Source organism: Drosophila subpulchrella, unplaced genomic scaffold (genome assembly GCF_014743375.2).
Source record: "Drosophila subpulchrella strain 33 F10 #4 breed RU33 unplaced genomic scaffold, RU_Dsub_v1.1 Primary Assembly Seq16, whole genome shotgun sequence".
NCBI lineage: Eukaryota > Metazoa > Arthropoda > Insecta > Diptera > Drosophilidae > Drosophila > Drosophila subpulchrella.
In genome coordinates this window covers 1,008,603-1,080,691 of record NW_023665498.1, presented here as the reverse complement: position 1 = coordinate 1,080,691, position 72,089 = coordinate 1,008,603, and the positions used below count along the sequence as shown (strand labels likewise).

The following is a 72,089-nucleotide window of genomic DNA, read 5'->3' as shown; positions in this document are numbered from 1 at the left end:
GAAGGAAAACCATCCTGTCCGCACATGTGCACGGTTTCTCCAGATTATGGTAGACGAGCGGTCGGCATATATAAAGATAAAGCAGCTGTGTCTGAACTGCTTCGCACGAGGGCATCAGCTGCGTGATTGTGAAAGCACTCATAGCAGCTTTACGTGCCGCGGCCGCCATCACACCTTACTACACAGAGGCAACTCCTCCCAATCGCCTTCGAATCCCGCCCCAAGATCGAGATCAAGACCAAGTACACCAGTTGCCACCGCTTCCCGGTCCACGGACTCTACAGTCCAAAATTACTTCGCGACGGGGTATAGATCCGTCTTGCTGGGCACCGCCATAATTGACACATGTCACCTGGGGTCAAATTTTAAAGCTCGTGCCTTGATAGATTCAGGATCAGAGGCAACCTTTATTTCTGAGCGGCTGTTCAAATTAATAAAGTTGCCTCACCAGGTAATCCGAGTCCAAGTATCAGGCTTAAACCAGACAATATCCGCTGAATCCAAAAAGCTCTGTCAGTTTACCATCCGTTCTCCGACCAGGCCTGGCTTTCAAATAAACACGACGGCCAATGTTCTTCCTCAATTAGCTGGAAACCTCCCATCTTGTCCGATTCCGCAATAGTTTGTACGGGATCTTCCCGAACTGCCACTAGCGGATCCAAAGTTCTACGAGAGCGCACAGATAGATATTCTGGTCGGGGCCGACGTACTGCCATCCATTCTTCTAAGCGGCACCCGGCCGAATATTTGTGGCTCTCTCCTCGGGCAAGAAACCAGTTTCGGGTGGATCCTAACAGGACCCGTTCCTGCTCCAAGGGAAAATCCGATTTCCGTTTTTTCCACACGAATCTCCCATACAGTTGACACGTCCCTGGATAGGCTTCTCACCAAATTTTGGGAGGTGGAGGATCTGCCAGTAAAAGTGACAAAATCTTCCGATTTGGCTTGTGAGGAAAATTTTCTCCGAACGACTACGAGAGACGATAACGGCAGGTATGTCGTAAGTCTTCCCTTTAGTGATCCCCAAAACCTAAAATCCGCCCTCGGTCACTCCAGATCCTCCGCGTTGTCGCAGTTCCTAAGAACCGAGCAACGCCTAAAGAGGGACAGTCAGCTGAAAGCCAAATACGACTCCGTGATTCAAGAGTATATCGACCTCCATCACATGAAAGAAGTCCGTCCTACCCATAATTCTGCCAGTTATTACCTTCCGCATCATGCCGTGCTCATGCCGGAAAGTACAACCACTAAGTTACGTGTGGTTTTCAATGCCTCCAGCCCTTCAGAGAATGGGGTCAGTTTAAATGATATCCTTCATGCTGGCCCAGTCTTACAGTCCGATCTAACTATCCAGATCCTGAAGTGGCGATATTTCCGATACGTCTACAGTGCCGATATCGAGAAAATGTATCGGCAAATATGGGTAGATCCGAAGCATTCCCCGTTCCAGCGCATCTTATTCCGCAACAGCGAGGGGCACATTCGAGATTTTGAATTACAGACGGTGTCTTTTGGAGTCAATTGCGCGCCATTCCTGGCCATTCGAGTCCTGCAACAGTTGGCAACTGACGTGCAGCTCAGCCATCCAAGAGCGAGCAACGTCATTCGAAATCATATGTATGTAGACGATGTCCTTTCGGGAGCTGACTCCGCCGAGGACGCTAAGTTCATTGTTCGCGAGCTACAAAAGGCTCTAGATTCCGCGGGGTTTCCATTGAGAAAATGGACCTCCAACCACAAAGAAATATTAGCTCATATCCAAAGCGATCATCTTCTGACAACCGACTTCCTCGAGATCGACACTGAGAGCACAGCCAAAACTCTCAGCGTACGATGGAAGGCGACGTCCGATGAGTTCTTTTTCGTCCCCCCAGATTTAGCAACGGAAATCTCCCACACGAAACGCCAAGTCCTTTCCCAAATTGCCAAGCTGTTGATCCAGCAGGCTGGCTCGCTCCATTTGTTGTGTGTGCCAAAATCTTTATGCAAGAGATTTGGCTTCAGGATCTAGGCTGGGACGATAAACTTCCAATTGAGCTGTGCCAAAGGTGGAACAGCTTTCTCTAAAGTTATTCGGTCCTAGACCAGGTCAGAATACCCAGATGGGTTTCCTTCCGTCCAGAGTTCCGCGTAGAGCATCACGGATTTTGTGACGCCTCGCAAAAAGCACACGGTGCTGCGATCTATGTGCGCGTAGAAGTGGCGCCAGTCAAAACGGTGTCCCTTCCCAGGCTGGAGTTATGTGGGGCTCTCCTTTTGTCAGAGATGGCCGAAGCCATTCTTCCTAATATGCCGAGGCTGACCTCAAAATTCCATTGTTGGACCGATTCCACGATTGTGCTAGCATGGTTAGCCAAACCAGCGTGCCATTGGACAACCTTCGTTGCCAACAGGGTGACGAAGATCACCGAGTCCACTGAGACGGCCAATTAGTCGCACGTTCAATCCGAACATAATCCTGCTGATTTGGCTAGTCGAGGAGTTCCCCTTCAAGAGCTGGTGGATAACCCGCTTTGGAGGCATGGACCCACTTGGCTGCAACGTCCACGCGATCATTGGCCCAGCCAGGGAACCGACCTGCCGGTGACTGAGATCGAAAAGCGTGCCGTTAAAGTCCATGTGGCGTCTATGGCGACAGAAGATTTCCTAGATCGCTTTTCCAATTTAGATAGAGCTTTGCGGGTCCTCGCGTATGTCCATCGATTTGTCCAACGATGTCGAAGACGATCACCGCTTTCCGGGGTCCGTCTAGAGGCCCAGGACGTTGCCGCCGCGGAAGAACTCATGACAATTTGCACTCAGCGCAGGTATTTTTCTGAAGAATACCGCTGCTTGAGTCAGAAGCGTCCTGTGCCCGCGGCAAGTTCGATTCTCTCCCTGAACCCCTTTCTAGATAAGAAAGGGGTAATCAGGGCATGCGGCCGCGTAACGGCCTCCGACAGTTTGCGGTATGATGAACGACATCCGATAATCCTGCCGTACGAATGTGCACTCTCGCGGCTTCTGGTAAAACTCACGCATCTCATTACGTTACATGGTGGTAGCCAGTGAGTGGTGCGTCTCACTCGGTCCAGATACTGGGTTCCGAGAATAAAGAACTTGGTGAAGGCAGTGGTTAACTCCTGCAAGGTCTGCGTTATCCACAAAAAGAGATTGCAAGTCCAGATGATGGGAAGTTTTCCGAAAGAGCGAGTGTCTTTTCCCGTCCGTTCACGTACACAGGGATGGACTACGACGGCCCGTTTGATATAAAAAACAAGGAAGAACGCTATAGTCGAGTACCTCGACTATCAGATACCCGTTACTCAGCTAATGGGACCAAAGGAAAATGGAGATATGCAAGCAGCAAATGCGCCACCTACCGGCGGTAGACAGATTTAAACGTTGAGGGCGTTAGAGTAGGTGTGGCAAAGTTTTTTTTAAATCAATCGATAGGTATTGACGAGACCAATACATTTCAGTTAAAATTTTTTATCTAGCACGAAAATTGTGGGCGTCACAGGCTTGGGCGGTTTGTGGGCGTTAGAGTGGGCGTGGCGTATTTGCGTGACAAACATGCGCTGCGCACAAGGCTACGGAATCTAAATCTGAGATCCCAATTCTCTATCTTGGATAGTTTCCGAGATATCCACGTTCATATTAACGATTTTTTGAAGTTTGTGGGCGGTTTGTGGGCGTAAAAGTGGGCGTGGCAAACTTTTTTTGGGTCAATCGATAGGTATTGATGAGAACAATACATTTCAGCTTAAATTTTTATTCTAGCATCAAAGCTGTAGGAGCCACAGTTTTGGGCGGTTTGTGGGCGTTAGAGTGGGCGTGGCACTCTACTGAAACAAACTTGCGCTGCGTAAGAAGCTCAGGAATCGGCACGCCAAGTCTCAGTAGCCTAGCTTTCATAGTTTCCAAGATCTCAGCGTTCATCCGGACAGACAGACAGACGGACAGACGGACAGACGGACAGACGGACAGACGGACATGGCTAGATCGACTCGGCTAGTGATCCTGATCAAGAATATATATACTTTATGGGGTCGGAAACGCTTCCTTCTGCCTGTTACATACTTTCCGACGAATCTAGTATACCCTTTTACTCTACGAGTAACGGGTATAATTATACCGGAAGAGCTTGTCTCATTACGAAAGGGTATGTGTTGGTTTTCGTTTGTTTTTCTACAACGGCCAGCCATCTAGAGCCTACATCCGACTTAACGACTGAAAAGTTTCTTGCCGCTTTCGCTCGTTTCGTCTCTAGAAGAGGGTGTCCTCGTCAAGTCCAGTCCGACAATGGAAAGACCTTCGTCGGCGCCTCCACCGTGCTTTCCCGAGACTTCCTGCAAGCCGTTAAGGAGTCGGTGACCGATGCGTATAGTCATCAGCAGCTCACCTGGCAATTCATTCCTCCTGGGGCACTCCATATGGGAGGCCTATGGGAAGCTGGTGTCAAGAGTTTCAAGACCTTGTTATACAAGTCCACCGCTACACGGAAGTACACCTTTGAAGAGCTGTCCACCCTCCTAGCGAGAATCGAAGCTTGTCTGAATTCCAGACCGCTATCTCCCATGTCCGAGGATCCAACTGATCTCTTAGCGTTGACACCAGGGCACTTTCTTGTTGGTGGACCTCTTCTATCCATAGTGGAACCTGAAGTAAAGGGCGAATCCAAGTCCATTCTGAACCGGTGGCAGCACTTAAAGTCTCTCCATCAACAATTCCGCACTCGATGGAAGGATGAGTACCTTAAGGAGCTCCACAAGCGCAACAAGTGGTAAGTCCCCACAAAAAATCTGCGTGTTTGCGATCTGGTCGTCATTAAGGATGACATTTTGCCCTCAAATGAGTGGCGACTCGGAAGAATAGACTCCGTTTTTCCGCGAGCCGATGGCAATGTCCGCGTAGTCGACATTCGTACGACACGCGGCATTGTCAAACGTCCATTGACCATGGTGGTTCTTCTTCCAAGAGAGCCGCCCAAAACTACCTCGTAACGAGCCGCGTTTCTGACACACCTTAGTCCGTAGCCATTATCCACGTCATTGTTAATCAGCCCTGTTTGGTTTTTCCTTATCCACACTCTAAACAGAAAAATGGCTCCCCGTCCACGTAGCGCTCAGGCTTTGGATAGCAGACGTACGAGAGGTACTCAGTCCTACCGATGCCGAGTCTGCCGCGGAATCCATCCTCTTCGGAAGTGTCAGAGGTTCCTAAAGCTGAGCGCAGAGAAGCGGCTGCGGGCAGTTCTCATAAACAAGTACTGCGCGAACTGTCTCGCACACGAGCACTCCACTGGGAGCTGTCGTAGCGGTGACCGGTGCAGAGCGTGCGACCGGAACCATCACACGATGCTGCACATGCACGACCTTGTTTCCCGGAAAAAGTCCGGCTCCAAGCAACAGCCCGCTTCTCCGCAGCGTTCGCGCCGGCAAGATCCGCCAACTCGCCAAACGCTTGCCCCTCCACCGCGCTCAGCATCCTCGACACCAGCTCCGTCGCTCGCCGCACTTCTCCAGCGTCATAGCGTCAATGTCCTCCCGACTGCTTTGGTGATCGTCGAGACCGGAGAGAAGACGTTCGACACCGCCGCACTCATCGATCCGTGCACCCCGGCAAGCTCCATCGATGCATCCCTGGCCGCCGCGTTTCGTTTGCCAACAACAAACGTGGGCGATGAGAGCATATGCACGGCGACGATTCGTTCCAAGGTCGACGAGGCCATCAAGCTGGAGGTGGTCCTCAAGATCGAGCCGAACGTGCGCATCCGCACCCCCATCCGTGCGCTCAGTGAGAGCGTCGTGCAGAAATTTAAGGAGCTACCGCTCGCGGATGAGCGTTTCCACCGGCCAGCCACTATTTCATTGATCCTGGGCGCGGACGTCTACCCGAAGGTGATACAGCCGGGCTTCCACATGGTCAACGAGGGACTGCCAGTAGCCCAGAAGACGGTGTTCGGGTGGATCCTCTCCGGCGCCTGTACGCAGGCTTGAGGCGTAGGCGACTGGCCGAAGTTCCGTCTCCCTTTTTTTTTGCAACGCTAGCGATTGCAAGAGGGGCGGAATGTTCAGGCCCACTGTACGGCGAATCTGGACCGGCCCCGCTATCCAGCTGCACCGCTCTACCGCTCTACCGCTCTCCCGCTCTCTCGCGCTCCCGCTCTCCTGCGCTGTTCCCAGCTCCCTCCATGAAGTCTCCGCTGCGCTTTGGAGCGCAGAGCGGAGCTTAGATTTAGTTAGTTCGATTTTGGAGTTCAAAGAGAACTAAACCGCGGTCGAACCCCCGCCTACTTTTACAAGTTAACTTTTGTGCGTACATTCATTTCGGTTAAGGGGCAATTCGCGCAGCGTGTGTTTTCTTCCCTACAGCGAACAAGCAGATCGCCGCATCCAACGCCCGTCAGCCGCACCAGCAGCCCTACGCCGAAGCCCACCGCAGCAGCCCGCCGACGCCGCCAGTTTTCCGCCGTCGCCTCCCACGTCATTCCACCAGCGCCGTACCCCGCTACCCCCCGGCGTACAATGTTAATGTTATCGAAAGAAAGTTCCGAATCATTTGACATAAGATTTTCGGATACTAGCAAATCATTATACTGTTTAGCAGTGATATATTCTATTATCTTATGGTCAAGATTAGAGTAGGGTATATTATTTATTGTAGTAGTACTATTAAAAGTAATTAAAAACAAGAAAGGAAGTTAGCTTCGGCAAGCCGAAGCTTATATACCCTTGCAGCTATAATTATTAAATTTAAAAACACAAAAAATGATATTCCCAATAGTATAAGATAATATGTCAAAAAAACACCGAAGCTATAATTTGTTTCATATTATTTTCCTACCAATTTTTCGATCGTTCCTATGGCAGCTATATGATATAGTCGTCCGATTTCAATAAAAATTTAATTCGAAATTCAGAACTAATTTTAAAATTTTATTTCCAAGCGTAGGAGGTTATATGTTAAGGAACACCGAAGCTATAATTTGTTTCATATTATTTTTCCACCAATTTTCCGATGGTTCCTATGGCAGCTATATGATATAGTCGTCCGATTTCGATAAAATTTAATTCAAAATTCAAAACTAATTAAAAAATGTTATTTCCATGCTAAAAAACACCAAAGATATAATTTTTTTAATTTTTTTTCCGAATATTCCTATGGAAGCTATAAGATATAGTTGTCCGACCCGGCTGGTTCCGACTTATATACTACCTGCAAAAGATATAAGACTTTTGGGAAAGTTTCAGCCCGATAGCTTTAAAACTGAGAGACTAGTTTGCGTAGAAACGGACGGACAGACGGACATGGCTAGATCGACTCGTCTATTCATGCTGATCAAGAATATATACTTTATGGGGTCGGAAACGGCTCCTTCACTGCGTTGCAAACTTCTGACTGAAATCAATATACCCTCTGCAAGGGTATAATGACCCATTTAAATGAGTATCATTAACAGTATTATAACCGTTTATAAAAATGGATCCTTCTTGGATTACGTCAATTTTTTTATTATATTCCCTGATTTTGTTACAAAGGGATTTTTATCCAGTTAGTAGCCTAGTAAAACAAGTACTTTCTGGGCTTAAAGTGCCATAATTATTAAATATTTCTGTCTTAAAATTAGAAATTACATTATATCTATTGTTACATTTAGCGACATGATTATCAATTAACAGTTTTCCATCATTGTGAGAGATGGATCTTGCGTTATACACTTCGCAACGGTTTGTTATGATGGGGTATTATATATATATATTACAATTAATTCTTGGTGTATGGCGATTTTAATTTTGATATATCTAATATGTCAGTAATTACTGCAGGATTCTGATCGTGTTTATATATTTCTTGGATTTCTTCAGCGTTTAGAATTTTAGTGTTGAAAACATCTATTTTTGCTAATGTAATTGTATCCATTAAATTCATCAGATCGTAAGTGAGTAAGCAAAGACGGTGTTTTTATTTCTTTAAATAATTTAGAATTAATAACAAATTGATTGTTATTATTTTGGATTAAATCATCAATTTTATTTTGGACCGTTATCAAATCATCATGATCGAGAGTGCCTTCTACCCACTTCCAAAGGGTGCCTAATTCATTGATTCCTCTTTTTGCCCTACTTGGTAAAATTTGTGAGAGAAGCATTTTAATAATATCTTAATCATAGGAAATTTCACACTGTAAATTCTGATTACTTTTGTTTATGTGTGTTGATTCGAGTTTGATTATGTCTTTATAAAAACTTAAATTAGTTATATGAAATACGTCAGCGTATGAATCATAAATGAGAATGTCTTTTGTATCCTTGTGGAGGAAAAAATCATGGTTCGTGTATCCATTATTTCGGAATATAAATATTATCGAACTCATTTTCTGTAATTTAGGACAAACTGTGTTTAAGATTTGATGTTATCTTTATGAATCGTACTATTTCTATTATTTATGATAACCTTATTGTGTAAATTCTCCTAAACTACTTGTTTTTTATATCTAGAGTTAAGCTTATTCCATTCCCCGTGTTTTTTCTCATAAATGACTTCCCCTACGAGATATTCCTTTTTCTTTCTACCTTTGTTGTGAGAACTTAACATTTTCTCTTGTGCCTGTTTTAATAACTGTGGGATTGTATCATGTACGATATTATTGTATAATATATCGTACGGGCGTTGGTTGGTAATGGAATGTATAGTCATGGTATATTTCTGAGCTGCTCTAATTATAACTTCAGAATAATCAACTAAGTTAAGTTCATCTTTAATGCAACGAGCAATTTCTGTAAGGGTTGAATGAGCCCTTTCTATCTGTCCATTGGACGTACTATGGCGAGGATCCGCGAAATATAAATTAATACCGCATCTTTGTGCGAAGGATTTAAATTGTGTTGATGAAAAACTAGGCTCGTTATCCATCATTAAAGTTTTGGCAAGTGGAAATTGTTGCAATATTTCTGCAATTTTGGTTTTTATGTTGAGTTTTTTTTGGATCTCCTTTACAACTATGTATTTTGAATAAGAATCAATACAAGTAATGAACATTAAATTCTGAGCGTAAAAAATCTCAATATGCTGATTTTCTCCTTCTTTATTTGGGATGGGTGCTTGACCAATAGGAATTAGTACTGGGTGTCTATTATATTTGTTACTATTACAAATTGTACAGTTTTTTATGTACTCCTGTAGTTTTTTGTTCAAATTTGGCCAATAGTATAGTCTGTTAATTTGTTTGTAATTTTCGTCCAGTCCCCTGTGTGCTCTACAATGAGTTTCTTCGATTATTAATGCTCTGTCTTCAGGGTTTTCTACATCTTGGGCAAATATTTTTGTATTTAGGAATTTATTTGTGAAATTTTCTTTAAGTGGATTTTGAATTTTGTATAAGTCTTCTAAAGTACAGTGAACACCTATAGTTACATTAGGAGGAATATATTCCCTTAAAATTGATACCAAATTTTCCGGGGTATCAAATTCTATTATATGTCTTGTATTTCCCAATATATTGACCATCTCATGTATTGTATACCTACCCGTTGCTATTAGCAATTGTTGCTTAAACTGGTTTAAGGGTTTGCGGGTTTCTTGTATAACATTCTCAAAACTACTCTCTGCTGAATGCTGAGTGTTTTGATCTGAGACCGTCTCGTTACTGTCAGTTAGGTTGCTAATTTGAATTCGTGATAAGGCGTCAGCAACTACATTGGTAGATCCTGGTTTATAAATTATTTTGGAAGAGTAACTTTCGATGAATGAGTACCATCTTTTCATCTCGATGTTTGGATTTTTTTGAGAGATCGAGAAAGACAGTTGTTGATGATCTGTATAGATCTCTATGTTGTTAACGCCGTATAAATAGTTTCGCAAATTTTTAAATGCCCAAACTATTGCTAAAAGTTCTTTCTTATTGGTTGCATATATTTGTTCGGCTTTAGTTAGAGTTTTTGAAATAAAGGTTATTGGTTTTCCTTCCTGAGAAAGAACAGCACCAATAGCTAGATCGGACGCATCGGTCGATAAAGTGAATTTTTATACCCGTTACTCGTAGAGTAGAAGGGTATACTAGATTCGTCGGAAAGTATGTAACAGGCAGAAGGAAGCGTTTCCGACCCCATAAAGTATACATATTCTTGATCAGGATCACTAGCCGAGTCGATCTAGCCATGTCCGTCTGTCCGTCTGTCAGGATGAACGCTGAGATCTTGGAAACTATGAGAGCTAGGCTATTGAGATTTGGCGAGCAGATTCCTGAGCTTCTTACGCAGCGCAAGTTTGTTTCAGTAGAGTGCCACGCCCACTCTAACGCCCACAAACCGCCCAAAACTGTGGCTTCTACAGTTTTGATGCTGGAGTAAAAATTTAAACTGAAATGAATTGTTCTCATCAATACCTATCGATTGACCCAAAAAAAGTTTGCCACGCCCACTTTAACGCCCACAAACCGCCTACAAACTTCAAAAAATCGTAAATATGAACGCGGATATCTCGGAAACTATCAAAGATAGAGTATTGGGATTTCAGATTTAGATTTCGTAGCCTTGTACGCAGCGCAAGTTTGTTATGCGAATATGCCACGCCCACTCTAACGCCCACAAACCGCCCAAGCCTGTGGCGCCCACAATTTTTATGCTAGATTAAAAATTTTAACTGAAATGTATTGGTCTCGTCAATGCCTATCGATTGATTTGCCACGCCTACCCTAACGCCCACAATGCTTAAATCTGTCTTCCGCCGGTAGGTGGCGCATTTAAATCTCGCTTTGCTGCTTGCATATCTCCATTTCCCTTTGGTCCCTTTAGCTGAGTAACGGGTATCTGATAGTCGAGGTACTCGACTATAGCGTTCTTCCTTGTTTATTATAATCAGGTTGTACCAATTCGATTTGTGCAATTAAATTATCTTTGAGCTCGTTAAAAGCTCTTACCGCTGAATCATCTAACTGTATGGAAGTTTTACGGGACATTTTTTTGGATACTTTACCATTTTGACCTTCCAAATACTTTGTCAGAGGTTTTGCAATTTTTGCGTAGTCTTGCACAAATTTTCTGTAATAGCCGGTAAGGCCAAGAAAGCTTCTAAGCTCTCGAATGCTTTTTTAAATTGGATATTTGTAATGAAGAACGTTCACAATGGCAGCTGGGAAAACTTTCGATGCAATGCACGCTCTTATGTTTCGGCTGCGCTCGTCGGCTTGAGGGGATGGTATAGGGGTGTTGCACCGAAAAATGCCTTAATGTTGTCAACCTATCTTAAAATTAGCGTGCTGCGACAAAATATGCCCCACAGATACACATAGACATGCACTGTAAGACACAACTACAACCGGAGATAACGAAACTACGTACTGACACCTCATATGCACACACACATTCGAATATGACCACTGATGTTGTTGTGATCAACGCCCACCCTACCTATGGCCGTTACATCCTGGGGAGACCACATTCCTACCGGTGCTGCCCCAGCCCGAGTTCAACTACAAAATCTCTTAGAAAATCATTATAATTTATTGCCTAACTGTAAAATGAAACATTAAACATATAAACATTAGTATAGATGAACAAATAAATCTTAAAACATAAACGGGACGTTAAATAAAAAAAAAATACCAAAAATAACATTTAATTAAACAATATCTTAAAACTTTAATTAAGCCCTGGATTGCATTCGCAAATCGTAATCTCGAAAATTTGTCGCGTAGCGACTGCAGTCAGCGCTGCCAAAAGAAACTACACGCAGAATATATAAAAGCAAATTAAATCAAAACAACAAAAGCATTTGTGGATCTGATAGAACCAAAACTACAAACATAAAAATCCCTCGGCAACGGCCGGGATGCGATACCAGGCGCGCATGCGCGACTGCTAGCGAGCTCTGACGCCGCTGCTTGTGCGCCCAAGTGGCGGTAAGGGGGAAAGGGAGGGATGCTAGCGGGCGACTACGTTCTTATCTTCTTTTTTATTTACTTCTCGCGTTTCTTTTCGACGGTGCGCTCTAGTTTGCCCTGCGGGGGAGTTTTTTTTGCGAATATTTCGCCCTTCGCGTTTAGCTGTTTAAATTAAATGAAAGTTTAACTTACGTAAAGTTGTGCCGCATCCTCCGATGAAAGCGCTTCCAAAGAGGTTGCCGCATCTGTGAATGTATTAGAAAATATCGCCCTCCTTACAAGCCTGGCGCATAATCTTTGTTGTTACTTAATCTTTATGTTTGTTTTGTTCGTCTACATGACCGACTGTTCTTTTGTGTTTCTTGAAGTTATTGGCCTTAGGTTTAAATAAAAATAATGATAATAAAAATAAAGTGAATTTAACTAATCATGTTGACCTTCTTTAGGTGGTCAGGAATATTAATTGGTGGATTTCAGTGTTTTCATCACATTAAGGAAAAGCACAGTGTGCTGCTCTGTGGAACGCCGCGTTTGAGGGAAAACCTCGATACGGCCTTGCCGCTGGCGGCTGATCCAAAAAAAAACGCTTGCGCTAAACAAACAAATGCGCCTGTGCAATTCTCTTTGGTGGATTGGCGCTTAGAAGCGCCGTGGTTTGCTTGCGCCAACTCTTGAGTGTGGTTGCCACAATCCAGGCCCGCCGCCGTGGTAGAGCTACCCTCTTTGGAAATACTCGTCGTGGTGCTCCGAGATCGGTCTTCCGCGTCGCTGTCGCTTGCCGCTGCGCCGCAAAGTCAAAGTTAAACCCAAACTGGGAGGAAATGCCTAACTCACCCTTTGAGCCACTGCTGTTGCAAGGGGCTTGAATCACTCCTCACGGGATTAAGTTCGAAATATCTAAGCTGCAAAAGGTGCAAATTAGCATTAAAAAACCACAACTTTTCCACTTTCACCCACTTGAAATTACACTTAGAGTCTCACTTGCTATGAGCGGCTGACGCCAGCGGACCTCCTTTTATACCCCCCGCAAGACGCCACCAAACCGCGATTCCCCCACTCCACCGTTTAGCCACAGAGAGGCGCGAAAATCTTTTCTCTCCTTGTTCTCGATCAGTCTCTCCTAGCAACCCACACAGCCACAGTTTTTTTTGGACCTACTAGGAGCGCAGCATGTTGCCTTGTTTCTCCCAGATGTTCTTAAGAGACATGTTGCTAAGCATCCGCAAAACATTGTTGCTAAGCAACCATAGGTGCTGGTCTAGGCTATCCGAAACCCAGATACATTACTGGTACATGCGCCCTTACAAATACCCCCTGCCAAAATCTGACTGGGGATCACAGAGTAACCAGGACTGATCCCGCGTGTAGCCAGTTATTGCCGTATGTCTTTGGCGTGATATTTACCCACAAATTTTCCCTGCATGTCTTCCGGAGCATAGTAAGTGTCACCCAACTTTTTCCTTACTCGGGCTTTTAGAAATCTTGGGGCAAGCTTGGCATTGCACAGTGGTCGCTGCCATAGGCCATAAATCAAAAAATTGATTTTGAGCTATTCCAACGAAACCAACTTTTTCGAACAGCTGATTGTCCAAACTAAACGACACAATACCGTTTGTTTGGCAATTCTAACGGGACTCTCTAAAAATAGAACGAAAAGAGCGAGCACGTGTTTACGTATTTGCAATTTGCCAGCAGTCAAGTGCAACAGCCCAAATTTAAAAAAGGCAAATTAATTATAAAACACCCGTAAAATCAATAGAACTCAAATGAATATTGTTCATAGTGGTATATACTTTATTTATACAGATAAATATATACATATTTTGTGCTGTGTCTTGTCTATATCTATTTTTAAAGAAGTGCGTCTTTTTTAATTTGTATTTGTTGTCCATTACAAAGTTTAGGTAAAGTTTTAAGTGTTTTCCCCCCGTTGCCCCCCAATAAAGTACACATTATATTATTTATTAATATTTTTAGATTATAAAAATGTTGACTTCAGCTGCGACAACCTGCGTCTGCACATTTGCCATTGCAAAATTCAACATAACCTGTTTTATTTTTTAGCAGCTCTATCTAGGAGGGACGCACTTTTTTGTTCTGTGTCTGTTATGTTGTTGTTGCCGTTGTAGTTTGTTGTTGTTTTTGCGTTATTTGTTATGTGCTTTATGTTTTTAGATTTTTTTTTTGTTTGATTATTTAATTATTTTCTCAGGTACCCAAATTCAAAGCGAGTATACTCGAAATTATGTTTTTAACATTTGGATTGAGGAATCTGGCACACTTGCGGAAAGATTTTAAAATGTACTGGATGCCCTAATTAAGGACATAAGAAATAAGGGATATGAGCCGAATTTGGACGAATTCCAATCACAAATAAGCTAAATTGGTAAAAAGCTGCCATCGTTTTGGCAGATTGCTAATCGGAATAAAGTTAGATTTGTTAACAAAAATTCTGATTGGCTGGAGTGCAAGGAAACTAAAATTATAAAACACTCCTTGCCACCAAAAGTAACTAATATTAGTCGTGGAATACAGATTTGTTAAACAGATTGCTTTTAAGCTCTGATCCATATATAATTGGACAAAGAAAAATTACTTATAACCAAAGATCAACGCTACTAAAGTCAACTATTTCATTACTTAATGAAACAATTTAAAAAGAATATGATTTTGTTTTGTTGTTTGTTTTCCACATTAAAAATATTTGTATATATCTTAAGCTTTTTGTCTGTTATCTGAGAGGGTGTGCGTGGGGGTGGAAATAAGTAATCACACCCATACATGTAGATATTATAGATCTAGGTTGTTAAATAACTTACAGTAAAAATATCAGCCTGAATTTATGAAGTAAGCGCAGTAAGCGCAATTACTGAGGAAATGGTTCCCAAGGAAGCTACAGGATACAGTTGTACGATCTGGTCAATTTTTTTACTATATATTTATAACATTTTTATAGATTTTTGGTGAAAGTTTCATAGCGATAGCACATCTAGAAGTATTTATGGCCGCGGCTCCATACAAGCCCGACCACTGTGCATTGTAGCCCTCGGCAAAATTACTTTGCTTAAAATTCCTGCGGAAAACTTCTTGGCCTTCGACAAAGTTCACTACTCTAGCCCTTAGATTATATTGCCGCTCATTATTCTCGTACTGTTGTTGCATAATTTCCCCGGCTCGACTGCGAACTACTTCTAGAGAGTCCTTTTGAATCAGGTTCAAAGAGCGATCTTCTAATAAATTCAACTTCCGTAGAAGCGTGTAAGTGGTTCCCGAGGTAATCATTTGCTGCCCAAACGCCATATAGTACGGACTGGTCCCTACACTGGAATGTACTGCTGATCTCAAAGCGCAGCATATATTTGACAAATACTTGTCCCAATCCTTCTGGTCTCCCTTGACATACGAGCGAATAGCCGCAACCACCGAACGATTTACTCGTTCTGCAGCATTCCCTTGCGGAGCATGAACTGCCGTAAAAGAGTGCGTGACATTATATTCATCTAAAAGTTTCTTGAATGTCTGTGACCGAAACTGAGAGCCATTGTCCGAGATTATAACCTCCGGAACGCCAAAAACGTGAAACAACTCTGTCTCCAGATATTTCACAACCACGTCCGCAGTAATCTTCTTCACAGGTTGCAAAAACACAAATTTGGACAAATGATCAAGGTCTATAAATATGCCAATGTTTCCATTTCGAGATCTAGGTCCCAGAAAATCTATATAGAGCTTCTGGAAAAATCGTTCTGATTCTGACGGTTTGGCTAGTGGGGGACGTAGCGGATAATTGGGTGCTTTAGAAGCCTTACATGTCTCACACGAGTTCACATATTTCTTAACATCCGGAACTAGACCTGGCCAGAAATAGAACTGCCGAATTCGCTCAATAGTTTTGTGAATTCCCCCATGAGCTGCTAAAGGGTCATCATGCTCTTTTTTAAGGATCTCAGCCACTAACTCTTTTGGAATCCACAGCTTCCAATTATACTTGTCGTGGACCGGCTCGCCCACTGCGTGCTCGGCTCGTCTAACGACCCTACCAACCTGGACTTTTACATCCGGAAGCCGATCCTTGCAGTCTTCAATTCGTGCAATCAAGTCCAAATATTCGGGAGAGTTAAAATGCCTAGACTCCACATCAACTAGACTTTCGTCCAAGCAGTTTAGCTCGTCTACTTCTTCCTCGTGTACCCTAGAAAGGACATCCGGGACGACATTCACCTTTCCACGCCTGTGTTCAATCTTGAAAGAGTAACTCTGCAACTTCAACGCCCATCTTGCCAACCTTGAGCTTAAATCTGTCTGAGACATTAACCATTTCAACGAAGCATGGTCCGTGATTATGGTAAAATCGTGTCCTTCGACATATGCCCGAAAATTTTTTAAACAAACAATAGCTGCTAAACACTCCTGTTCCGTTACCGAGTAATTTTGTTGGGCCTTGTTTAATTTCTTGGAAACAAAAGCGATGGGACATTCATCTCCCTCATCAGAAAGCTGAACCAAGACCCCTCCAACTCCTGTTTTGCTGGCATCGCAATGTGTAAAAAAATGTTTTGAAAAACCAGCACTTTTAAGAATAGGGGCTTCGGTTAACCTTGTCTTCAAGTCCTCAAACGCTTTTAAAGCTTGTTCCGTAAATGCGAATTTTCGCTTTGGAGTAAGCAGATCCGTCAGCGGAGCCGTCAATGCCGCAGAGTTGCCTATAAACTTCCGATACCATCCGCATAGTCCTAAGAAGCTCCTCAAAGACCTGAGAGTCTTGGGCACGGGAAACTCAGTAATGGCGGCTATCTTCTCGGGATCCATTCGGATTCCGCCATCACCCACTATATGCCCCAGGTATTTCACCCTTTTGGAGAAAAACTTGCTTTTTCCGATGCTAATCGTAAGTCCAGCTCGCTTTATGTGAAACGCTACCTCACGTAAAACCTCGAGATGCCTTTCCAAAGAGTCTGAGACAATTAGCAAATCATCTAAGTAGACAAATACTTCGTTACGCAGCTGAGGAGGTATAACTTTGTCCATTAGTCTGGACATGGTTTGCGTGGCGTTACAAAGCCCAAATGGCATAACTTTAAAATGGTAAAGCGGTCGTCCTGGCACCGTAAAAGCTGTCTTGTCCCTCGAATCTACCTCCAAGGGAACCTGCCAATAAGCGTCTTTTAAATCGAGGCTGGTTATAAATTCGGCTTTCGGCAATCGACTAAGTATCCCGCTAATCTGTGGAAGTGGATAGGCATCCTTTTCAGTAAGCGCATTTACCTTTCTGCTATCCAGACAGAGACGAAATTTTCCTGGCTTCTGCACTATGACTAAGGGTGAAGACCACGAACTATCAGATTCTTCTATCACTCCCAACTCAATCATTCGGTCTATTTCCGCATAAATTAACTTTTCCATCGCGGGAGACACAGGATAATGCCTCTGCTTTACAGGTTTAGCCGGACCTACATCAATCGAATGGGAAATTAAGTTGGTCTTACCCAGCCCTTCGTGAGCAAACGACGGAAACAAATTTACCACGTTTGATAGCTGCTTTTTCTCTGCCTCCGATAAGTCATGCTCTATCGCTTTCACATTTAATTCGGACACATTTGGTAAATTCGGCAGCAAGTCAAATTTGCGCCAAAAATCGATCCCTTAATATAAATCTTGTTTTAGCGTGGGGACAATGTATATATCTATATCTTCAGTCCTTCGGTCGTAGACCACTGGAAGATAAACTTTTCCCACAATTTCTTGCCCATTGCCGTCAGCGGTGCTCACTTTGGAATGTATTTTTTTGAATGGTATGCCCTCTTCTAAAAACTGCTGAGCTAAGCTGCCTCCTAAGCAGCTAACAGCCGCTCCCGAATCCAAAAGCCCTTTTACGAGACGCTGAAGTATCCTGGGAACAATCTTGTATAGAGTTTATTTCCCGAGTATGCCCTCTCAATTGCATTATCTCATTCCAAAAGCCTTGCATTCGTTGAGCGCTACGGGACTTAGTTTTTGTAGCCTCGTCGAAATCTGCTTCATCATTTTCAAATCCATCTTCTTCGAATTCATTGCCTTCGGACTGAGATGAGTCAAATTCCTCATCTGATTGTCCTGAGCTAGAATCGTATTGCGCCTCTGTAGGACTCCCAACGTTTTCGCTTTCGCCGGAATCTAAGCTGGAGATTGGGGACGGTTTGGGGATGGTGGCTGCTGCTGAGCACGCAAAGTCTTCTGTTTGTGTGGCTGCATCTGCGTGCTCCCTGAGCGGTTTTTTGACAAGCACCTTGCACATTTAGGCCTAAGAGTGTTCGCCAAACCGCATCCAAAGCAAAACAGTCGTTGTTTATCGACTAAGCAATTTTTATAAATATGCCCTTCTTTATGGCAATTCCAGCAGATCACGTTCAGCGCCTCTATTTCCCCATTAATTTCTACTTCACTGACTTCTTCTGTGCCAAAATCCTCATCTAATTCTGCCACATCTTTCTTGAACGGGACCCTCTTAGCGTATCCATGAGATCGCTTGACATCTTCTAAAAATGATTCCCTTTTGCGACATACTTCACGCAGGTGTGATACACAGGATATGTCAACATTTAGGATTTCATGGCGAATTTCTGGTCTCAAATTATTCCTCAAAATCCTCACCAACTTGCTATTTGACAAGGGCCTTTCCATTTCATCGAGAAAGACATTGATGGCATTGAAGAAACTATCAAAAGATTCATTGTTTTCCTGCTTCCTTTGCCTTATTAACTCTTCAATGTCTCCGTCATCCCTGTCATCCTTATACTGCTTGCGCAAAGCTGAACATAAAGATTCCCAATTGATTTGCCTAACCGTTTTGTGGTGTCTCCAAAAGAAATCCTTCGCCTTCCCTTCAAAAAGTGAAGAGACATTCTTGCACATTAGCTCAAAATTTCCGTCTAGGGTTTCATTTGTCATGGCATCCACCTGATAAATAAAATTATCTACTGACAAACCCGTACCCGAAAATTTTAATTTCCAACCGTTCATAATCGGACCAACCTTATCCGGCCGCCTTGAGAGTTCCGAAGATAGACTTCCTGAATTTCTCTCAAAGGAAGAATTATTGGAATGATTACCCTGCCATGTCTCGGTATCGGGTTGTCTCACTCTATTGTCGGGATCGGTATTGTGGCTGGCGGGTGCCGAGTTAAAGCGTCGCAAGCAATTTTCTACATTGGCCTCAATTAACTGATTAAGTTTTTCAGTCAGCGCTGAGAGAATGTTGTTTTGCATGACTTGCAGCTGACCTTAAATTGTGGGCTGGTTTGTACTGGCTTGAGATGCGTTTGAGCATCCTGGAGTTTCCCTATCTGCTGTCGACAAACCGTTTCCGTCCATCTGACCTGGAGTCTTTGAAAGCACTTTGGTGGCGCAGACAAAGTTGCAAATGGGGCATCTGGGATTGGCCGCAAAATAAGTTCTAATGCAATTTTTGTGAAAATTGTGTTTGCATGGGGTTTTATAGGATTCCTCTTCTGATTTTATAGAACTATTACACAAGGGGCAGTTGCCTTTTCCTGGCCCCGTTCTAATCCCATTTTGAAAGGGACATATAAGGGTTAAAAAAAATTAATGAAGACAATTTCTAAATATATTTGTTTTTAAAAGATAATAATGTGAGGAGTTGAATAACTCCCCACAAATAGAAACAGCAGCAGATGGCCGGCCGCTTGCCAGATACGCGGCGAATTCGCGTAGTAACGGCGCGGCGAGGAGAGCGAGAGAGTTTGGAGACCAACGAAGGAGAGCGAGAGAGTTTGGAGACCAATGAAGGAGAGCGAGAGAGTTTGGAGACCGAGGATGGAGATCGAGAGAGAGTGGAGACTTCGCGGGCAAGGCAAGAGTGCCGTGTGCAAAAGCGGGTAACGGGACTCCATCGGACTTTGGACTCTCCCGTGAACTTTGGACCGGGAGAGGAAGTGCCACATCTCGGCGGTGGAGCGGCACACAGGCGTGCCACAAGCATCACGGGAATCAGCGGGATGGCAGCAGTGGGCGGAGCATCGATTGGAAGCGGTACGGGAACGACAAGTGGGTCATCCAGGAGGCACGGACTTTGGACCCAGAGTGGAGAGATCCAGCGGGCCGTGCGCAATAGGGAAATAACGGTTCCCGGAGGCCCTATATAAGGCCGCAGAGCGCTGGCAGCTGGATCAGTCGATCACAAGGAGTCAAACCGTCAAGATCACTCAGATATCAAAGTGAACAATCAAACAACCAGATAATCTACAAGGGAGCAGCAGCAAGTCGAGTCGCCAGAGAAGCAGCGCCGTGGGAGCCTACAAGGAGCGAGATTGCTACGTCGAGACGTTCGGGATTGGGATACCAGGAATCTCCGAATTGAGACGCAGGTAGCTGAGATCCAGAGGGCATCACACGGCTAGGTCAAGGCGGTCGATTAACCCTGTCCACAAAGTCCTGGCGTTACGCCTGGAAAGAGTATAACAAGCCAGAAGGGAGAGCGGTCGATCAGTAAGGTCTCGAGTGGAATTGTCCAGGAGAGCCCTACGGGTTCGACTTGCGAGGTCCCGGAGCGGCGTGCCCGAACCACGAATATAACAAGCCAGAAGGGAGAGCGGTCGATCGGTACGGTCTCGAGCGGAATTATCCAGGAGAGCCCTACGGATTCGACTTGCGAGGTCCCGGAGCGGCGTGCCCGAACCCCGAGTACCAAAAGCCACACGGAAACGGCCCGGACAAAAAGCAAAGGGGGTGAGGCTAGGGTGGAACGTTCGTTTACACTAGGCGTGGAAGCGAAGTAAGGCGCGAGGCAGCTTCCTGGCGTTACCGCCTTGACTGTCCGCGCGGGCTGAGCAGAAACCCCAGTGGGACCATCCGGGACAGAGCAAGGGACAGGCGGCGGTGTGTCGAAAGGAGCGATCCTGGAGAGCGCAGCTTCTGTTCACCCTAGTCTGAGAACGGTGACGCTTCCCTAAGCCCGTACGGCCGATACCCCTCGCGAGTCCGAGTCGTTACCAGCAGTCACCGAGTCACGCGTGAGAAGTGAACCGCGAGCGAGCATCTTCAGGGAGCTGCGAGGATCTTCAGGGAGCGGCGAGGATCTTCAGGGAGCTGCGAGTATCTTCAGGGAGCTACAGGACTGGAGCACCGAGTCATCAAGGCGAGAGGTCGTAGAGTCATCCAGGACCGTCGGAAGCACCGAAGGTCACAAGCAACGAGTCAAAGCCAACCAAGCGACTAAGACACTTGTAATAATATACCCGCAATAAACCCAATACGAACCCGTGAATTCTGTGCTTTCTCACTGAGCTACTGGGCGGTCACGTTAATATAAATTTGGTGGGACGAACACACAATATACTGAGCTAGCCGCACGAATCTCGTAGCGAGCAGACAATAAAAATCAGTTCGTTACATCTGGCGCCCAACGTGATTGTCCCAGCAGTGAAAGCAATTTAAACAGAATGGGGAAGAAGTGGATCTACCGACTTAAAAAGGAGGATTTCGCCAATGTCGCACAGAGGCTTAATGTCACCCTGGACGGCAGATTAGAGGACATGAGAAAAGCATTATCCGAGTATTACTCAGAAACGGATAATGACCCACAACTCGTTGACATCTGGGCCGATTTGGAAGCCACATACCACGACAAAGCCGGCCCCAGCATCACGTTAACAACCGTCGAAGGGGACAACTTAGTGGCAAGCCTGAGCGTTGACAACCTACAAAAGGAGGCAAACAGGAGAGAATCAAGCCAAGACAGGAAAACAACAGCGCTGATCTCGAGACCCAATCAATCAGACTATGCAAGGATCGCTAAACAGGTCCGCGAATGGTCGTTCAGGTTCGACGGGGCGGAAAAACCGTTCGAGTTCCTGGAGCAGGTGGAATGGTCCGCCAACACATACGGCTTGGAGTTAGACATGATTCCCCGAGCGATGCCTGAATTACTGAAGGGAAGGGCTTTGAAGTGGTTCATCGCCAACAACAAACAATGGAAAACCTGGGCGGAGTTCATAGATAGTTTCCACACATACTTTCTACCGAGAGACATCTTCACCAGGCTGGCGGATCAGGTCAGGCAACAGAAGCAGGGCTTCAGCGAGTCGTTCAAAGACTACATGATCGACATGCAGACGATGGTGAGGCCACTTAACTACTCCGCTATAGAGACCCTAAGAATCATCAAGGAGAACTGCACCCCCAGTCTAAGGATCTTCCTAAGGGCATACAAAGTGTCGGACCTGGACACGCTGATGATATTAGCAGACGAGTATGAAGAACTCGAAAAGGAGCGGGAAGCGTTCGCGCAAGAAAACAAATTCTCGAAGAACAAGTCGTCATCGCCAGCGCAGGTAACATGCAGAAGATGCGAAGACACAGGAATCCAGGAGACGCGGGGAAACGACCAATGGTCGCCACCTAACCGAGTACCACGGCAGCAGGCAACAGGAGCACCACGCGGAGGCCAATGGACACCACCACAACAACAACAGATGCAACCAGCAAACAATGTTTGGAGGCCACCAAGTACAACAAAAAGGCCTCGTGAAACGACACACATCACAGACCCCCAGGAGGCCTGCCGAAAGTGCGGCGGTCATGGACACTGGGCGCGGGGATGTCGGCACCAACGCCTGTTGTTCTGCTGGGTGTGCGGGAGAGTAGGCGTCAGAAGCGTTGAATGCTGCCAGCAGGCGGGAAATGCCCAGCGATCTCAGCCGCAGAGAGGCGAGCGGGGGTCGCAAGATGCTACCTCTCCAAACTAACGGGAAAGCTGATCGAGGAGGAGCAGCAGTTGTCCGCAGCGGTGATGGGGGCACATACAAGGCCACAATCGACACCGGGGCAACAGCAAGCTTTATAAGCAAAGAGCTGGCGGACGACCTGGCTGCCCTCGGAAAGATTACGAGGATACGACGGCAAGTTAGGTTGGCAGACGGAAGATGTGGCGGAATCGATGAGCAGCTGGAGGTGGAAATCGCGTTCGGGAACAAGCGACTGAGCATGAGCCTGCTGATACTACCAGGGGTAGTGGATTCATTGGTGTTGGGATGGAACTTTCTAACACAAGTCGGTACCGAAATTAAGTGCGCTGGACACGAAGTGATAATACCGGCCAGGAATCGTCACAAGGGATGGCTTGAGGAAAAGTTGTCGGTGGCAGTCGTACAACGGGCAAGCGAAGATGACGACACGACGAAATTGCTGGAGGCAGAGCTATCGACTTTCAGCAGCATGAAGGGAGCATCAAACATGGCAGAGCATCAGATCACGATGAAAGACGACAAACCAATAAAGCAGCGATACTATCCCAAGAATCCGAAAGTTCAAGGGGAGATCAATGCGAAGGTGGACGAGCTTCTCCAAATGGGATACATAGAACACTCAACAAGCCCATACAGTTCTCCCATCGTGATGGTTAAAAAAAAGACGGGCAAATGGAGACTGTGCGTCGACTTTAGGCAAATAAACGCCAAATCTGTAAAGGATGCCTACCCGATGCCCCGAATAAATTATATTCTCGACCAACTAAGGGAAGCACGGTACATCAGCAGCTTGGACCTAAAGGATGGGTACTGGCAAATCCCACTGAAAGCGGACAGCAGGCAGTATACGGCATTCACAGTGCCGGGGAAAGGTTTATTCCAATGGAAAGTAATGCCATTCGGACTTCATTCGTCGTCTGCGACTTTTCAACGGGTGCTGGACCGGGTGATCGGCCCAGAAATGTCGCCGCACGCATTTGCTTACCAGGACGACATCATAGTGATCGGGCGCTCGCTGGAAGAACATAAGGCCAACCTAAAGGAAGTTTTCCGACGACTAAAGGAGGCAAATCTGAGATTAAACCCGGAGAAGTGTCAATTTTTCAAGAAAGAGCTGTTATATCTCGGTCATCGAGTGACTAGCGAAGGAATAGGCACGGATCCGGAAAAGGTAGCAGCCATCGCCGAACTAGAACCACCATCGACAGTAAGAGAGCTCCGACAGTACCTGGGCGTAGCATCATGGTACCGCCGGTTTGTACCTGACTTCGCAAAAATAGTCAAACCTCTCAACGATCTGCTACGCAAGGGCAATAAATGGGTGTGGACACAGGAACATCAGACGGCGTTCGAAGAGGTGAAGGCAAGACTCGTCGCAGACCCCGTACTGGCATGCCCGGACTTCGACAAACCATTCATCTTGCAAACTGACGCAAGCGACTACGGCATCGGGGCAATCTTGACCCAGGAAACTGAACGAGGCGAAAAGGTAATCTCTTACTCAAGCCGAACGCTCAACGGCGCTGAGAAGAATTACTTTACAACCGAGAAGGAGTGCTTGGCAATCGTCTGGGCAATCCGAAAGCTCAAGCCGTATCTGGAAGGTTACCACTTTAAAGTAGTAACCGACCACATGGCACTGAAGTGGCTCAACAGCATAGAGAGCCCTTCAGGGAGGATCGCCAGATGGGCCCTGGAGTTGCAGCAGTACGACTTCGAAATAGCGTACAGGAAAGGGCAACTCAACGTGGTGGCAGACGCTTTGTCAAGGCAGCCACTGCCGGAAACGCTTCGAGGGATCAAGGAGACGTCGGCGGCGGAAGCTTCTGCAGCATGCAGCTAGATTCTAGAAATGCGCGAAAAGATAAGGACCCAGCCGCAAAAGTATCCAGACTACGTGATGGAGGGTAACACCCTGTACAGGAATATACCTCATAGAGCGGGCAGCGAAGATGTTGCAACATGGAAGATGTGCGTCCCGAAAGCTCTACGGGAAACGGTGCTGAAGGAGAACCACGACTCACCGGCGGCTGGCCATGTAGGAAGCCGAAAGACAATAGCACGTCTGGCAGCAGGAATGCACAGAGACGCCCGAGCCCACGTGCGAGTATGCGAGACATGCATGAGGTTCAAGCCGAATCAGATGCAAATGGCTGGGAAAATGCTTACGCAGGTGCCAGAGGAACCATGGGCTACGGTATGTGCGGACTTCGTCGGACCCCTGCCGCGTTCGAAACACGGCAACCAAATGCTGCTGGTATTGATAGACAGGTTCTCCAAGTGGACTGAGTTGGTGCCGCTGCGAAGCGCGACGGCCGAATCCCTAAAGAAAGCTTTTAAAGAACGCATAATCGCGAGGTATGGGGTCCCCAAAATAGTCATAACGGACAACGGAGTCCAGTTTACCAGCAAAACCTTCAAGAGTTTCCTGGCCGAAATGGGAGCCAGGCAACAGTTCACAGCTCCATACACCCCACAGGAGAACCCGACTGAGAGAGCCAATAGGACGGTGAAAACAATGATTGCGCAGTTCGCAGGGCAGAACCAAAGAGACTGGGACAAAAAATGGCCAGAAATCATGCTGGCAGTAAACACGAGCGTTTCAGAATCCACAGGTTACACACCGTCGTTCATTACCCAAGGCAGAGAACCAAGACTACCGAGCGCCCTATACGACAGAGAAACCGTAGGGACCGGACGACCGACAGAGACCCCGGAAGAGAATGCTAACAAACTCAGGGAAATCTTCGAGATTGTAAGGCGGAACCTGGAGAAAGCATCCCAGGACCAGGCTAGGCATTATAACCTAAGGAGGAGGCAATGGACGCCAAAGGTGGGTGACGTCGTGTGGGCCAAGGAACACCATTTATCAAAAGCGGCCGAGGGGTTCGCAGCAAAATTGGCCCCAAGATACGACGGACCTTACCAAGTCATAGGTTTTGCGTCACCAGTAATCTGCAAAATACGACACATAAACACAAAGAAAGAGCGGACCATCCACGTAAGCGAGCTGAAACAGCAACAAACGGAAAACACAGGCGAGCGGCTACAGCAAGCAGACACAACAGATGCAAAACAACATTAAAAGTCCAAGGATACCTACAAGGATGACCAAAGGATACTACGAAAGGATCCCAAGGATACCTCCAAGGATGGCCAAAGGATACTACGAAGGGTGTCCAAGGATACCTCCAAGGATGACCAAAGGACACTACGAAAGGATCCCAAGGATACCTCCAAGGATGCCCAAAGGATACTACGAAAGGAGTCCAAGGATACCTCCAAGGATGCCCAAAGGATACTACGAACAAATTCCAAGGATACCTCCAAGGATTCGAAAGGGATACTACAAACCGTCTCCAAGGATACTACAGGGCATCTACAAAGGCGCAATGAAACACATAAAGGACATCAGGAGAACGTCAAGAACACAAAGGGAGCAAACCAGAGCGTCCAAGGACTCGATTGGGACTGATTGGAGGGAAGAAAAACACGCATCAACAGTCTGCCAGGGAAGGGGGAAGACGGCACAGATCAGAGAGCTGTATCGTAGATCCGTAGATCCGTAGGAAGAAGGGGAGGCCGAAGGAAATAAAAACTTGATTATCGCCCACTGCCGGTCGATGTGCCCCGCGGAAATTGCGATCCACACGGTAAGCGACGTCTCTGCCACAAGCCTCTGCCACAAGCCTCTGCCAGCGCCAGCAGCGCCTCGACCACGCCCCGCCCACCCACGATGACGCCGAGGAGGTGGAACGGCTGGAGCATTGGGCAACACGATGTTCAGCAATCGGTTCATCCTGCAGACGGTGTCAAAATTGGTAGAACCGCAGCCGGAATCGCCACTGGAACAGCAGCTGGAGGACAATCGGAGCAAGGTGTGGGGTATGTCGGTGTCCCCTGAGATGTTCACTCTGCGATTGTACATGTACTCCCTAATGGCCGGCTGTGAGGATGTGCGCCAGCTGTGCTGGCCAGTTGTGCCTTGTGGAGGAGGAGAACGCCAAGACAGCGTGGAGTCTGAAGCCTGGGGCGCAGTCGGCGATGGCGTCAATAGCGCCTTCTAGCGACTCATGCGCGATGATCAGGCTGACGAGTGAAGGCCGGAAGGAAAGAAAAAGATGAGAGGAAACAAATTTTAAAGAAATGCGAAAACTTACCTAGAAAGTTGCAAAATCACCATGGGCCAGGGAAGGGGGCGCCTCGATAGGCGATCGATTGGCACTAGATGAAAGTGCGATCGATGGGTACACGTCAAATGGTAATATCGGCCAAAGGTGGAAGTATCGCAACGAGCAGGTGGCAACGCCGCACCGTCGATATCGATATCGCACATCGATCACACACGAATGGCGGAGGAAGCAAATAAAAGGAGTAGAACGCAGCGATGAGCAGCGAGCTGGGGATCGATAGCACACGAGTATCGATGTCCCAGTGGAGTCAGGAAAGATATCGGCGCGGGAGATTCAAGTTGCTACGAGGAGGATGACCAGCGCTGTAGAAACTCAACGGAGTTAAGAGCGTCGTGGGAGCATCGAGGGAGCAACGAGGGAGCGCCGCGGGAATCACAAGGACTCGAAGGCTAGGATAAACAAGAAAACGCCGGAGAGTAGGAACAAGTTTAAAATGTTTCCCGAAGTAAGGGGGGAATGTGAGGAGTTGAATAACTCCCCACAAATAGAAACAGCAGCAGATGGCCGGCCGCTTGCCAGATACGCGGCGAATTCGCGTAGTAACGGCGCGGCGAGGAGAGCGAGAGAGTTTGGAGACCAACGAAGGAGAGCGAGAGAGTTTGGAGACCAATGAAGGAGAGCGAGAGAGTTTGGAGACCGAGGATGGAGATCGAGAGAGAGTGGAGACTTCGCGGGCAAGGCAAGAGTGCCGTGTGCAAAAGCGGGTAACGGGACTCCATCGGACTTTGGACTCTCCCGTGAACTTTGGACCGGGAGAGGAAGTGCCACATCTCGGCGGTGGAGCGGCACACAGGCGTTCCACAAGCATCATGGGAATCAGCGGGATGGCAGCAGTGGGCGGAGCATCGATTGGAAGCGGTACGGGAACGACAAGTGGGTCATCCAGGAGGCACGGACTTTGGACCCAGAGTGGAGAGATCCAGCGGGCCGTGCGCAAAAGGGAAATAACGGTTCCCGGAGGCCCTATATAAGGCCGCAGAGCGCTGGCAGCAGGATCAGTCGATCACAAGGAGTCAAACCGTCAAGATCAGTCAGATACCAAAGTGAACAATCAAACAACCAGATAATCTACAAGGGAACAGCAGCAAGTCGAGTCGCCAGAGAAGCAGCGCCGTGGGAGCCTACAAGGAGCGAGATTGCTACGTCGAGACGTTCGGGATTGGGATACCAGGAATCTCCGAATTGAGACGCAGGTAGCTGAGATCCAGAGGGCATCACACGGCTAGGTCAAGGCGGTCGATTAACCCTGTCCACAAAGTCCTGGCGTTACGCCTGGAAAGAGTATAACAAGCCAGAAGGGAGAGCGGTCGATCAGTAAGGTCTCGAGTGGAATTGTCCAGGAGAGCCCTACGGATTCGACTTGCGAGGTCCCGGAGCGGCGTGCCCGAACCACGAATATAACAAGCCAGAAGGGAGAGCGGTCGATCGGTACGGTCTCGAGCGGAATTATCCAGGAGAGCCCTACGGATTCGACTTGCGAGGTCCCGGAGCGGCGTGCCCGAACCCCGAGTACCAAAAGCCACACGGAAACGTCCCGGACAAAAAGCAAAGGGGGTGAGGCTAGGGTGGAACGTTCGTTTACACTAGGCGTGGAAGCGAAGTAAGGCGCGAGGCAGCTTCCTGGCGTTACCGCCTTGACTGTCCGCGCGGGCTGAGCAGAAACCCCAGTGGGACCATCCGGGACAGAGCAAGGGACAGGTGGCGGTGTGTCGAAAGGAGCGATCCTGGAGAGAGCAGCTTCTGTTCACCCTAGTCTGAGAACGGTGACGCTTCCCTAAGCCCGTACGGCCGATACCCCTCGCGAGTCCGAGTCGTTACCAGCAGTCACCGAGTCACGCGTGAGAAGTGAACCGCGAGCGAGCATCTTCAGGGAGCTGCGAGGATCTTCAGGGAGCGGCGAGGATCTTCAGGGAGCTGCGAGTATCTTCAGGGAGCTACAGGACTGGAGCACCGAGTCATCAAGGCGAGAGGTCGTAGAGTCATCCAGGACCGTCGGAAGCACCGAAGGTCACAAGCAACGAGTCAAAGCCAACCAAGCGACTAAGACACTTGTAATAATATACCCGCAATAAACCCAATACGAACCCGTGAATTCTGTGCTTTCTCACTGAGCTACTGGGCGGTCACGTTAATATAAATTTGGTGGGACGAACACACAATATACTGAGCTAGCCGCACGAATCTCGTAGCGAGCAGACAATAAAAATCAGTTCGTTACAATAATATAAAAAGTATAAATTGGGCAAATAGTATTGTAATTAATGGGTAAATAGATTTAAATTTGACAAATAAACATAAAACATAAGAAATGTCACAAAAACTTTTAAAATCGACAATCAAAACATAAAGTTGAACTCGTAGCCTAGCTTAGCTACCGGAAAAATGTGTGTCTTGAATGTGACAAATTGTGAAAATTTACGAGGGGAAAATGTAGTCAAGTAAAGCTGTGTGCTTGAGGCCAGTCATCTATCACAGATACTGTTTCCGTCAAACATTGCACTCTACCCGATTTTAGTAGTTAATCCCAGTTCTGGAACATAGGATCAAATTCCACGAATCATATCTTGCAGTTGAATTTGCTAGGTACTGTGAAAAGCTCGAGAGTTTTCGACAGAAATTCCAGGCAATTTAAATATTGGACCTAAAGATGCTTATGGTCAAGTACAAAATTCTAGAATTTCATGTACTGAATTCCAATAAGTCTTTAATCACTCTTGAAAAAGAAATGGTTGAAGAAAGAACAGTTCGTAATTTTGTTAGTGAGTCTCGTCTGTTAAGTTAATTAATAAATAAGGCCTTAACGTTGGGCGCCAAAAATAAGCTAACAACTATACATCTGTAATGAACAACGTTCACAATGGCAGCTGGGAAAACTTTCGATGCAACGCACGCTCTTATGTTTCGGCTGCGCTCGTCGGCTTGAGGGGATGGTATAGGGGTGTTGCACCGAAAAATGCCTTAATGTTGTCAACCTATCTTAAAATTAGCGTGCTGCGACAAAATTTGCCCCACAGATACACATAGCGTGCACTGTAAGACACAACTACAACCGGAGATAACGAAACTACGAACTGACACCTCATATGCACTCACACATTCGAATATGACCACTGATGTTGTTGTGGTCAACGCCCACCCTACCTACGGCCGTTACATCCTGGGGAGACCTCTTCCCACGGCCCCTTCCACATTCCTACCGGTGCTGCCCCAGCCCGAGTTCAACTACAAAATCTCTTAGAAAATCATTATAATTTATTGCCTAACTGTAAAATGAAACATTAAACATATAAACATTAGTATAGATGAACAAATAAATCTTAAAACATAAACGGGACGTTAAAAAAAAAAATACCAAAAATAACATTTAATTAAACAATATCTTAAAACTTTAATTGAGCCCTGGATTGCATTCGCAAATCGTAATCTCGAAAATTTGTCGCGCAGCGACTGCAGTCAGCGCTGCCAAAAGAAACTACACGCAGAATATATAAAAGCAAATTAAATCAAAACAACAAAAGCATTTGTGGATCTGATAGAACCAAAACTACAAACATAAAAATCCCTCGGCAACGGCCGGGATGCGATACCAGGCGCGCATGCGCGACTGCTAGCGAGCTCTGACGCCGCTGCTTGTGCGCCCAAGTGGCGGTAAGGAAGAAAGGGAGGGATGCTAGCGGGCGACTACGTTCTTATCTTCTTTTTTATTTACTTCTCGCGTTTCTTTGCGAAGGTGCGCTCTAGTTTGCCCTGCGGGGGAGTTTTTTTTGCGAATATTTCGCCGTTCGCGTTTAGGTGTTTAAATTAAATGAAAGCTTAACTTACGTAAAGTTGTGCCGCATCCTCCGATGAAAGCGCTTCCAAAGAGGTTGCCGCATCTGTGAATGTATTAGAAAATATCGCCCTCCTTACAAGCCTGGCGCATAATCTTTGTTGTTACTTAATCTTTATGTTTGTTTTGTTCGTCTACATGACCGACTGTTCTTTTGTGTTTCTTGAAGTTATTGGACTTAGGTTTAAATAAAAATAATGATAATAAAAATAAAGTGAATTTAACTAATCATGTTGACCTTCTTTAGGTGGTCAGGAATATTAATTAGTGGATTTCAGTGTTTTCATCACATTAAGGAAAAGCACAGTGTGCTGCTCTGTGGAACGCCGCGTTTGAGGGAAAACCTCGATACGGCCTTGCCGCTGGCGGCTGATCCAAAAAAAAACGCTTGCGCTAAACAAACAAATGCGCCTGTGCAATTCTCTTTGGTGGATTGGCGCTTAGAAGCGCCGTGGTTTGCTTGCGCCAACTCTTGGGTGTGGTTGCCACAATCCAGGCCCGCCGCTGTGGTAGAGCTACCCTCTTTGGAAATACTCGTCGTGGTGCTCCGAGATCGCTCTTCCGCGTCGCTGTCGCTTGCCGCTGCGCCACAAAGTCAAAGTTAAACCCAAACTGGGAGGAAATGCCTAACTCACCCTTTGAGCCACTGCTGTTGCAAGGGGCTTGAATCACTCCTCACGGGATTAAGTTCGAAATATCTAAGCTGCAAAAGGTGCAAATTAGCATTGAAAAACCACAACTTTTCCACTTTCACCCACTTGAAATTACACTTAGAGTCTCACTTGCTATGAGCGGCTGACGCCAGCGGACCTCCTTTTATACCCCCCGCAAGACGCCACCAAACCGCGATTCCCCCACTCCGCCGTTTGGCCACAGAGAGGCGCGAAAAACTTTTCTCTCCTTGTTCTCGATCAGTCTCTCCTAGCAACCCACACAGCCACAGTTTTTTTTGGACCTACTAGGAGCGCAGCATGTTGCCTTGTTTCTCCCAGATGTTCTTAAGAGACATGTTGCTAAGCATCCGCAAAACATTGTTGCTAAGCAACCATAGATGCTGGTCTAGGCTATCCGAAACCCAGATACATTACTGGTACACGCGCCCTTACATATTTTAAAATTGTAGATATTTTTTCGGGGTCTGTTTTAATTACATTGTGAGAAACAACGTAGCCAAGAAATGTGGTTTCTAAATTGCAGAACTTTGATTTTTCAATTGAAGTTTTCATATTTACGTTCAGCAATATATTAATTATGACGATTAAGTCCTTGTAGTGTTGTTCTATTGTTTTAGAAAATATAATAATGTCATCCATATAAACATGACATGTTTTCCTACCTGTTCTCTCAAAATATCATCCATTGCACGTTGGAATATTCTGGGAGCGTTCGTTAGCCCAAATGGCATTCTCAAGAATACATATTTTCCGTTATTTATAGAAAATGAGGCTTTTTCAATGTCTGTTTCTTTCATTAAAATCTGGTGAAACCCAGACTCCAAGGTTTGACAAAATCAACGAAGCATCTTGCATTGGATATCTGTCCGGAATGGTGTTTTCATTTAGTTTTTTATAGTCTATAACTTATCTGAGTTTTGCGGTACCATCTTCATTAAAACCCTTTTTTGGTACCACTAAAACTGGAGAACTATAAGGGCTTTTGCTTGGTCTTATAATTCCTTCTTTCATCATGCGACTAACTTCAGAGTTTACGAAATCTGAAGCTGATAGAGCATAGGGATACTGTTTGCTATAAATAGCTCAATCGTTTTCGGTATTTATTTCACCGCGAATATCAGTCCTGAAAGGGACTTGCATGTTTATCTTCGAGTGCTCTTTATTAATAATATTTATTATCTCATTTTCCAAATTTATTTTTTGGTTTGGAATTGTTTCACTCATATTATTTATTTCATTGTTGTCTGATAATTCAACGACGGCGTGTTCAGGATTTTTTAATCCCAAACTAGAAGTTTTGTCGGATACTTCAACGACGGCGCGCTCAGGGTTTTTGAATCCCAAACTTGTAATTTTGTCGGATACTTCGACGACGGCGTGTTCTGGATTTTTGAATCCCAAACTTGTTTTGCTTAGATTTGCCTCTTCAGACTCAGTTCTGATTTTGGACTTTTCATCAAAGTATTTTCGTATAATAAATTACTTTAATGAAAGAATGGTTTTTTCTTCAGATAAGGAAAGTTGGTTTAAAGAACTGTCATTATCATAAATCAATTTTTCTTCTTTGCCCCCATATCTTATTACTCCTTTTTCTGTGTCTATTACAGCTCCTATTTTTTTCAATAGGTTGTAACCTATTAGAAAGTCTGATTTTAACCCATCTATTTCATAAAATGTGTAACGCGTATCGAAGATCGTTACCATGTAATAATATTTAATTATAGAATATCCATTAACCGTAGATACTCTTTTATATATAAGAAGCTCGTTTTTGTTTTCATAAATCCCTGTTCTGATATAGCAGGAGGTTGCTCCTGTGTCAATTAAAATTTTAAGTTTTTTATTTATCTTGCTATCATATCTTGTTAAGTAGGGTAGTCCTACTCCGGAATCTGGCCAAAAAAATGGTCTTCTTCGATATTATTTAATCGCATAGTTATATTAGCAGATAGGTTAAACGTACCTGTTGGTTCTCTTTTGTTCTGTGGATTATTTTGCGGAGTTGTTTGTGTCTCCTGCTTTTTATTTTGATTCCATTTATTCTGGTTATAGTTGTTGTTGCTATAATTGTTATAACCCTGATTGTACTTTGGCCTATTCTGAATCTGTAAAGATTCACCTACTTCCATTGGTTCTGGCTTGTTTGGTTGAGCTTTATTGGGATTTCATTGATTATGGGAATTATATTGAGGATTATACTGTCTGCCCTGATTCCAATTATGATTTTTGTTCTGATTATAATTGTTTCTATTTTGGCTATCGGGTTGGTTAAACCTCAAATTGTTAGTATTCCTCTGATTACTTTTATAGTTATTATGGTTACCTTGCCTGGGATTTTTATTTAAGTTTTTGTATCCGAATAAATTTGAGTCATAATTCTTGCGCTGTGATGATGTAAAGTTGCTTGCGAATTGGGCCCTCAAATGATTGCTTTCTAATTCTTGTACTATTACCATAGCGTTCGGTAAGTCTGGTGGATTCATAGAAAATATAACGTCTGAGATATGGCCGTTGAGGCCTGTTATGAATACCCTTAGTGTTGTCTTTTTTTGTTTTTCGTTCATTTCAGCAGTTAATGGTTTATTTCTGCCGTAAGTCATAATGGTTTTATTTATTAGAAGAGTTAGTTTTTTATTAACTAACCCATAATATTCCATTATGGACAGATTCCCTTGACTTAGCACTCCTAAGTCTTGTTCAATTATATGGATTGGACGTTTGTCGCTAAAAACAAAGTCCAACCTTGCCATTATGGCGCCAAAATTTAATACTGTCCCATTGTGTGTTAGGGCATCGTTTGCTGTACCAGTTATTTTGTTTCTTAAGATTGACAATGCAGAAAAGAATCTTTCGCTACCTCCTCCTATTGTCCCATGGCTATTTCTACTGATTCCCTCCAACTCACATATTTGTCTTCTTCTCCTTTAAATTCCCTGACTGATTTGATAATGTCGAATGAAGTTTCACATTTAATATTTGGGTCAATGACTTCTACTTGAAAATCTTCAACCTTTTTAATATTTTGATTTAGTTGTGCTTTTAAACTCACGATCTCATTTCTCAATGGATTCAACTCGTTATTTACAATATGTGCAATTAAATCGCTCATTTGGTTATTAGCTTGGCTGCTAGAAGCCATTGCAGGTTGGGGTAGAGCCAATGTGAGAATTCTTTCAAAATAGTTAATTAGGTCTTCCACCTTGTTTGATTTTATTTAAAAATTTTGTTGCTTAAATAAAATATAAAAAAATAAACAGTATACGCTCACTAATTGTCTTCTTTTCTTCCTGGGATTAATATGATGTCTTCTGTTTTCCTTTGATGATCCTGCTGGGGTCTTCCTTCTTGGTTGTTTTAGCGAGGGATGGCCCTCAGCTCTTCCTTCAATTTATTTTTTGGTTGTTAACTTTTAGCGAGGGATTTGCCCTCAGCTCTTCCTTCGGTTTGTTTTCTGATCGTCACTGTTTAGCGAGGGATTGCCCTCAGCTCTTCCTTCATGTTGAATTTGTATTTTTTAGATTTGTAATTGTATTTGGCTTTTGTTTCTCAGTTGATATTTTTTGTATCAACTTTCACTTTCACAGTTTTACAATTTTAGTTTAATTTTGTGAATTATTTTTTTGAGACCGTTTAGTTTTTTTTTGTTGAACAGCAGGTTTATTTTGCCGATTATTAATTAGCGAATTGTTGTAAGCACAGGGGATTATTTCATTTATTAATTTCCTCCTTTGTTTTTCACACGAACTTTTCGTCGGTTGATTAGGTTTTTATTTGACCACGCAAGTTCCTTTTTACTTTAAAACCGTTAGTTATTTATTTTAAAGCTTTTTAACTAGAACAATTTAAGCGTGGCCCCACGTTGGGCGCCAATTAATTATTTCACTTGCGAATAATTAAAAAAAATTTATTTTTATTTTTATTCACTAAGTTACAACTTTACAACTATTCCTTAATACCGACTTTTATTCTACTGTTCACAATATATCTTCTATTGAACCGATCTTCTCAGATGCAAAAACGGACTCCCCGGCCAAGTGCCGATTATCTGATAAACAAACCTCGGCTTAAGAGAATTGGGGAACTCATTAAGAGTTGGACATGGGTTGGACTCAAGAGAGTCGGGAAATCTGATGATCAAATTCTCTGCTCGATTGCTAAACGGATTACGTTGCAGTTTTGGGGCTCGCCGGGTGTTGACCGGATGCTTGTGTTTACATTAGCTGGACCCAGCTTAGTTTATGTTAGGAGGACCGCGGCGCAATTGAATCTTAATAATGAACTTCGATTGAAGGGGGGAGCTAATTGGGATTCTGTGGGAACGCTGAGTAAGGGGTTCCCAGCTAAGAATTGTTTATAAGAAATTGTTTACGACTTGGGTAAGGCGACTGGGCGCTCGAGCTGGAAGGCGTTCTCAGCTAAGAATTGTATATGAAGAGTTAGTTTTTAAATTGGGTAAGGAGGCTGGGATCATGAGCTGGATAACTTGCACGTCCTCTTACTTTGGATACGATTTGCTTATGCTGATCAGATATTCGCTCCAGCGATTCTCTATGTGAACAAGAGTCCGCGTAACATATCTGCAGAGATTTTAAGGGGCTGTATGCACAGGCTATTATGGACCATGCGGTGAATGTATGGTGAAGAGATCGTGGAAAGAGGGTATTATGCAGTGGAAACACTGTCTTGTGCAGAATGGTAGTTCCAAAAATATTTAAATAGCGAATAGTGGAAACTGCACCTAATTCATTGGCAAATATGGACAAAAAGTGATTTACATAACAGGTTTATTTAACCACCCGATCCATGGTCATACTGCTTTCTCAAATATAATTATAAACTTAATAAATTTCTACCAAGAAACCAAAAAAAAAGACAAAATGCCGAATGTTTTTTTTGAAGAACAAATTGGAAAACGATTGGATCGTTGTGTCTCCGACACATTAGTCAAAGGATGTAAGTAAATACTTATGTAACACAGTAGCGCACATCTTAAATGATGCTGTGCATACTTTTAACTTCGACGCTGGATAGCGGTGGATTATAAAAATATTTGAATGATTAAGGTAGCAAATGAAGTACAAAATTGTTTGGAATACTATATATCTATTACTTACAGTCCTGTACTTTAGGGGCACTCTTAGCATCTTCAAGTGCGCTTTTCTTCCTCAAAAACAACTGTTATAAAATTGGATAAAGGGAATATGAGTGATTCTTTGTGAAACGTATCGAGATTTTCTTTATGGTTTCAAAACGATATCATATTTTTATCACGAAATTAAACCATTTATATAGGATTCATAAACTAATAAAAAAAATAGATCCATTTGACAGGCAAAGATATGGCGATGCCTTTTTATACCCTTGCAGAGAGTATAATGATTTCAGTCAGAAGTTTGCAACGCAGTGAAAGAACTATTGGAAATATCATTTTTTGTATTTTTAAATTTAATAATTATAACTGCAAGGGTATGCAAACTTCGGCTTGTTGAAGTTAACATCCTTTCTTGATTTTGTTAAGTTTATGTATATTACATTTATTACAATTTCAATATAATTCGAAAGTCTTAAAAATACCAAAAATTATATTCCGAATAATATAAGATAATATGTCAAAAAACACCGCAGCTATAATTTGTTTCCTATGGCAGCTATATAATATAGTCGTGCGATGTTGATTAAATTAAATTCGAAATTCAGAACTAATTAAAAAATGTTATTTCCGAGCGTAGGAGGTTATTTGTTCAAAAACATCAAAGATAAAATTTTAAAAAAATTGTCCGTTAATAAAAAAAAATTTTTTTTAATTACAGTTGCGGCAACAATAATAGCACCAATGTGTAGGCAATTCTTCTTTGAGCTACTAAATGGTCATTTTTTGCAATTTTTTTATTCTGTTTGTAAGGGTAAGTAGGGTTACATATCTACTAACTAAAACAAAAGTGGTTACGCCCACAATGCGGATGGTTTTTAAAACTTCGATACATTTATCATAAAAGTAGCAAAATTATGCGGCAACAAAAATAGCACTATTAACGGTTTTCGTCTCAAAACTTCATTTGCTCAGATTTTTTGGATGTTTTTCGTTTTGTTATATTAAGAATAAGTACTACTAAGTGAATTGGTAAAATAATGAATAAAATAGTGTTCCCAATGGGTGATTAAGCGCACTGTAATGGTACAAATAGAAGGACATTCAAAAAGCCAATTTATAAAGGCAATGCAAAAGATAAGTTTAGTTGAATCGTCGAATTCTTTAAAATAATGATTTTTAGTTACCTAAAACAAGAACACAAAAGAATAGCACGCAGTGCGAAAGCCGCAATGACCCCATAACTGTAAAAAAGTCATGTGCATGAATGTAAGTAGGACCCGTTTAAGCCGCCTATGAAGTTGCATTTTTTTTTTTTACTATTTGTAAGTACATAAAAAGTTGGATATAATGTACATAAACAAAAATGATGCGCTTGACGTCCAAAAAAAAAATCTCCCTAGACTGCAGAGCATGGGTGAATTTGAAGTACGAGTCTTAAATAAGGCCCACAATTAAAGGGAAACTCTTTTATGGTCTGGCGGCGGAAAATTGCTTATGTTTAGATGAAAAAGGCTTAAAATACACCTCAGATAACCTACAAATCAAAAATTGAGTTCCCAATTCACATTTGCAAAGAATAATAATGGTGAAGCAAATATCATGGTATGGGCATATACTCGTACTATAATAATGGTACCATGTCATAATGTAAGCCCATACAGGATCAACATGTAAACTTTGATAGCTCAGAAATTATGATGCAATTATATTCGTAATACAAAATTATTTTATTTTGGAAGCTTTACCACGATTATAAACCAAAAAAAATCTGATAGAGAGTCGTCTAAAGTATCAAAACCCTTAAGCTAAATGGTATAATGGGGACCTTTTAAGCCCCAGAACTAAAATAAATCGAAAATCTTTGCAGAAATGTTAAAAAACTATGTTTTTAATGCAAAACTGAAGAAAAAAATCTGCCCTGGAGCTATTTTGAAAGAGTCAAACAACAATTTTGCCAAGGAAAGGTTCTGGTGTCTAGTGACGTCAGGTCGGTCGTTGTTGTTGTTGTTGTTGAAGCCCAAGCTTTAGAACAATATTTTTTTTACCTTAAGATGTATAAAATCATACATTTCAATCAAAAAAAATTTTCAAATCGCGGTTATTTTTAAGTTTTTTAAGCCTTTTCTTTAAGTGGTGCTATTTTTGTTGCCGCATAATTTTGCTACTTTTATGATAAATGTATCGAAGTTTTAAAAACCGTCCGCATTGTGGGCGTAACCACTTTTGTTTTAGTTAGTAGATATGTAACCCTACTTACCCTTACAAACAGAATAAAAAAATTGCAAAAAATGACCATTTAGTAGCTCAAAGAAGAATTGCCTACACATTGGTGCTATTTTTGTTGCCGCAGCTGTATATCTTTGGAGTTTTCTAAAATATAACCTCCCAAGCTTGGGAATAACATTTTTTAATTAGTTCTGAATTTCGAATTTAATTTTATCAAAATCGGACGACAATATCATATAGCTGCCATAGGAACGATCGGAAAATTGGTAGGAAAATAATATGAAACAAATTATAGCTTCGGTGTTTTTTAACATATAACATCCTACGCTTGGAAAAAACATTTTTTTAATTAGTTCTGAATTTCGAATTTAATTTTATCAAAATCGGACGACTATATCATATAGCTGCCATAGGAACGATCTGAAAATTGGTGGGAAAATAATATGAAACAAATTATAGCTTCGGTGTTTTTTGACAGATTATCTTATACTATTGGGAATATCATTTTTTGTATTTTTAAATTTAATAATTATAACTGCAAGGGTATACATACAAACTTCGGCTTGCCGAAGTTAACTTTCTTTCTTGTTCATTCTGTATTCCGACGATTTAAGTGATAATGTACATATATGTTTATTCGCGTTCCATAAGTTGCCATGACTTATTTTATATAAATATGTAAGATAATTCCAATTATTTAGGCCCATTGGGCAAAATCGCGTTTTGGTATTTTTAGCTATATCGAGGAACCTGTAGGTGATGGAAAATAATTTTGTATGGGACTTTTATTCAGGAGTACCGAAATATCATGGAAAACTAGAAATGTTTCGGGTAAATTTCTCAAAGTTCAATTTTGTGTTCCTGTTTTACTACATGGAGTCCAGGTATCAAGAAAACATACAAATTTGGATGAAAAAATAATGTTGTTGTCGGCAATATTTGTGCAATGAGCGCCAAAAAGGGTCAACGTTGTGGTACAATAAGACCAACCTTTGGTATTGCGTAATTAAAACATTTTTCCCTCTTAAACCTGTGTAAAACGAAGCTCGCTCAATACTTCTTTTAAGGTACACTGCGAATTTGCGGTAATTGTTTTTGATTGAAATACTCGGGTTGTTTTATATATTGGATGATAGTCCTGGCTATAACACCAATAGAGGCATCTGAAAACTAATCCAAAGCCCAGTAACTGAAAGGGAGCCATTAACCATGCAATTGTCAATTTGCATATTGCCGGGAACCATATATTTAGCAGTTGGTGAAATATATTTATTTTGAGCCTTAAAATATATGGTAGAGTCTGGGTTGCGGAGGTCTTCATATTTTGGGTATTTTAAAGGGTTCTTTCTCTATTTCTTTCTGTCATATTATCTGACTGAACAGTATCTGCGGCAGTTGACGAACTCTTCCGTTATTACTTGGGAATATTTAAAGGTGTTGTAACAGTTTACCTCTTTAAACAAAAAATAATTTGCGTTGTCAGGAACATACGTTGCTGGGTCTGTCTGCGTCTGTCATGCTGGCTTCAAACATATTATTTAAAGTCAAAGTGAAAGCGTGATCCACACGTCGCATCTTTTCTGTAAGCTCAAAAAAAAAAACTTTTCTAAAGATTAGCTCTGTCAATAATGTTATACGGGATCGTTGCATTTTCTGCAAGTATCTATCGAATCTCAAACTACTTCAGATCCTTAAACACTATAACAGATTTGCTCGCATAGCATACATCTTGACTTCTTAAAATTTAAAGAAGTCTTTGATCTAAGTTTTCAAGTATTCTTTATCCAAATATTTTTGTCCAGCTCGTCCCGACTTATAAATATGTATATATACTACCTGCAATAGAAAGTTAAATCCCAAAACCTTTAAAACTGAGACACTAGTTCGCGGAGAAACGGACATGGCTATATCGAATCGCCTTTTAATGCTAATCAAGAATATATATACTTATAGTCTTGGGGATGTCTCATTCACTGCGTTTGCAAACTTCTGACTGAAATCATAATACCCTTAGCAACTGTATAGCTAGAGAGAACGCTGTAGTTGAGTGACTGGACTGTGAGATACGTGACCTTTGACATTTTTTTAGGTCAATTAATAGGTATTGACGAAAGCAATACATTTCAGTTAAAAGTTGTATTCTAGTATTAAAACTGTAGGAGCCACCATTTTGGACGGCTTGTGGGCGTTATAATGGGCATGGCACATTGCTGGAACAAATTGGTGCTGTAACTTTTATAGTTTCCGAGATATTTTGTAAGCAATTCTTGACATTTCTAATCCTATTACTAGGAAGAATCTAGATGGGTACAGACCGCATATAAACAGCTTTTTTCTTCTATTATTATCTCAGTAATAAAGAAAATGTATTATTTATTCCAAGATTTTTAAATTTTAAAATGAAATTTCCACTCAAAACATGAAGTTTAAATCAGGGACGTTAAATTTTTAAAGCGATATTCCGAAAAACCAGTTTTTAAAAAAAATTGATGAAATACGCCTTCAAGGAAAGCTTTGTTTTCCGGTAAGGTACACCTCCCTGATTAAGAAAAGGGCACTTAAAATTTTTTCTATGGTACAAATTTTTTTTAAAGTGTAAAATACGTTTTTCGCTCTTTTTTGTTTTTTAACTCGAGTTCTGATAAACCGAATTCGGTCATCAAAGACTCATTTTACAGGTAATACACTTCAAAAAAAATTTGTACCATAGAAAAAATTTTAAGTGCCCTTTTCTTAATCAGGGAGATGTACCTTACCGGAAAACAAAGCTTTCCTTGAAGGCGTATTTCATCAATTTTTTTTTGTATGCTGGTGTTATTATTTCGGAGTCTTATAAATTTTCGATTTCGAAATGATCATAAAAGTTTATATATGAATCAAATTTTTATTTTAAAAAATCCAACTGTTCTTTATTGAGTAGGATTAAGAACTAACTTTTCATATGTTTAGTTGTTATTTTTAACTACGCGTCACTGTCACCGTTTTTGCCGATGTTTTTGATTATGCTGGCGTTCTTAGTTATCATTGGCTGTTGTTCTTGTTACCGTTGCTGACACCTTCGCCGTTGGCCAATCTTAATTGTAATTGTCCGGTACATTTTTATACCCGTTACTCGTAGAGTAAAAGGGTATACAAGATTCGTCGGAAAGTACATATGTAACAGGCAGGAATTCCCTGCAAGCAAAAGGGCGATATTTCTATCGCCTGTCGTCTAGAAGTCACTTCTTAGTAACTTCTGCGCGATAGAGCACATTTTACAAAAACAAAATATACATACATATATCGCGTAGAAGTAACTTCCAAGTTACTTCTGGATGATAGAAAGGCGATAGTATACATTTTACAAAAACAAAAAGGGTCGGGATCGCGAAGAAGAAACTTCTGAGACACTTCTGCGCGATAGAAAGGCGATAGTACGGATTTTCCAAAAACAAAATATACATGTATCGCGAAGAAGTAACTTCTGAGTCACTTCTGGACGATAGAAAGTCGATAGTACACATTTTACAAAAACAAAAAGGGTCGGGATCGCGAAGAAGTAACTTCTGAGACACTTCTGGGCGATAGAAAGACTATAGTAGTGAGTAAAACACGCGATAAAAAGGGGTCGCGGTAATTTTCCGTTACCCCTTTTTTTCTGAAAATTTTTTGGGTCTTCCTTTTGACCCACGCCGTTATTTTTCGGCCGAGCGTCATTTAGTTGCGTGAATTGTCTGTGGACAGTACGGTTTTGTATGAAATTTGTGCGTTTTAAAAATATAGCTTTGTTTTTTTCTAAATGTTAGTAAATTGCTTAACATATTTAAATGCCCCCCAACAAAGCGTGCAAAAATACGTGCTTATCGTGAGCTGTACGATTATTCAAACCTTTTTACGGACAAGCTTGCTGTGGACATTACTTGGCGTGTAACTGCGGAAAAACCCAGCATCCAACGATTCTCAACATATTTCATTGTAAAAGGTAATGTATTTTACGTTGACTGAACAAAAAACAATTTTTGTTTCTATTTCTTTTAGAAGTGGTTATTTATAAACTTCTTATGTCGACGGAGCTGGACCTAAATAACATTGTTCAGCAAAATTTCCTACATGCCAGGGACCGTGTATACAAGCGGACAAAGCACTCATACAAAAAATAAATGCAAAATATTAAAAGTAAATAAAATATGTTTTTATTCAAGATTTTCCAATTGGGAAAGACTCTTCTAGGTATCTTCTACAAGCATATGTAAAGTCACTTTTGAGTGATTCGCATTCGGATCGCGGAAGTGACTCCCGTCGGGAAGAAATGTGCCACTAGAAGTGTCGCCGAAGTGGCACATTTCTTCCCGACGGGAGTCACTTTCGCGATCCGAATGCGATATCGCCGAAGTAACTTCTGGAAGTGTCGCCGAAGTCACTCCTAGAAGTGTCGCCGAAGTGGCACATTTCTTCCCGACGGGAGTCACTTCCCCGATCCGAATGCGATATCGCGGACGATCGTTTTTATCTTCTAGAAGTCACTTAATAGTGCCTTCCGCGATAGAAAATGCTTGCAGGGAAGCGTTTCCGACCCCATAAAGAATTCTTGATCAGGATCTCTAGCCGGCCGTGTTCGTCTGTCCGTCTGCCTGTATGAACGCTGAGATCTCGGAAACTATAAAAGCTAGGCTATTGGTATTCGGCATGCAGATTCCTGAGCTTCCTGCGCGTCTCTTTGTTTGTTTCAGCAGGGTGCCACGCCCACAACCCGCCCAAAACTGTGGCTCCTACAGTTTTAATGCTAGAATAAAAATTTTAACTGAAATGTATTGTTCTCATCAATACCTATCCATTGACCCAAAAAAAAGTTTGACACGCCCACAAGCCGCCCACAAACTTCAAAAAATCATAAATATGAACGTCGATATCTCGGAAACTATCAAAGATAGAGAATTGGGATCTCAAATTTAGATTCCGTAGCCTTGTACGCAGCGCAAGTTTGTTACGCGAATATGCCACGCGCACTCTAACGCCCACAAACGGCCCAAACCTGTGGCGCCCACAATTTTCATGCTAGATACAAAATTTTAACTGAAATGTCTTGGTCTCGTCAATACCTATCGATTGATCCAAAAATAAAATTGCCACGCCAACTCTAACGCCCATAAAGCTTAAAACTGTCTACAGCCGATAGGTGGCGCATTTCAATCTCGCTTTGCTGCTTGCATATCTCCATTTCCCTTTGGCCCCTTAAGCTGAGTAACGGGTATCTGATAGTCGAGGTACTCGACTGTAGCGTTCTTCCTTGTTAATCCTGTATTTGTTGGATGCACCTAGTCGAGTTAAATCTACTTGGAAAATTCGTTGTTCTATATTCCCACGATCGCTAACCAAAGAGATGCAGTCTAGGTGCAACTTAATTCGGGGGAACTTTATCTAGGGCATTGCACTGCTGTTGGCTATGCAATCAATGCTTACTCTTATTTTTGTCTAGGGCTAGCTTCTAAGCGCAATTTGTTTCCGAGGAACTTTTTGAGGGCATTTAACTGCAGTTTATTGTGCAATCAATGCTTGCTCTTATTTTTATTTATTTAACATTATTTTTGGTGTTAACTTATATAAGCGATAAAAAGTATCGTTCAGAAATAATAATCGTTTTGTAAGCGATATTATTTTGCTTAAAAATATCACTCAAAGCGCGATTGAAGGCTTTCTAAAAAAATATGTAATTATGTGCTTGTGTGTAGGGCATCGGAGAATCACACCGCTAAGAAAAATTATGTGTATAAACCTTTTTTAAAGCAGTTTTTAGTTTTCAAGAGGTATGTATGTAGCCCATTTTTTATCAACATCGGGCCCTTATGTAACATATCTATACTAAAAAAGGCTTATCAAGATAGCAGGATAAAGGATTCAAAAAGGTTATCTAGAAAGGTACCAAATCGTATATTTCTTTTGGTTTTTCGACTGTTGTAAGTGAATGATTTATATAGTATTTCGATGGAGGAGCCGAGAAGTCGAGGTAAATGCCCCTACTTCTACCATACCATACTTCGTACGTCCATGCTCTGCCAACCCTTATATTTTTTACAAAAACCTTAGCTTTCCACCACAGTAGACTAAATACGGAAAATATTTAATCGAATAAATACTTTTAGAATAATTATGATAATTTATGTTTAACAAACGCTACTTTCCGGGATTTAAATGGAAAAGCACAAGGCCGTAGAATGGAAAAGCGTTTGAAGCTTTTTGGTAGGTCCTATTCAACTGGTTGTGTTTTTTTTTTATCCTCGAATAAAGTTTTATATAAACTTCATGTTTTTTATTTTAAACTTTAAAAACCGCAGAATACATAATGTATTTCTCCTTACACTGAAAATAATAGAACGAACAAAATTGTTATAAGCGGGCCTATCTGACCATCGTCACAGCTTTCTGACATCTAAAATATATGGTGAAAAATTTAAAGAAGAAATACAAGTTTCAAAGGTAAATAAACTGCGCCAATTAATTAATAAGTTGTGATGAAAAAAATATATATTCCGATTTTTAGTGTTAAACCCAGTCTTCAAAGGGTTGTATATACATGCCAAAGGTAAATCATATTCTAGATTATAATACCCGTTACTCGTAGACTAGGTTCGTCGGAAAACCCGCCTAGCGCCCAAATTTTTTAATATTTTGTAAAAATTTAAATTAGATTTTTTTCTTATTATCAATACCCATATTCATGCCAAAAATTACTAAAATTGGAAAGAAAGTCATTAAAAAGTTAAAACCAAATAATTATCAATATTTGCAATTCAATCGAGATTGCACAGCAAATCAGCTGTTTTTACTTATACGCCCCCAAGCCGCTAGGGGCACTATATACGAAGATAGGTGGTGCTATGGGCTATTTGTGTTAGTGAAACTATTTATAAAACCCAGCGGATGGTGAAAGATGCATGCAGCACAAACGTGAGTTTGAGTTTCTTAATAAATTTCTATATAACCAATACATTTGTGAAGTTGAGCATAGTTTGAAGGCCATCCCTAAAGCGATTTGGCGCTTTGTTAACTTTAAAAAATCACATTCGTCTATACCTTCAACAATGTCGTACGGTGATGTTTTTGCTTCCTCCGAGGCCGATATCGCCAATTTGTTTGCTGCCTGTTTTTCCTGGAACATTGAACCTTCCGATGATTGGTATGAAAGAAATTCATTTTTAGAAATTTGCAACATTGGTAGCCTGAAGATATCGTATGATGACATTTCTAAAGCAATTAGTTATTTTGATGATTCCCCAAGGCTAGACTTTGATGGGATTTCTTCATTCTTCCTTAAGAATTGTATTGCCAGTTTTAACCTACCCCTGCAAATCATGTTCTTTGTCCCAAGGCAGATTCCCAATTAGATAGAAAATTTCTAGAGTCATGCCGATCCATAAAGGAGGAAGTAAATTTGATATTTTTAATTACAGGCCAATTGGTAAAATCAGCAACATAGCTAAATTGTGCGAAAGAATAATTTACAAAAAATTATCTTCCTTAATAAGGGTTATATCGAACCTAATCAACATGGCTATATGCCTGGTCGGTTTTACAAGGTTTGTCACTCTGCCCTAAAGGCTAATCTTTCCAAACTTGGCTTTCACTCCTCCTTTCTTAATTGGTTAGCATCGTATTTGGATAACAGGCGTTATCATGTTGAATTAGGTGGTGCATTATCCCATCCTTATAAAACGACATCAGGACTTCCTCATGGTAGCTCTCTTGGCCCTTTACTTTTCATTATTTTTATAAACGACATTTTTGCCTGTATCCATTTTTTAAACTTCCTTCTTTATGCGGATGATCTAAAGATTGCTTCAATCTGACCTAGATAGTATCGGTAGTCGGTGTTCCAAGAATAATTTGCCTTTAAGCCTTAACAAACGCCACGTCGTTCGTTATACGAATTTTCCTGTAACCCTCTCTCTGTTTTGAATGAAATAGTTGATCTGGGGGGATTATTTGATGACAAATTTCTGTTTAACGAGCACCTGAATTTAAATCACCAAAGGCATATGCAATGTTCGGCTTTGTTAAGCGAAACACTTTCTTAATCAAAGATCCGTATTCCAGATTGTCTGTATACTCTACGTTTGTCCGGTCTGGGGTTCACTATGCTTCATTTACTTCGAATCCCTCGAGAAGTGTCCAGATCAATAGGATTGAGAGGTTGCAGAAAAAAGTTTTGGAGTTTGCATTGCAATCCTTGCATTTTACTGAACCGCCTCCGCCCTATGCTAGGCAGTGTTCCTTGCCTCACACTTGTTCCTTTAAGGATCGCCGTGCAATTGCTGGCCTTCTCTTTCTTAATGATCTGCTAGTAGGAAATATTGATTGTCCTTGCCTGTTGGGATGCATTAATTTTAATGTTCCTGCCAGAAATCTCCGTACCATGGTTCCATTCCTGGACCGTGCTGTCAGGACAAATTATGCACGCAATGAGCCATTACTAAGGGCTCTTAGAATTTTTAATTCCCTGCCTTGAAGCATTAGATTCAGCTGGGGGCCAAGAAAGATATGTTAAGGCAAACCCTTAGGGAATATTTTTATACCCTTGCAGAGGGTATATTGATTTCAGTCAGAAGTTTGCAACGCAGTGATGGAGACGTTTCCGACCCCATAAAGTATATATATTCTTGATCTAGACGAGTCGATCTAGCCATGTCCGTCTGTCCGTCCGTTTCTACGCAAACTAGTCTCTCAGTTTTAAAGCTATCGGGCTGAAACTTTCCCAAAAGTCTTATATCTTATGCAGGTAGTATATAAGTCGGAACCAGCCGGATCGGACACCTATATCTTATAGCTCCCATAGGAATAATCGGAAAAAAAAAATTTTTTAATTATATCTTCGGTGTTTTTTAACATATAACCTCCTACGCTTGGAAACAACATTTTTTAATTAGTTCTGAATTTCGAATTTAATTTTATCAAAATCGGACGACTATATCATATAGCTGCCATAGGAACGATCGGAAAATTGGTAGGAAAATAATATGAAACAAATTATAGCTTCGGTGTTTTTTGACATATTATCTTATACTGTTGGGAATATCATTTTTGTGTTTTTAAATTTAATAATTATAGCTGCAAGGGTATATAAGCTTCGGCTTGCCGAAGCTAACTTCCTTTCTTGTTTAATTAATTTTTAATAATAGATTTAAGTCAATCATATGTAGCCAGATAATGGTTTATCCATTGGCGATAAATAAATAAAAAAGCAGAGCTGCTCGCACTCCCTTAAGCAGAGTAACGGGTGTCTAATAGTCGAGGCCATCGATTTTTTTTCTATTCCTATTTGATCTTAAATCATTAAAAAAAATCCTTTTTTTATTTAAGCTGTGATCCACTGTACATCTACACGGTTCACATTTGTTTGGAATTTTTAAATTCTACTTCTAGATCTGAGGGTTGACATGATCCTTTTATGTAGTCATTTCGCCTCTCTGGCCTTCTTATAGTTTTCGAAATCAAGCATTCACACGGACAGATCGTTCCGATGTAGACGTGTTTTGTTCGAAACCCTTGTTAGATTTCTTTCGAAATTTTTGGGTGCAGTGTAAGATTGTTATGATAGACCGCATTCTGCTTTGATATTTTATCTTTAGCCGGAGGTATGCCAAGATCCCTGTGAATGTTTTCCCCAGTGACTGTTCGCAATATTTTTGATTGTAACGCTGTATAATATTAATTTTGCTATTACTCGCGTTCCCCAATGCCCCAGCCGTAGGTCCAAGTGGGCTTGTGTGAGTGAAATTGTAGAGCAGAACCTTGAAATCCAGACACAGAGGGGGTCGACAATTTATAATCCAGTGTAGGCTGCTGGCTTTAAGTTAGAGATGTATTTTCTTGCATTCAATGTGCAATGTGCTAGCGGGAGGTTCGATTGTCGGCTAAGAGTAAACGTTATATGTTCACACTTTGGTTTATTAATTTGCATTCGTCAGTCTGATAGTCACTTCTCAACTACAAGCGCCCACAATATTGAAGCTCGGGGGGTAAAATTGGACATTCACATTTTTTAGTGCCTAAGAAGTCTATGTTTGCTTATGCCGAATGCCACACTGGGTGCCCCCAGTTGTAATGCTAGAAAACAAATTTAACTGTTATGTTTTGGTTTGGACCTAAACAAGTTTGCAACACCCACTCTAACCGCTGATTGCATATCCCTATCTCCAGCGCATTCCCTGAGTAACTGGTATCTGATATAGTAAATTACTGCTCTATAAAATATCAAACAAAAACACCTCTTAACGCAGTTGAAAAATAGTAACGAACGCATCTTTAACATACAAAAACTCTGATGTCAACTTTTGTTAGAAAAAAATTATTTTACATGCGACAACAAAAGAAAACACTACTTAAAATGTACTTAAAATCGGCCCGATTCAGTCAAATATTTAAGCTTCTACCAACACGAGCATTTTCCCTCGTATCGTGCGTAACCAATGAGGTGTTTTTCAATGCATATTTCGATAGGAAACGCACCATTTATCCCCAACAGCAGCTTAAATTTTCTTTATTTTTACTTTTACCGCTCTTTTTACCAAACCAATTTAAATCTTTGCTTCTTCTGGGAATCGGAGTGATCCTAATAATTCTCCATTCCTGTGCAAAATTACAGTTCGAAATCTTATTATTGTATAAGGCTACCAACTCGACCTTGTCTGCTGTGCTGAGAGACCCTATCATTTTGTAAGTTATTAAATCAGCTACTCCTGCAGTTCTTTTGTCTTGATCAAGAGCTTCTTGGAGATCCTCCAGAACAAAGCCCGAATTTTCATTGTTCTTTCTGGATTATAGATTCTCATCTAATACTCTGCTCTCAGGAGGAATTGGCTCAATTAAAAATTCCAAAAAAGAACTTGATTTATCCAGATCAGATTTTTTAAAAACCTCCACGCAGTTTTCGTGTTTGGTTTGGTGTTTAATTCAGTTATCTTGTTTAAAAACCTAGTTTTCTTGGCAATTTTGACTGACTTTTTCCATTTGGTTTTGAGATTAACTGCATTCACATAATTTTCATACGACGGATCACGACATGCTTTACTTTGACTATTAGAAATTTTATTGAAAAGTTGCTTTAATTCATCATTTCACTATGCCTTAGGAATTTTGTTAGCTCCAAAACAATATGTGGCTGCCTTGATTTCACTAGTCATATTTTTAGTGAGGTTTCATATACTACCACATGACTCTATTATTCCTAATTTGATGAATAATCTGTTTTTTGCTAAAAACTTTATAGTTAAGTTTAACTCAGGATTTATTTTGTAAACAATTGGAAAATGATGGCTACCACCTATGTTTAAGCTTCTACATGTCCATTCAGTTCAGGGGATACCTTTGGTGAATGTCAAATCTAGCACTAATCCCGACACTGAGTCTATGTTTCTTTTAAAGGTTGGACTATTATTGTTTTCGAGTCCGTATCCAGCACTTGACATTACCCTTTTTAGAAAATCTCCTTTCCTGTTAATAATATTGTCTCCAAAATCACTACATATAGCATTGAAATCACCAGATGTAATAACTTTGTCAAATGGGTCAAGTTTTTCAATTAATTTGTTTACTTCAGTTTTAAAATTACTGAGAGAAATGTTGTGTTTAAAATATACAGAGGCTAAAAGCATATTTGTTCCTTTGTTAGAGGCACTTGCAATAACAATGTCACGGTTTGTGTCATGTAAATTTTTATACCCGTTAGTCTTAGAGTAAAAGGGTATACTAGATTCGTCGGAAAGTGTGTAACAGGCAGAAGGAAGCGTTTCCGACCCCATAAAGTATATATATTCTTGATCAGGATCACTAGCCGAGTCGATCTAGCCATGTCCGTCTGTCCGTCCGGATGAACGCTGAGATCGCGGAAACTAAAAGAGCTAGGCTATTGGGATTTGGCATGCAGATTCCTGAGCTTCTTACGCAGCGCAAGTTTGTTTCAGCGGAGTGCCACGCCCTCTCTAACGCCCACAAACCGCCCAAAACAGTTTTGATGCTAAAATAAAAATTTTAACTGAAATGTATTGTTCTTATCAATACCTATCCATTGACCCAAAAAAAAGTTTGACACGCCCACAAGCCGCCCACAAACTTCAAAAAATCGTAAATATGAACGTCGATATCTCGGAAACTATCAAAGATAGAGAATTGGGATCTCAAATTTAGATTCCGTAGCCTTGTACGCAGCGCAAGTTTGTTACGCGAATATGCCACGCCCACTCTAACGCCCACAAACGGCCCAAACCTGTGGCGCCCACAATTTTCATGCTAGATACAAAATTTTAACTGAAATGTCTTGGTCTCGTCAATACCTATCGATTGATCCAAAAATAAAATTGCCACGCCAACTCTAACGCCCATAAAGCTTAAAACTGTCTACAGCCGATAGGTGGCGCATTTCAATCTCGCTTTGCTGCTTGCATATCTCCATTTCCCTTTGGTCCCTTTAGCTGAGTAACGGGTATCTGATAGTCGAGGTACTCGACTATAGCGTTCTTCCTTGTTTTAATTTTGGCTGTGCTACTTCGAAGCCATCATCTCTGTGCTTTTTAATTAGGTTTAAATTAATTATATTTCTATATGATAAGTCATGCGAAAAAACCTTAGATTTTCGTGGCGTCACTGTTGGGCCCCAATAGTCCCTATCCAATTTTTACAACGCTTGCCTGAATGAAAATCTCATTCTTGATCAATTTGCTAATAGCAATGAAATACTAATTTAACGCTGGAGGCATTCCACATCTAGCATACAAATTTTAGTTAGATTTGCTTTGTCTGGAATTTTTTCGGAGAAAATAAATGTGCACGTCCTTTTACTTTGGATACGACTTGCTTATGCACGTCATGACCAGAACAGGGCTGTACGGCGGATGACCCATCAATTCGACATTTGGCCAGTCAAAAAGGAGCTGGTTTGAGCTAATGTGTGAGAGCTCGCATTGTCATGATGCACAATGATCCGTCTGCTCGTCTTCGTTTTTTAATTTCTCAGGCAATTAAATTGTTGGGTACCGATTTACCCAAGAGCCAGGCGACCATTTGCTTCGAAGTGTTCCTTCTATAAATCTCGTTTCGACTTATATGCTACCTGCAAAAGAAATAAGACTTTTGGAAAGGTTTCATTCCGATAGCCTTAAAACTGATAGACTAGTTTGCGTAGAAACGGACAGACGGACATGACTAGATCGAATCGTCTACTGATGTTGATCAACAATATATACTTTATGGGGTCGGAAACGTCACCTTAACTGCGTTGCAAATTTTCGACTGAAATAATAATACCCTCTGCAAGGGTAGAAAAATGTAAAAAAAATTAAAATTTTGTTTTTATTCTTATTGACTTCTAATCTTGGGAATACAAGTCTTTTAATATGTCAGAATTTCGAATAATATTTAAAAAAATCGGACGTCTTTATCATATAGCTGTCTGTAACGTGGACGATCGTGATGCATCAGCAGTCCCTCTGTTTACTATACGGTTCCGGCCGTGCTTAGGGAAAATGGTATGTGTTGTTTGGGGCTGCATCCACATAAGCGCTAGATGAACAAATGTTGTAGACAGTCAGGAATACTTGGAACTCTAAACCAGGTTAACATTTCTTAGGACGCGTATGTATAATTAGACAGAAGAACTAAGATAGGGTTGTTTTCCTTGTCCACCCAATTTGTAGATTCGAAGAGTATTGCATGATCCTACCCAATTAAGAATCGACGTGTAGTACTCAAAAAATTACTTTGTTTTGATTTCAGATCACATGGTTAATTACAAGATTTATTTAGCTTCCCATTCGAGGAAGGCTTTCTAGATTCAGCTCCAAAATTCATGTCATAAAGAATTCTATTAATTTATCACACAAAATTCGGATTTCAGTGATAGATCTGTTTAATGAATTAAGTCTACAAACTAAAGTACTAAGACTTCACGAATTTGACTGCGCTTATACACGGGTGTATTATTATATAGATGATTAAATGAATCAAACAGAGCTCTAATAGGGTTTTGGGTTCAAATCTCTTGAGCTGGTAAAACTAATCTGGTCTGTGGTAATGGGTTCATCTGGCTGCACGAAAGGTGTTACGATGGCATGTCTTGATTTCGCTCTCCTGTCTAGTCCGAAAGGGTATTACGGGTGGAAACACACGTGTGGGGGGAGGGGAGTTCGCTCGAGTTTACAAACTAGAGCTCCTGATCTAGTCGCAGGTTTTGCGGTCAATCTACGCCAGCCGAACTATGTCCGCGTGACGAACATGCCACCATGTCGAGTCGCGTGGGTAGACTATCGTTCGGCATCGAGAGGTTGTGACATTCGCTATTACATTTTAGATGAACGGGTTAAAACTCCGAGAACTTTGATTATTTAGCCGGTGCCACAGGCTATTACCACACTGAACCGGATTTGAGTGCAAACGAAGAGATCGACTTGCAAGAGATAGTCTTCGTCAAGAGCGAGAGTTCTTTTCACCTTTTTACCACAATATTATTGAATATTTCGGGATCAAGAAAAATGTTATTTCTGGTTCCGCCGAATGGTTGTGAAAAGAGAACGCTGGAAGCACTGGAAGTTGGCTGCGATGGTTGGAAATTTGAAGTTTACAGGGTTGCCATATAGGAAGTTCGGGACGAGTTCCAAGGATGTGGCCTGCCAACTTAGCTAACTTAGAGTTACCGGACAGATTGTATAGGGCTCGATTTAAATTTAACGATTTATAACGTCTTCTAATAATCGCACCACCACCGTTATATTTCGATTCCGATAAACACATACTGTAGTAAATCGAAATGGAACATTATCTTAATACTTCTGTAATTAGATTTTCGTCTTCTAAAAATCGGAACCCTGTACATTTAACACTCTCACGGGAACGACCTGCAAGGGTATAGAAACCTCGGCTTGCCGAAGTTAGCTTCCATTCTTGTTTTTCTTTAATTTCTCTAAAAGGTATGGAATTTCTGGAGTTATTGGTTATTTTATGGCACCGGCCTTAGGACTACTTTATTTTGCTGCATATTCGCGCGGCAAGTCGATGATGACGGGATCATGGAGCTCACCTACGTCGTCCAATCCTTGTGGACCAAAACTGGGCTTTCTTTGAGCCCTTTTAGCAGCTGGTTCAAATAAAATAATTGCGAGATGTTTAGTTAATAGGGTAACTACCTGACAGCTCGATTTTATTTTTTAAAGTAAAACAATTAGCAAAGCTATGCTATTATTAGAAAAATAAGACCAGAAAAAAGTATTTCTGTATATGTATGAAAATTTTTAACAATAACAATAACTTCATTTAAATACAATTTCCCTCTTTAAAAAAAAAATGAGAAAAATGTTAATCAAAACTTAAATTAAAAGATTTTCAATAAACGTATTGCCTTTCAGTTATTTCTTGTGAGTGTAGTGTATTGATTACAGAGGTAGTGCAGTTTTGTTAATTGATTTATAAAAGTTACCAAAAAGGGCGCTACAACAAAACCTTCTTAGCTTCACATTCCGACGGACGGATGGCATTCAATAGATGATCCGCTCTGCTATCCTAACCGTATATATGGTCAGCAACTCTGACCATATTACGGGGTGGCACATCGCAAAGCGTTAATGTGGCCTGAAATGTATAAACTTAAGAAACCCACCGTCTTTCAGCCCTGCGCGATATCCCTGGCCCCTGATAGCACTAGCTTACAAAATAAGACTTTGAAACTGCCCCATGAAAGATAATGGTAGTTCCTGTTAGAATTGGACCCCCAGATCACGAAAAAGAACACAACACTGCCTATGGGAATAACATGAACCTCCTTACTTTGGTCAATACTGAAATTCAAATTTCATGCGCAGTTCTGTTATCGGGCAAATAAAATTAAATTTATTTTTCCATGGATTTTGTCCAAATACGGCTTGCTTGGTTCGTATGATAGCTTTAATGGTCGGATTTTTTCGAGTTTTTTCTTTATACGTACAGCCACTAAATTGTTTAAAAATATTTCACATTTTCAAAGTTGGCCGAGTTGTAGTTCCCATTTTCTCATTGTAGCCTATTGATTGATAATTAATGGTGACATTATGGTTGTAAATTAAAACATATATCACCTTAACTGGTTAAGCGGAACTCGTGATATAACTAAAAACACGAAAATAACAAAAAAAAAAATTATGACAAAAATCTTTTTAAAAAAATGTATCCATTTAAAACTATTTAGCCTTTTTTTGTAATCTAGGGGTCCAACTCTACCAGGATCTGCCGTCATCCTTCTTGGGGTATTTTGGCTGTAAACTATCGTAATCTGCGTTTCTAAGCGAATACTACTTCATCTAAAACTGGCTTTTTTGTTTAATTTTAATTTTGAAAATACTTGCTTATACATATTATATTCTTATTTTCACAGTTTTAAATAATGCGGTCACAGGACATCCATACATACATGCCATCTTTTTTTAATATCCGCAAATTTATTTATTAAACTTATTTACAACTTAAGGGTAGTACATTGAGATTAGGTTAGGTGATTGGGTGGAATGGGGTTTTGGTAAACTTTGGAGGGATTTGTCGCGCGGTACTGCAGCAAAGAATTGCTTCGCACAACATCAACTTCCCTCTCTCTCTCTCTCTCTCTCTCTCTCTCTCTCTCTCTCTCTCTCTCAACACCTTTTAGGTTGTGCGCTGGGTAGAATCACAAGAGGTTCTTAATGTTCTCCTCCTCGCCCATCTGCTTGCAGCTGCCGCAGTAGTCAGGTTGGCGAGTCCTAGGCTGTGCGCATGCGTCCCTATGAGCCAGTGACCAGTGAGTAGATGTCGATGTAGATTGAGTGGAGATATCTACCCGAAAATAACCAAAGCTCTATTTTTGCATTGTAAAAGAGCTTTGGTTATGCTTTGGCCAATTAAGCTTGGAAAAGTAGCAAGTGGTGATCGTGTTCCATCGGTTGTTGGAGAGGGAGGATAACCTACGCTTGAGAAGGAGCTTACAGGTAGCCATGGTCATGCTCAGTGTCCTTATCGCGACTGATGTCAGTGATCGTTCCTTGCCTTTTTAACTCGCCAGCTAAACAGTTACCTTCAATATTACGGTGTCCAGGGACCCAAATGAGTTTGATTCTGAGAGGCCTGAGGTCTGCTTGACTGTCTGAGAAGATGAAGACGTCTGAGTCGTAGTGTTCTGAGTATCCAAGTGGGATTGCCATGACTTATGCTTAGAAAGACCCTACATTGTTCTGGTTGACGAAAAGATATTTACCTTGTCCTAGGATGACCACGTCGGCCGCGTATCCTACCACCTTTTTTCCCGCCTTCTCTAAAAGTAATTGGCGTTTGTGTGCTACTATTACTGATAGAAGAGGGTATAGTAGAATAGGGAGTAGTGTTCCTCTACTAACAATCCTATTCGCTTGTGCGGAGCCCATTGCCAGTTGTGGAGTACACTACTTTGCTGGTTAGCATGGCGTGCTTAGGTTATTTTTGTGTTGACTTATCTTTGTATGGTATACGTCACAGGTACTTTATCTGTTCTTATAGTTAGTTAGGTTGTGTTCCCCTAGGGGGTATGTGTTTTGTCTTGACTGCTCTGATTGGACAAGCCCTTTTGTAGTTAGATGTCAGTAAATGTCTTGACTAGGCTGTCTAGTTCTCGGCTGTTAGGGACGTGTGCGGGGAAGACCAAGTTTTTTGAGAGAAGTTTTGTTTTTATACCCGTTACTCGTAGAAAAGAAGGGTATACCGGATTCGTCTAAAAGTATGTAACAGGCAGAAGGAAGCGTTTCCGACCCCGTAAGTATGTATATTCTTGAACACGATCACTAGCCGAGGCGATCTAGCCATGCCCGTCTGTCCGTATGAACGCTGAGATCTCGGAAACTATAAAAGCTAGAATGTTGGAACCTGGCATGCAAATGCTTGGGCTTCCTGCACAGCGCAAGTTTGTTGGCAGGGTGTCACGCCCACAATCGACCATTAAACTGAAACTCGTCTAGCGCCCACATTTTTTTTTTTAATATTTTGTAAAAATTTCAATGAGTTTGTTCTTATCATCAATACCCATCTACTTGCCTAAAATGATTGAAATAGGATCATATAAGTTATTACCAAATAAAAATGAATATGTATTTTGCAAATTCTATCTTGATTGCACTCCACATGCAGCAAATCTGTTTTCACTAATACGTCACCATGCCGCTAGTGGCGCTATGGGGTAGTTGGTGTTATAGGCTGCAGAATAAGAAGATAGGTGGCGCTATAGGCTAAATGTGTTAATGAAAAAAGCAGAGTTCCTCCTTTCATATCTCTATCCCTCTCGCACTTCCTTAAGCTGAGTAACGGGTATCTAGTAGTGGAGACCATCGACTAAAACGTTTTCTCTTATCTCATTTTGGTTTAGTATATTTTAAGCGTCTTTTGGTGCCTTACACAATAAATTATTAACCAGAAATTAAACATATTACGTTATATTTCAGGTGGTGGCCTTTTTATTGGATCTGCCGCGGCCTTGTTATTTTTTAAAAGACGAGCATGGCCCGCATGGGTTGGAGCTGGATTTGGTATCGGCGTCGCGTATAAAACATGTGAAAAGGATTTAATTTCTTTGAAGTGAAGATGATATCATGTAAATTCAAATAAACCATTTATTATTGATTGACTACTTTTATAACTATATTGCTCAGATGAGAAATCTAATTAAAAAGGTCATTCGTAGTTTTAGGGCTTCCGTGACAGGTGTTGCCCAGTTATGTACATAGGTACAATTTAGTTGTGCCTTTTTTTGCCATACCGAGGTATACAAATAATTGGCTACCTTTTACTTTTCCTAGGTACAGATAATCGCATATCTTTAGAAGTGTTAAGAAATTTACATAGCTATTGAACAAAATTTGTTTTATTTTTCATTTTAATTCATTTTCATACGTTACGTTTTAAAATTGTTATAGTCAGAACGGAGAATTAAGAGACAGTATCCACACGATATCCATCGGTCAAACTCATTTAGCCCTTAAAAAGTAACCTCAGCATTTTTACAAAGCTTAAAATGCACACCACTATTGGACAAAATGGTGCGCGTATTAAATGGGGGCTGTCTAATATTTTAAATATTTAAAAAAGTAATATTTTAAATATCACCTAAAAATATCGATTTATTTAATATTTTTGAATCATTTTTTGTTCAATAATAATGTGTTTCCCCCAAAATAAGAAGACAATAAGTTTCTTATTAAAAGTAATAATGTATTACATTTTATATGCATATTTTCGGACACAATTGAGAATCGTTTCCAATATTCAGACCTTTTAGATTTTAGAACATACGACGCATTTGATGGCGGACGCCAGCCGCTCGGAAGGCACCGAACTACCCGGGGTAACCAAGTATCTCATAGCCAGCTTGTAGAGGACCGGCATACTGACTTTCCACACCTCTAATGGGTTGCTTTTCCATGCAGCTTGGGGCAAGCTAAAGTATAGTTTAAGCTCATTGTTCTCGGATTCATTACGCAAGTCTCTATCAATGTTTTTATTATAGGAGCTCATGAAATCGTCCAAGTCCTCTGGTTTGTCGACATCAGAAATCTGTAAATATTTAAATAATTAGCATGTGCTTTTCTTATTTTTAGCAATATTTGAAATGTTATAATGTTGAATGGTTTAGTTATACGGGTTAAATAGTTGTACGACCAAACCAAATTTTAACTTGATGACATACCCTTCTTTCTTGAGTAAACATTTGGCTTTTAATTGTGATTTCAAAAATCTCATCCTTTACTGACATCGGTGACAAATACATCTTCTTAAACCTAGGGTCCAAGAACGAAGCTTGAGTCATTCGCAATTGGTCCATCATAGCCGTACTGTGCTTAAACAGTGTTGCCAACTCTTTTGGTCATAAAAAGCTAAAGTAACATATGAAAAAAGCTAGAAACCGCCTAAAAATTTGGATGATAGCTAAATATAAGGGTTAGTGAGACGATATTTTTATTAAGTTGATTTATGTATTAAGTAAATTTTTGTAGGTCTGATTGGTTCCAATCAGTATCAGTATCAGTATCAGTATTAGTATCAGTATCAGTATCAGTATCAGTATCAGTTTTAGTATTAGTATCAGTATCAGCAACAAGCTTTTCATCACCAATGTCCTCTTTATAATAGCGTTATAAAGCTTGGAGCCAAAATATTTGTTATAATATTTGTGCACTTTGATCTATGAAGCTTTATAGCACCGCAATCCTGAAAATTGTTTCCGCACAACAATCCCAAATGGTCAATGGGGCTAACGGATGAATGCATGGCAATGTATAAACACAATGCCGCCTCTTGCTGGCAGGTTTTTTCACAGACAGATGTAACAAACTTATTTTGTTCGTCTGTGAAAAAGAATATGACGAAGACTTATGTTTGGTTGTCTTGGCATGTGCGTGCAAATCGCAAAGTTTAGCATAAACGCTAGATTTGCAATATTTGCAAAAGCATTTTTGATCATCGGCTGCATCCAAAGTCAACCAATCCTTAAACGCGGGGTCTTGCATCCAGGCATGGAGCGCTTTTTGCTTATAAATCTTGGGCATTTTAACTATCACACGCGATCGATTAGAAAATTGTGAAATACCCAGATGGTGATGGAATGTTTTTTTACCATTCCAATGGAAAAATACTGCAAGTTATTAAAGTGTGGCATCGTAAAACATAAAAATTCCAGAAGGTACCAGATGTTTTTAAAAAGCTAAAATTCTGTCAGTTTTGCTTTGAAAATAGCTGTAATTCCCGCTAGCCGCTAGGTATCAATTTATCCCGCATTTTGCTTTTGAAAACCGCCAGATTAAGCGGGGAAATAGCTAAACTGGCAACGCTGTACTTAAATTGCATAACTATTCGCTTAATTTTATCCAGAATTGGGTAAAATGAATGTATCGTGCGAAGCAAGGACATGTGGCATGTGCAATCAACATGTGGTTGCGCTCTCCGTAGTGAAAGTGGTCCACTTGACCAGGTCTATCTGAAACTCGGCGCACGCCTCTTCCAACAAAGTAGCTATAACTCACTGGTATGCGACTAAATTGATCGTGGAAAATATGTTTCACTTAAATCTTGCTAAATTAATAAGAAAGTCACATATCGACAGAGCACAAAACAAACACGATTAACAATTGACGGCAAAACACATCAAAATACAAATATTTATATTTTAACTAACCTGATCCATTCTTGTAGACTTAAGGCATATAGAGTTCAGCAACTCTTGATAAACGAAATGAACTGTGATTGTGAGAAAGGAGCAGCTCGAGTTCGGAATGGTTACATCGTGGCTGGTGAATGCTACCCCCACTTTACTCAACATCTCATTCACTGTTCCTCCACACTGTCTGTTGTTATCTGGAAAATGTAAACATATTTATGAAAGTCTATCATAATACATAAAACGTCTTTAATTCTTGCCTTGGACCTGCAAGGCAATATAAAATGCGGCAACCATTTTCTTAGAAGTCCTCTGAGGCCTTCTTTATCCACGTAGCGCACTGGCATGTTTTCCTTACAGATTATATCAGTGGCGGATCCACGGGGGGGGAAATTAGGGAAATTTCCCCCCCCTTGGAACCACAGAACTTAAAAATTTTACTTGTTTGCTAGAAAAATATATATAAAATATATAACCACTTTGTTTACCTAAAAATTGGGATGGATAATTTTTGTTTTATAATTTGTACTGTATTTCTCTAGCAATAACAAGTTTGAACCCCAAATCGAAGAATAAGTTCAATTTCCCCCCCCAAGAATCGTCTCTGGATCCGCCACTGATTATATAGACAATTGCTTCATTTATCTCCTTTGTCTTAAACCCATCTTATGAAATGAAAATAAAAGTTAGTTAAGTTATTGAACGCCACGGGCTCTTCCCTTCGCGAGTGTGGGAGAGCGACCTTGAACGTGAGGGGGAGTGGGAGAGCGGAACATAAGCCCCTTTTCGTTACCTAAACATTCCGCCCCATTTCCAACCACTGGCGTTGCATTATTGGCCATGGTTGCAGGCACCGGAGAGGATTCAGCCGAATGTTGTTTTCTGGGCTACGGGCAGTCCCTCGTCTACCAGATGGAATCCTGGTTGGCTCTGTCATGTGGAGCATAGTGTGGTGACCCCGGTTGCAAATCTTGCACTGGTCTACGCTACGACAGCTTCCTTGCGAATGCTCATGGGCTAGGCAATTCGCACAGTACTTTTTTATAAGCAGTTTTCGGTTTTTTCAGTTTTTCTGTCACCTTTTCAGAGAATGGATTCCCCGGCAGACTCGGCATCGGTAGGACTGCGTACGTTGCTTAGACGGGGTGCCATTTTTAATGGATCTGAGGGTGAATCATGGAAAAAGAAGAAACAAATGAAGATGTTTTATTTTGGAGTGTTGTGTGCTATGGACTGTGGATAGCAGAATATGGAATACTAGGTAGAAAATGTGAAAGGCTGTCCCGGTAGGAGAACAACCTTAGTTACTGCACGCCGGACAACGCTGCGTGCCGTACGAATGTCGACCTCGCGGACGTTGCCATCGGCTCCTGGAAAGACGGAGTCGATTATACCTAGTCGCCATTCATTCGAGGGCAGAATGTCGCTCTTGATGACGACCATGTCACCGACGCGGAGATTTTCCATGGGAAATTGCTATTTGTGGAGCTCTTTTAGATACTCACCCTCCATAGAGCCCGGAGTTGTTGATGGAGAGCCTTTAAGTGTTGCCGCCGGCTTATAATAGATTTGGAATCTCCTTTAACTTCGGGTTCCACTATGAACAGAACAGGTCCGCCGACAAGAAAGTGACCTGGTGTCAACGCTAGCAGATCAGAAGGATCCTCTGACATGGGAGATAGCGGTCTGGAATCCAGACAAGCCTCGATTTTTGCTAGTGGGGTTGAAAGCTCTTTAAAGGTTATTTTCGCGTAGCTGTGGATTTGTAAAACAAAGCGTCGAAGCTCTTGACACGAGCTTCCCAAAGGCCTCCTATATGCTGTGCCCCAGGCGGAATAAATTGCCAGTTGAGCTGCTGATGACTATACGAATCAGTAGCAGACTCCTTAACGGCTTGCAGAAAGTCCCGGGGAAGCGAGGTGGCACCGGCGACGAAGGTCTTCTCATTGTCGGTCTGAACTTGGCGATCACACCCTCATCTGGATACGAACCGGGTGAAGCCGGCAAGATATTTCTCACTCGCTCTTTCGGCAAACTTCCCATCATATTGACTTGCACTCTCTTTTTGTGGATAACGCAGACCTTGCAGGAGTTAATCACTGCCTTCACCAAATCTTGATTCTCGGAACCCTGTATATGGACCGGGTGAGACGTACAACTTACTGGTTACGACCATGTAATATTATTAGATGTGTAAATTTTACCAGCAGCCGAGAAAGTAAACAATCGTACGGTAGGATTATTGGATGTCGTTCATCATAACGCAAACTTTCGGAAGCCGTTACGCGGCCCTTTTTTTCGAATATTCCTTTCTGATCTATTTATTTTATTATTATTTTTTGCTATTCATTAGCAAAATATCTGCGCTGAGTGCAAATGATCATCAGCCGTTTAGCGGCGGCAAGTTCCGGCCTCTAAAAGGACCTCTGGGAGCGGCGATGATTTTCTGCACCGCTGGACAACACGATAGTCATACGCGAGGACACGCAAAGCTCTATCTAACATGAAAAAGCGATCTAGGATATCTTCTGTTAGAATAGATGCCACATTGGCATTGACGGCACGATTTTTTACCTCGGTCACGAGTAAGTCTTGGCCATGGATAGGCCATTGATCTCGTGGCTGTTGCAACCAAGTGGGTTCTTGAAGGGGCACTTCCCGACTAGCCAAGTCAGCTGTATTATGTTCGGACTGAACATGCGACCAATTAGCAGCCTCTGTAGATTGGATTATCTTTGTTACCCTGCTCTTACCCGTCCATCTCGGATAGCAGTAAAGCTCCACACAGCTCTATTCTGGGCAGCGATACAGTTTTGACTGGCGCAACTCTCGTCTTGGCCGTGAGAGGGTGCACAACCGTCATATGCCCCATCGCGACGCGTACATAGATTGCCGCATTGCATGCCTTTTGAGAGGCGTCACAAAATCCATGATGCTCTACGCGGAATTCTGGGCGAAAGGAAACATCTCGGAACTCAAACCTGATCTAGGACTGAGTAACTTTGGAGAAAGTTGCGCCATCTTTGATCGTGCCACCCTAGCTCCTGAACCCAATTAAAGATTTTGGCATACACAACAATTGGGGGGAGCCAGCCTGCTGGGTCAAACAGCTTGGCAATTTGGGAAAGGAATTTGTGCTTTGTGGGGGAGATTTTTGTGGTTAAAACTGGTGGGACGATAAAAATTCATCGGACGTCGCTTTCCAACGTACGCCGAGAGTTTTGGCTGTACTTTCAGTGTCGATCTCGAGAAAGTCTGTGTTTAGAAGATTATCGCTTTGGATATGAGCTAAGATCTCCTTGTGGTTGGAGGTCAATTTTCTTAATAGGAAACCTGCGGAATCTAGGGCACTGCAGAGTCAGCTCCCGAAAGAACATCATCGAGATACATGTATTTGCGAATGACATTGCTCGCTCTTAGATGGCTCAGCTGAATGTCTGTCGCCAGCTGTTGCAGAACTCTAATCGCCAGGAAGGGCGCACAATTGACTTAAAAAGTTACCGTCTTTAAATCAAAATCTCGGATCGCGGAATAAAATGCGTTGAATCGGGGTATGCTTCGGGTCTACCCAGATTTGTCGATACATCTTCTCGATATCAGCACTATAGACATTTTAGGATTTGGATGGTTAAGTCGGACTGTAAGACTGGGCCAGCATAAAGGATGTAATTTAGGCTAACCCCTTTTTCTGTGGTTGAGATCGAGATATTCTTGTATCACGGAATCATACTTAGATTTCTATTGTCTGTCCTTTTGTGGGCGTTGCTCATTCCTTAAGAATTGGGCCATTGCAAAGGATCTGGAGTATCCTAGGGCGATATTTTCGTTCTCGGAATCACGGAAATTAAGGATTGCGACAAACCTGCCGTTATCGTCTCTCGTAGTCGTGCGGAGAAAATTTTCCTCATAGGTCAAATCGGATGCTTTTGCCACTTTTACTGGCAGATCCTCAATCTCCCAATATTTGGTGAGAAGTTTATCCAGGGAGGTGTCATCCGCGTGGAAAATTCGCGTAGAAAAGACGGAAATCGTGTTTTGCCTTGACGCAGGCACTGGTCCTGTTAGGATCCATCCCAAGATTGTCTCTTGACCGAGAAGAGAGCCACAGATGTTCATTTGGGTACCGCTTAGGAGAATGGATGACAGTATATCGGCACCGACCAGAAGATCTATTTGTGCGCTCTCGTAAAACTTTCCGCTAGTGGAAGTTCGGGTAGATCCCGTTGCAAATTTTGCGGAATCGGACATGGTGGAAGATTTCCCGCTAGTTGCTAGGCCTGTTCGGCGAACGAATGGTAAACTGGCAGAACCTTTTGGATTCAGCCGATACTGTCTGATTTAAGCCTGACACCTGAGCTTGTATAACGTAATGAGGCAACTTAATTAGATTGAAAGCCGCTCAGTGATAAAGGTTGCCTCAGAACCTGAATCTATCAGAGAGCGAGCTTTGAAGTTGGAACCCAGGTAACAAACGTCGATTATGGCGGTACCCAGCAAGACCGATCTATACCCCGCCGCAAAGTAATTTTGCAAAGTGGAATCCGTAGCAACGGTAGTCGTGGGAACGTGAGTATTTGGTCTTGATCTGGGTGTCGGTGTTGGATTGGAAGGCGCTGGGGGTGAGTTGTCTCGGTGTAGCAGCGTGTTATGGCGGCCGCGGCACGTGAAGCAATTGTGAGTGCTTTCGGAATCACGCAGCTGATGTCCTCGTGCGAAACAGTTAAGACATAGCTTTTATCTTTGATGTATGCGGACCGCTTATCGACAAACATCCGGAGAAACCGGGCGCATGTGCGTACGGGATGGTTTTCCCGATTACACAAATCGCACCCTCTAGGTTTGGGTGCTACTCTTGCCTCATAGGAATTTATTCTCCGAGATGCAGAATTGGTTGTAGATGCTCTGGGCTGAGTCTGACTAGAGCCTGACGGTCGCACGTCATCTATGGCTTGTAGTGTCCGGTGACGGTCAGTTAGGAAAACATTAAGCTCTTGCCAAGTAGAAATATTGGCTTTGTCATGTAGCGACTGCTCCCATAAGGAAAGCGTGAGCTTCGGGAGTTGGGAAGAGCACATGTACACCGCCGCTCGGAAGGCACCGAACTACCGGGGGTAACCAAGTATCTCATAGCCAGCTTGTAGAGGACCGGCATACTGACTTTCCACACCTCTAATGGGTTGCTTTTCCATGCAGCTTGGGGCAAGCTAAAGTATAGTTTAAGCTCATTGTTCTCGGATTCCTTACGCAAGTCTCTATCAATGTTGTTATTATAGGAGCTCATGAAATCGTCCAAGTCCTCTGGTTTGTCGATATCAGAAATCTGTAAATGTTTAAATAATTAGCATGTGCTTTTCTTATTTTTAGCAATATTTGAAATGTTATAATGTTGAATGGTTTAGTTATACGGGTTAAATAGTTATACGACCAAACCAAATTTTAACTTGATGACATACCCTTCTTTCTTGGGTAAACATTTTGATTTTAATTGTGATTTTAAAAATCGCATCCTTTACTGACATCGGTGACAAATACATCTTCTTAAACCTAGGGTCCAAGAACGAAGCTTGAGTCATTCGCAATTGGTCCATCATAGCCGTACTGTGCTTAAACAGTGTTGCCAACTCTTTTGGTCATAAAAAAGTTAAAGTAAAATATGAAAAAAGCTAGAAACCGCCTAAAAATTTGGATGATAACTAAATATAAAGGTTAGTGAGACGATATTTTTATTAAGTTGATTTATGTATTAAGTAAATTTTTGTAGGTCTGATTGGTTCCAATCAGTATCAGTATCAGTAGCAGTATCAGTATCAGTATCAGTATCAGTATCAGTATCAGTATCAGTATCAGTATCAGTATCAGTATCAGTATCAGTATCAGTATCAGTATCAGTATCAGTATCAGTATCAGTATCAGTATCAGTATCAGTATCAGTATCAGTATCAGTATCAGTATCAGTATCAGTATCAGTATCAGTATCAGTATCAGTATCAGTATCAGTATCTGTATCTGTATCAGTATCAGTATCAGTATCAGTATCAGTATCAGTGTCAGTATCAGTATCAGTATCAGTATCAGTATCAGTATCAGTATCAGTATCAGAATCAGAATCACAATCAGTATCAGTATTAGTATCAGAATCAGTATCAGTATCAGTATTAGTATAAGTATCAGTATCAGTATCAGCAACAAGCTTTTCATCACCGATGTCCTCTTTGTAATAGCGTTATAAAGCTTGGAGCCGAAATATTTTTTATAATATTTTTGCACTTTGATCTATGAAGCTTTATAGCACCGCAATCCTGAAAATTGTTTCCGCACAACAATCCCAAATGGTCAATGGGGCTAACGGATGAATGCAAGTTATCCAGCTCATGATCCCAGCCTCTTTACCCAATTTATAAACAAACTCTTCATATACAATTTCTTAGCTGAGAACGCCTTCCAGCTCGAGCGCCCAGCCGCCTTACCCAAGTCGTAAACAATTTCTTATAAACAATTCTTAGCTGGGATCCCCTTACTCAGCGTTCCCACAGAATCCCAATTAGCTCCCCCACTTCAATCGAAGTTCATTATTAAGATTCAATTGCGCCGCAGTCCTCCTAACATAAACTAAGCTGGGTCCAGCTAATGTAAACACAAGCATCCGGTCAACACCCGGCGAGCCCCAAAACTGCAGCGTAATCCGTTTGGCAATTGAGCAGAGAATTAGATCATCCGATTTCCCGACTCTCTTGAGTCCAACCCTTGTCCAACTCTTAATGAGTTCCCCAATTCTCTTAAACCGAGGTTTGATTATCAGATAAGCGGCCCTTGGCCAGGCAGTCCGTTTTTGCATCCGAGAAGATCGGTTGTATAAGAAGTTAATTGTGAACCGCCAAGAATAAAAGTCGATACTAAGGAAATGTTGTGAAGTTTAAACTTAGTGAATAAAAAATAAAAATAAATTTTTTTAAATAATTCACTAGTGAAGTTATTAATTGGCGCCCAACGTGGGGCCACGCCTAATTTGTTCTAAATAAAGCTTTAAAATAAATAACCAACGGTTTTAAAGTGAAAAGGAACTTGCGTGGTCTAATAAAAACCCAACCGACAAAAAATTTTGTGTTAAAAATAAAAGGAGGAAATTAATAAATGAAATAATCCCCTTTTACTTACAACAATCTGCTAATTAGTAATCGACGTAATAAACCTTCGGTTTAACAAAAAAACTAAACGGCCTCAAAAAATAAAACCAAACAATTTACAAAGTTAAACAAAAAAATTTAATAACTGTGAAAGTGAAAGCTGATACAAAAAATTTTAAAAAAACTGTGAAAGTGAAAGCTGATACAAAAAAAACCTGAGAAACAAAATTCAAAAACAATTATAAATTCAAATATCAAATCCAACAAGAAGGAAGAGCTGAGGGCAATCCCTCGCTAAACAGCGACGACCAGAAATCAAATTGAAGGAAGAGCTGAGGGCAATCCCTCGCTAAAAATTAACGACCGAAAAATAAAGTGAAGGAAGAGCTGAGGGCCATCCCTCGCTAAAAACAACCAAGAAGGACGACCCCAGCAGGATCATCAAAGGAAAACAGACGATATCACACTAAATCCAGAAGAAAAGAAAACAATTAGTGAGCGTATACTGTTTATTTCTTATATTCTATTTAAGTACTATAAGCAGACAAATTTAAATAAAATCAAACAAGGTGGAAGACCTCATTTACGATTTTGAAAGAATTCTCACCATGCCCCTACCACAACCTGCTATGGCTTCTAGCAGCCAAGCTAATAACCAAGTGAGCGAATTAATTGCACATATTGTAAATAATGAATTGAATCCCTTAAGGAATGAAATCGTGAGTTTAAAAGCACAACTAAATCAAAATATAAAAAAGGTTGAAGATTTTCAAGTAGAAGTCATTGACCCAAATATTAAATGTGAAACTTCCTTTGAAATTATCAAATCAGTCAGGGAATTTAAAGGAGAAGAAGACAAATATGTGAGTTGGAGGGAATCAGCAGAAATAGCCATGGGACAATATGCTAGAGGTAGCGAAAGGTTCTTTTCTGCATTATCAATCTTGAGGAACAAAATAACTGGCACAGCAAACGATGCCCTAACACACAATGGAACGGTACTAAATTTTGACGCCATAATGGCAAGGTTGGACTTTGTTTTTAGCGACAAACGTCCAATCCATATAATTGAGCAAGACTTAGGAGTACTAAGTCAAGGGAAACTGTCCATAATGGAATATTATGGGTTAGTTAATAAAAAACTAACTCTTCTAATAAATAAAACCATTATGACTTACGGCAGAAATAAGCCTTTAACTGCTGAAATGAACGAAAAACACAAAAAGACAGCTCTAAGAGTATTCATAACTGGCCTCAACGGCCATATCTCAGACGTCATATTTTCTATGAATCCGCCAGACTTACCGAACGCTATGGTAATAGTACAAGAACTAGAAAGCAATAATTTGAGGGCCCAATTCGCTAACAATTTCACATCATCACAGCGCAGGAGTTATGAGTCAAATTTATTCGGGTACCAAAACTCAAATAATAGACCCAAGCAAGGTAACAATAATAACCTTAATAGTAACCAAAGGAATACTAACAACTTGAGGTTTAATCAACCCGATAGCCAGAATAGAAACAATTATAATCAAAATAAAAATCATAATTGGAATCAGGGCAGACAGTATAATCCACAATATAATTCCCATAATCAATGGAATTCCAATAAAGCTCAGCAAAGCAAGCCAGAACCGATGGACGTAGATGAATCCTTACAGATTCAGAATAGGCCAAAATACAATCAGGGTTATAACAATTATAGTAACAACAACTATAATCAGAATAAATGGAATCAGAATAAAAAGCCAGAGACACAAACAACTCAGCAAAATAATCCTCAGAACAAAAGAGAACCAACAGGTACGGTTAACCAACCGGCAAACAAAACTATGCGATTAAATAATATCGAAGAGGACCATTTTTTAGGCCAGAATCCGGAGTAGGATTACCCTACCTAATTCGATATGATAGCAAAATAAATAAAAAGCTTAAAATCTTAATTGACACAGGAGCAACCTCCTGCTATATCATAACAGGAATTTATAAAAACAAAAACGAGCTTCCTATATATAAAAGAGTATCTACGGTTAATGGATATTCTATAATTAAATATTATCACATGGTAACGATCTTTGACACGCGTTACACATTTTATGAAATAGGGTTAAAATCAGATTTTCTAATAGGTTACAACCTATTAAAAAAAATAGGAGCTGTAATAGACACAGAAAAAGGAGTAATAAAATATGGGGGAAAAAAAGAAAAATTAATTTATGATAATGACAGTTCTTTTAACCAACTTTCCTTATCTGAAGATAAAACAATTCTTCCATTAAAGGAATTTATTATACAAAAATACTTTGATGAAAAGGCCAAAATCAGAACTGAGTCTGAAGAGGCAAGTCAAAGCGAAACAAGTTTGGGATTAAAATATCCTGAACACGCCGTCGTTGAAGTATCCGACAAAAATTCTAGTTTGGGATTAAAAAGTCCTGAACAAGCCGTCGTTGATTTATCCGACAACAATGAAATAAACAATATGAGTAAATCAACTCCAGACCAAAGAATGGATTTGGAAAATGAGATAATAAATATTATCAATAAAGAGCACTCGAAGATAAACATGCAAGTCCCATTCAGGACTGATATTCGCGGTGAAATAAACACCGAAAACGATAGAGCTATTTATAGCAAGCAGTATCCCTATGCTCTATCGGCTTCAGATTTCGTAAACTCTGAAGTTAATCGCATGTTAAAAGAAGGAATTATAAGACCAAGCAAAAGCCCTTATAATTCTCCAGTTTTAGTGGTACCAAAAAAGGGATTTAATGAAGATGGTACTGCAAAACTAAGATTAGTTATAGACTATAAGAAACTAAATGAAAACACCATTCCCGACAGATATCCAATGCAAGATCCTTCAGTGATTTTGTCAAATCTTGGAAAGGCTAAATACTTTTCCACGATCGACTTGGAGTCTGGGTTTCACCAGATTCTAATGAAAGAAACAGACATTAAAAAAACCTCATTTTCTATAAATAACGGAAAATATGAATTCTTGAGAATGCCATTTGGGCTAACGAACGCTCCCAGAATATTCCAACGAGCAATGGATGATATTTTGAGAGAACAAGTAGGTAAAACATGTCACGTATATATGGATGACATTATTATATTTTCTAAAACAATAGAACAACACTACAAGGACTTAATCGTCATAATTAATATATTGCTGAACGCAAATATGAAAATTTCAATTGAAAAATCAAAGTTCTTTAAATTAGAAACCACATTTCTTGGCTACGTTGTTTCCCATAATGTAATCAAAACAGACCCCGAAAAAATATCTACAATATTAAAGTATCCAATTCCAAAAAACATTCGAGAGCTTAGAAGCTTCCTAGGCCTTACCGGCTATTACAGAAAATTTGTACAAAGCTACGCAAAAATTGCAAAACCGCTAACAAAGTATTTGGAAGGTCAAAATGGTAAAGTATCCAAAATAATGTCTCGTAAAACTTCCATACAGTTGGACGATTCAGCTGTAAGAGCTTTCAACGAGCTCAAAGATAATTTAATTGCACAAATCGAATTGGTACAACCTGATTATAATAAAAAATTCACTTTAACGACCGATGCGTCCGATCTAGCCATTGGTGCTGTTCTTTCTCAGGAAGGAAAACCAATAACCTTCATTTCAAAAACTCTAACAAAAGCCGAACAAGTATATGCCACCAATAAGAAAGAACTTTTAGCAATAGTTTGGGCATTTAAAAATTTGCGAAACTATTTATACGGCGTTAACAACATAGAAATCTATACAGATCACCAACCACTGTCTTTCTCGATATCTCAAAAAAATCCAAACATTGAGATGAAAAGATGGTACTCATTCATTGAGAGTTACTCTCCCAAAATAATTTATAAACCAGGATCTACCAATGTAGTTGCTGATGCCCTATCAAGAATTCAAATTAACAACCTAACGGACAGTAACGAGTCGGTCTCAGATCAAAACACTCAGCATTCTGCAGAGAGTAGTTTTGAGAATGTTATACAAGAAACCCGCAAACCCTTAAACCAGTTTAAGCAACAATTGCTAATAGCAACGGGGAGGTATACAATACATGAGATGGTCAATATATTCGGAAATACCAGACATATAATAGAATTTGATACCCCTGAAAATTTGGTATCAATCTTAAGGGAATATATCCCTCCTAACATAACAATAGGTATTCACTGTACTTTAGAAGACTTATACAAAATTCAAAACTCACTTAAAGAAAATTTCACGAATAAATTCCTTTATACAAAAATATTCGTCCAAGATGTAGAAAACCCTGAAGACAGAGCATTAATAATAGAAGAAACTCATTGTAGAGCACACAGGGGACTGGACGAAAATTACAAGCAAATCAACAGACTATACTATTGGCCAAATTTGAACAAAAAACTCCAGGAGTACATAAAGAACTGTACAATTTGTAATAGTAACAAATATAATAGACACCCTGTACTAATTCCTATTGGTCAAGCACCCATCCCAAATAAAGAAGGAGAAAATTTGCATATCGACATTTTTTACGCTCAAAATTTAATGTTCATTACTTGTATTGATTCATATTCAAAATACTTAGTTGTAAAGGAGATTCAAAATAAACTCAACATAGAAACCAAAATTTCAGAAATATTGCAACATTTTCCACTTGCTAAGACTTTAATGATGGATAACGAGCCTAGTTTTTCATCAACACAATTTAAATCCTTCGCACAAAGATGCGGTATTAATTTATATTTCGCAGATCCTCGCCATAGTACGTCCAATGGACAAATAGAAAGAGCTCATTCAACCCTTACTGAAATCGCTCGTTGCATCAAAGTTGAACTTAACTTAGTTGATTATTCTGAAGTTATAATTAGAGCAGCTCAGAAATATAACATGACAATACATTCCATTACCAACCAACGACCGTACGATATATTATACAATAAAATCGAACATGATACTATTCCACAGTTATTAAAACAGGCACAGGAGAAAATGTTAAGTTCTCACAACAAAGGTAGAAAGGAAAAGGACTATCTTGTAGGAGAAGTCATATATGAGAAAAAACACGGGGAAAGGAATAAGCTTAACTCTAGATATAAAAAACAAGTAGTTAAGGAGAATTTACATAATAAGGTTATCATAAACAATAGAAATCGCACGATTCATAAAGATAACATCAAATCTTAAACACAGTTTGTCTTAAATT

The 72,089-nt window shown here is 41.2% G+C and overlaps 2 protein-coding genes across 2 annotated transcripts; one reads left to right on the top strand and one right to left on the bottom strand.

Annotated features, from left to right (window-relative positions):
* Positions 1 to 36,087: 36,087 nt before the first annotated feature.
* LOC119559037 (MICOS complex subunit Mic10) lies at positions 36,088 to 57,244 on the top strand. The gene is made up of 2 exons (XM_037872164.1): positions 36,088 to 36,257; positions 57,054 to 57,244. The coding sequence occupies exons 1-2, from the start codon at positions 36,182 to 36,184 to the stop codon at positions 57,188 to 57,190; spliced, it is 213 nt and encodes a 70-aa protein (XP_037728092.1). The 5' UTR covers positions 36,088 to 36,181; the 3' UTR covers positions 57,191 to 57,244.
* Positions 57,245 to 57,882: 638 nt separating this feature from the next.
* Positions 57,883 to 58,432, bottom strand: LOC119559036. Its single transcript, XM_037872163.1, has 2 exons — positions 58,295 to 58,432; positions 57,883 to 58,161 (listed from the first exon to the last, which is right to left on the bottom strand). Exons 1-2 carry the CDS (start codon positions 58,430 to 58,432, stop codon positions 57,883 to 57,885), a joined length of 417 nt encoding a protein of 138 aa, XP_037728091.1.
* Between the last annotated feature and the right edge of the window lie 13,657 nt (positions 58,433 to 72,089).

Excerpts from the sequence above, each read along its gene's own strand:
- LOC119559037 (XM_037872164.1), top strand. The coding sequence starts at position 36,182 with ATGCCGAATGTTTTTTTTGAAGAACAAATTGGAAAACGATTGGATCGT. Across the intron at positions 36,258-57,053 it reads CGACACATTAGTCAAAGGAT|GTGGTGGCCTTTTTATTGGA; the intron begins GTAAGTAAATAC and ends GTTATATTTCAG.
- LOC119559036 (XM_037872163.1), bottom strand. The coding sequence starts at position 58,432 with ATGATGGACCAATTGCGAATGACTCAAGCTTCGTTCTTGGACCCTAGG. Across the intron at positions 58,162-58,294 it reads TGTTTACTCAAGAAAGAAGG|ATTTCTGATGTCGACAAACC; the intron begins GTATGTCATCAA and ends AAATATTTACAG.